This window comes from Cornus florida, unplaced genomic scaffold (assembly GCF_030987335.1).
Source record: "Cornus florida cultivar Cherokee Brave unplaced genomic scaffold, ASM3098733v1 CherokeeBrave_3.0.0_Hap2_Chr09, whole genome shotgun sequence".
Classification (NCBI taxonomy): domain Eukaryota; kingdom Viridiplantae; phylum Streptophyta; class Magnoliopsida; order Cornales; family Cornaceae; genus Cornus; species Cornus florida.
In genome coordinates, this window is record NW_026775579.1 from 91,708,903 (window position 1) to 91,779,778 (window position 70,876).

The window sequence follows — 70,876 nt, forward strand, 5'->3', positions numbered from 1 at the left end:
CTAATTCAGATGATTATGTTAAAAGAGTTATGGAGTCAAAATTATGGAAGTCCACATCTTGATGTCTCCTTTGATGGTAGAGAATAAATGCCAGCAGAGCACAAGAAAATGGAATTGAGTGCCATTTGCTGTCTGTGTGAGGTGGACCTAGTGGCTGTCTAGTCTTCACTCATCACCACTCACATTATGTTGGAGAAGGCCCACTACTGATCCACACACCTGAATAAATAAATAAATAAAAACAAACAAACAAACATGAAAAAGATTCATATCAAGTGAAACATTCAAAAAGCGTATAAATATTGTCGTAGTCCTCTGTTTGTCTACTTTGAAGAGCATCATCTTTATTGAGCTCAAAGTAGTAAATGTTAGGCCAGATTGGGATCTTGAAAATCATGCATTATTGGATTTTGCGAGTGACTTGCCAAACCTGAAAATCATGCACTATTGGTCTCAAATCCGAAAATGCTCAATCATTTAGCCAAAAAAAGACATATTCAAGTATAATTTTGTTAAAATTGCTTTCACTAACTTGTGTTCCAATTTAAATAATAGTGCATATCAAGTCATATGTAGTGAAGGACATGTACATTGTGTGCCAACCTAAAATGCTCTCTAGTTGCACAAACCAAAATTTGTTATCTATGCATGCCGTGATCCTAACTACATGTGCTCGCAAACAAAGTTTGTAAATTCTCTTAAGTTACTCCCCAAATAAATAAATAAAACTCTCTTCTACTTTATTGACTTGACAAATAATGAAAATTGAAAAATATATGTTTTTTTAAATTGAAACAATAATACATATAATAAAATGTTTACACATGAACGCTTAAAGAGTTAAATAGGTAAGTCACTTGATCCTGAAGTCTAAGGAGCACCCGTATAATGTTAGACTCCTCTTAGGTGCATACTATTCCTTGGAAGGAGTGTGTGAGAGTAGTAATTGGGTTTAACTTGAGCCTAGCTCGATTTAAGATTTGGGAAAAAAAATAATAATAAAAAATAATAAAAATAAAAATAAAAATCACTTTTCAGGTTGGGTGTGGGATAACCCGATGTTAGATCATTACGAGTTGGGCCTTGAATAACTTGGGCGGGGTTTGGTTTGGGTTGGGCCGAACCCACCCAACTTGCACCTCTAGTACCTATTAGGAAAAAAAAGTTTATCATACTTTTTATATAATGAAAAAATTTCGTTACATACAAAGTTTTGAAAGGTTTTGACTGGAAGGTCCGGGTTCAAATTCTCATTGAAAGGTTTGACTGGAAGGTCCGGGTTCAAATTCTCATTGGAACATATAGATATATGAGTGTATTTTTTGTCATTGTAAAAAATAATAATAATAACAATAAGGACAGATCTGTTTACTCACCAGTGAATAGGTCATCCCTACTGACCGCTGATATAGTCTAATCACAAATAATTCAGTCACATGTGAGATAAGAACATAACTAGCAACTATTCCAATTCTCTCATACCCATTCTCATGAAAAAATAGTAATTATGTACTTCCTAGGTCACAAGGAATTATTTTTCATGTGATAAACGAATAACGTATAAGTTAAAAGAAAAATTATAAGACCTTTCTTAAATCAATTATGCTCTATAGAGCCAAGTGTTGGGCTTTAAAAAAATAAACTAGAACAACACCCTCCCTTCCCCTAGTTGAAATAAGATTGGTTAGATGGTTTTAAGATCGGTAATAAAAGTGTGGGAGATAAAGTAGCTCTGAGATGCTTCTCTAAGAAGAAGAAGTTTAATTTAAAGTAAGAGATGAAAAAATAACGGGAATGAATAGTTAAAGATGATTTTAAAAAATTAAACATAATAATTAATATGACAAGTAATTAAAAAGAATGATACAAAGAATTAATGTAGTCTAATCCGGCATTAGGAGAAACACGATGATGATCATAAATACAAAGATATAATGTATAAACAATGGCTCTCTTTATTCAAAATTCTAGAGATAAAATGAAAAAAAATCGGTTAAAGTGAATTGGACAGATAAGACTTTCAATTACAAATTTACAACCATTAAAAAAAGAGATATGGTGCCTAATATATACTATTTTATTAATGACACGTGAAATGGACCGATTTAAGAAAAGTGTACTTATATTTTTAAATTTAATAGTAATAACAAATAACTGAAAACACGCTAAACCCCTACCCTATTGGTGCATAGTCTCCATTAACTTTAAGATAGCAATAAGTGGGAAATGGGCGAATTAACTTTTGTTGAAAATGACAAATTACTTTAGAATCAAGTATACCGTTTGATATGCAACAATCATTTAGCCAAGTGGTTGGTGGTCCGTGAAATGGAAGGTGGAGATTGATATACATACACATTATAATCACCTTTTTTTGCCACTATCATTATCACGTTACGCGGTACCTACGTTCCTCCGAGGCGTGTGGCCACCACGACTCAGTCAGCGACTAGCACGGTCGGTCTGTGACTGTAAGATGACAGTGGAGCGTGGGGACCACACGACAAGCGCTTTGTTTTAAAGCGCGTGGAATTTTGTAATTCTCGTTTCACCATTATCCATTCATTATTCCACATTCAAATGCTCCTCCTAAATGCCAATTGCTATAGATATGCCATTATATATGTACCGTAAACACTACGATCGATTTGTGCATTCGAGAAATTATTAAATGGTCTTAAATCATTAACACATAATAGATTAATAAAATATAGACTCTTAGATTAAAAAAATAACCTCACAATAATATATTAATAAATTATAAAGTTATATGATCGGAGGGTTGTCATTGAATTAATCCACTAATTTTTCCCCGTATTCACCATATCCTTGCTTCTTTTTCATCCATGACCCTTCACATGCCACCCAATGATGCTATAATCATCACATACATCTTATAACGAGGACTTACCTATGTTTTGATCCGAAAATTAGCTCTAAAGCCCTTAGTTGATTTCGAGTGCAGGTAAAAACCCGAGTAATAATCCGGATCCTCAAATTTGGATCGTTACAAAAATAAAGTGTATTTATCATCTCTATATTTTTTATAACTAAAAGACCCATCTTTTGAAATTGAATATTCTTTTAAGAATATTTTCGAAGTAACTCTTAATCAAGCAAAAATGAAATTATTTGAGAATAAAAAACTATTTTTTAAAAAGTGGAACTTCTATACTTATAAAATTTTCCTTTACCTAATAAAAATTTTAGTTTTTTGGAAAGCAGTACTAAAGTTCTTACAACAATTTAAAATTTTAGAATAATGGTGATTAATAATTACCTAGACCCCACCTGTACTTATTATTATAAACGAGTACTAGGCTAATCCTAAGATTCTCCTACAGAGCCATGTGATGCACATGCAGCCGACAAAATCCTTTTGAACCGTTAATACCCCTACTTATAGTAAGTAATAATTCAATAAGATGAAATTGATAAATGCTTCACTTTTATTTTGTCAATTCATAAATAATCCCTATATATGTGTGTGTTTGTAACTTCTACATATTCATTACAAGCGAAGGCCGAGAGACTCTTCACTTAAAACACTGCAATGACCAATGGGCTGGCCGGACATTCCCTCACTACCATCTAATATAGAAAATGGATTCATTAATTTTTTCTTCATTTTCTTGGTATCATATATAATTGGTTGATAATAATGCCGACATAGTATCACTAGAACCGAAAAGTCTTTCTCCTTTATGAGGATAGTAGATCTCCTCCTCTTTTGAAAGATTTAGTGCAAAAAACAACGAATTTTGATGTCTAAGTAGAAACTTAATATGGCTTTTTAAGCTTATTATGTAATTTTGATACACAGGACTCTTCCAAATATGGTAATCTTGGACCCATTTGAGATGAGAAAATGCTACTAAAATATAAATATTTTTTACATAATTAAAATTGTTATAATGCAATGATATACTAACATAGCATGTAAGATGGGAGACTTGGATTTTAAAAGTTCAATACTTACCAGTGTAAATAAATAAATAAGAAACTAAGCTCTTATGTTGCGTTTGGAATTTTGGAATCCGTGCTTTGAATTTAAAATTAAAAATAAAATTACTTCAAAATTTTAATTAAATTTCTTCTCATTCAAAACTCAAACTCCCAACTCGATTATTTTAAATTTAACTATTGGAAAATCATCCTAACGTTTATTTGTGACCAAAAGTTTGAGCAATAAACATTTTTGTAAAGAAATACTAGTAAGCATCAGTGAATTTATTATTATTATTATTATTTTCACAACTTCTTGAGCTCCATTTGGAAAGATTACAAGCAATACTATTTTGTCTATTATTTAGGAAATAAAACACTATTTTGTATATTTGTATGTGACCTGCCACATGGAACATGCATTGATTCCAATTCCCGAGTGGATAATTTATTGATATTTTATTAATTTTTTACTCAATATATTTGGACCAATCTACATATATTTTTTTGGACCAATCTATATATATATATACACACACACCAATCTATATGCATATCAAATATTCATGCATCTTTTTATTCTATATCTTGTGTTTTAATCAATAATGTAATAATTTTGTATTGATACTGTAACAATTTAAAATATTAATACAGCAAAGTAACATAATGGAGTATATTATATGAGCATTAGATTTCATAATTTAGTGTATTTTATATTGTGACGTGATTTGTTATATAATTGATTTAAGAATGCCAGAATTCGTAACCAGGTAAGAAGCATCATAAGGCAATGTTTGGTGTGAATGAATGAAATGAAATGCAACTTGGAATATAATGAAAATAAGAAAGGAATGAAATGAGTATTACCATTTTAATGTTTGGTATTACACGGTGAATCGTTATAGAATGGAATGATTGTTACAATTCTATTTTTTGGTTAACTATCATTGAATCTAAAATGGAATGATTTTTCTCAAATTAATCTAATTAATATTCTATCAGTACAATTTTATCTAAAAATAGATTGAATACGTCTTAACTTAAGAAGCTAGTGTAAAGGCTAATATATATATATATATATATATATATATATATATATATATATATATATATATATCTTTAATGATATATCAATCTCAATAATATATATATATATAATATGGTTGAAGGTCCGACAATTTTTTGTCAATGGCAGCTCTCGGTATATTCGGAGGAGAGTGAAGGTGAAAGACCTTTACTACATCTAATAAAAAAGCTCGATAAACGTGAAAAGTGGAATGTGAAAGATTTTTCGTCGATACGAAATATTTTTGCTTTATTGAAATGTGATGAAGGACGTACTGAGAATATTACAAAAATATTTAATTTCATTCATTCCATTTCATTTCTGCCCATCAATTAAATAAATAGTTCGAATGAATATTTCATTTCATTTTATTCCTGTGCACCAAACGTTGCAAGAGTTTTCAGATTTCAATTGCAATTATATTATATGATTCAATTATTTACACACTTTCCACTGTATTTTGAAGTTTCTTGAATGACTTCCAAAGTTTTTGTAAACAAAGTTAAAGCTTTCCTTCAATAATCCATGTCGAGTGGCAAATATGTCTTTTCAAATGGACAATTTTTTAAATTTTTATAGGCAAAAATATTCTACACCTCTCCCTTTCCTGTCCCCTTCTCTCAACTACAATCCTTTAACTCGAAGAACCACACAATCTCTTTCTCTTCTCGAAGATCTAAGCATCGTTACTTTAACTCTCTTTCTCTCTCTCTAAAACTGTACCATATATACAAATATATATAATCGTCAAATTAGAGATTATCGCCGTATATTGTAACTCCAAACAGTTCATATCGATCTGTAAACTCTGATTTCCAGCTACGACACACAATACATTTTCACCTCCAACATCGGATTTTTCAGCGAAACCTTTTTCCAATAAACCAGACACATCTCATGCTCTCTCTTCTTCACCCACACAACAATTCCCTTTTCTCTGAATCCAGAGACGTTCCGATTTTTGCCCAACAAAAAAGTTGGTTCATTTCACTTTACACTCTCTTCTCTAATACTTTGGGTTCAGAGATAGGGTGTGTACTTAAATAGATGTTTGTTGAATTTGTATTGTAAATTCTTGATCTTGTGCCACTTTGATCAGCTTGAGTCACTTCATTAGGTCTCAGGATCTTGTACTAGTCTCGTGATCTACTATGCTTTGATTTTTTTTGGTGTCAATTTGAGTGCATAATCAACTTTTTGGCTCTCTGTTGTGATCTAAGTCCTGATTTATCTATTTCTCTGGTGGATTTTGATGCTTTGTTGCTGAGATGCAGCCTGATCAGCGAAGAAAGGTAATTTATAATATCATTTTCGCATTAATTATAGATATAGATTAACTGTAAGGAATAATGGATCTAATTGATTTTAAGGGCTCAACAGATGTCTATGTAGTAATAAAATTTGCTTATTTGTTGTCATAATGATTGTAATTGCAACCCCCTCTCTCTCATTTGTGTTTGTTTCGTACTGTTAAATGTGTTTTTTTTTTGCCTTCTGGGAATAATTTTCGTTTTTGGATGGAAATGAGCTCTTTGACACGATATACATCTTAGCTTATGCACCACACGCCTCTGTGTTCCTTTTAAAATTAGGGTCCCACTCGAAATAAGCGCATATGGATGCTTTCGTATCAAGCAATTATCTTTGATGCTATGGTTTGTCAAAGTAATATAGCAACTATGAATAAAGCTGGTATGCTATTCAGTACAGAGTCCTATATATATTAGTTATGGTTTTATCGGTTCCTATTGGAGTTTTCCAGTTATTTTGATATGTCCATTCGGTCGCCACAAACCTTGCGTTTTGTAAGTTCAATTTTCTTTTCCATCCAGTTATTTTAATGCTATTACTTATTTAAAAAATTTAGTGTCAGAGCACATCATCATCATCATCATCATCATCATCATCATCATCGCCACCCTTGCCTTAATCCCATATGAATGGGGTCAGCCATTCATATGGGATTAAGGTAGGCATGAATTTTTTGGCAGAGAATGATTGTTATGTCTTTGTGCTATTCTTATTTATTTGTTAAATTGGATTGCCTGTAGATTACAGCTAAACTCTGAAAATTAAAAAAATTGATATTCTTTTCTCTACAATTTGAAGCAATTCATTTGTTTTTTATATTATTATTATTATTATTTTATTTTTGCTGTTAATTTAGTATAATAGAACATATAAATTTTCCACAACTCTTCTGTCTACATTTAGGTTTGAAAAATTAATGTACACAAAAATGGATTCATATATACATGTGTGGATATATGTCTCTATATTGGGTGGTATGACAGACAAGAATTCGGGAAGCCGATTCCAAGCAACAATGAGGCTTTGCTAGGTGGGGTAATGAAAGTTATAGAAAATGACAGTTCCAATTTGACCTGCTATCTTTTTTCTTTTCGTTTTCTTTTTCCTGGCAAATAGAATTAATCTATTAATATCAAAGCAGCTAAGTACAAGCGTTTTCAATGGCTTTAGCTAGCCAAAAAGGCAAAAACTGATTAGAATCTAACGAACAAAGATTCCTCAATCCATACTGTCTTATCTCATGGACCAATCTGTTGGTTGATGCAAAATCGATTGAAAAACTATGAAACGTTTACAGCAGGCAGCAGCTCCTTAATATCATGAAACAGAGTATTTAGTGATGCTACCCAACTTTTGCTCCCTTAATAGTATCAACCTACTCTTTCGCTTCAGTTTCAAATCTTATCTTTCCTGATTAAAACCACAACCGACACAACACTGTTGACCTGGCATTTTTTATTTCTCCAAAATTTTAATGACAGCTGATAATATGATTTATGTTTACCTTTGTTGGTGGAATATAATATGTCAAATGTGGTTAAGCTACAGAAAAAAGCTTATTAATTTATTATTCACATTCTTCCAGATCAACACCGGCGGTGACTGATACTAACTTGGCTAATGACATTTTATTCCTTTGAACCATTTCAATGACAATGTTGATGACATTGCATGTTTTAATGTGATGATGCAGGCTGTAGATGTAGACTTCTTCACTGAATATGGTGAGGGAAGCAGGTATAAAATAGAGGAAGTAATTGGTAAAGGAAGCTATGGTGTTGTCTGCTCTGCATATGATACTCATCTTGGAGAAAAGGTTGCTATTAAGAAGATAAACGATATTTTTGAACATGTATCTGATGCCACACGCATTCTTCGTGAGATTAAGCTTCTTAGACTCCTTCGTCATCCAGACATTGTGGAAATAAAGCACATCTTGTTGCCTCCTTCCAGAAGGGAATTCAAAGACATATATGTCGTTTTTGAACTCATGGAATCTGATTTACACCAGGTTATTAAAGCAAATGATGATTTGACGCCAGAACATTATCAGTTCTTCCTTTATCAGCTTCTTCGAGGCTTAAAGTACATACACACAGGTTATATGTTGCTACAATCTTGTAATTCAACTTTATTACTGCCTTGAGTGCAGTGCAATTGCATTGTAAACATACATATGTGACTTTGTATAAGACTTTAAAGTAGTTGCTAACATGTTATGAACTTTCCAATTCTGTTCTTATAGTTTTTAATGAATGGTTTTACAGCAAATGTCTTTCATCGGGATCTAAAACCAAAAAATATCCTAGCGAATGCTGACTGCAAGCTCAAGATCTGCGACTTTGGTCTTGCGAGAGTGGCATTTAATGATACTCCCACTGCTATATTTTGGACTGTACGTTTTTCTTTAGTTCACCGCGTTGTTATTCCAATGAAACTTCTAATTCTTATGGGTTTCATGGAAAACAGATGTTATCTAATAATAATACCTTTCCCTTGATTATTTCAATTTGTGTGATCATAGGACTATGTTGCAACCAGATGGTACAGGGCTCCTGAGTTGTGTGGATCCTTTTTCTCTAAGGTATACTATTCACAATGGCTTCCTATTTTCTTAGCATAACAGGATTTTTCACTTCCTGATATCATGTATCAACAACTCATCCGTAATAGTTACCATATACTTGTAGGAATGATAAATGTCGTCTTCTACTGACATCCACTTTCTATATCGTTTTCAGTACACACCTGCAATAGATATATGGAGCATCGGTTGCATTTTTGCAGAACTTTTAACCGGGAAACCTCTCTTTCCTGGAAAAAATGTTGTCCATCAATTGGATCTGATGACCGAATTGTTGGGAACACCGTCTCCTGAAGCCATAGCCAGGGTCTGTTTCTTGTGATAAATTTGTTTTCTTAATATATGAAAGTTATTGTTCAAATATTCATTGTCATCTATTGCACGTCCCATCTGCTAGTGCCTGTTTGCCAAACCACTGATTTTATTCCTACAGATACGCAATGAGAAAGCTCGGAGATACCTGAGCAGCATGCGGAAGAAAAAGCCCATTCCTTTGACCCAGAAGTTCCCAAATGCAGATCCTCTTGCACTTCGTTTGTTAGAAAGAATGCTAGCATTTGAACCCAAGGATCGACCTTCTGCTGAAGAGGTATGAATCGTATGATATATATGATTGTATAGCTTACCTTATACATTGAGTTTGCCTCTTCTAAATGATCGTATTTGTCTTGCAAGTTGTCAGGCTCTTGCAGATCCATATTTTAAGAACTTAGCCAAGGTTGAGAGGGAACCTTCTGCTCAACCTGTTACAAAAATGGAATTTGAATTTGAAAGACGAAGGATAACAAAGGAAGATGTACGAGAGCTAATATATAGAGAGATTCTTGAATACCATCCAAAGATGTTGAAAGAGCACTTAGAGGGCGCAGAACCGACAGGATTCATGTATCCAAGGTATTGTTATCTAAAGTTAAAATTCTCTCTGAACATCCTGCTATTTGTGGATGTGATATTCTCCTATTTCCAGTAAGGCAAAATGTATTCTCTTTTTTTCATTAATGCCCTTATCCTGCTACTGCATGCCAATTTTAATATCCTGGATTGTTCATGCTGTTTGAAAACATTCAGTCATTAGATGATCAATTTCAAAAATTAAAAATAGATAGCAATGATCGGTTACAGTTTTCTATTCCCACTATGTGGACTTCACACTATTAGAATCTACTTGTGATATCTTTTCGTAATTTTATAGCTATATCCATTTGATTTACTCTTTGGCCTTGTTTTAAAGATTCAATCAGAATAATATTTTGAATTGCGTGCACTTCCACTATTTATTTTCTACCAGATACTTAAAACCTGTGACCCTGAACCCTTTACTACAAATTTTGGTGCCTACTTGGTCTCAAATAGACTTTAATGGCTTAAGTGATCATTATTATAGCCAAACTCTCAATATCACATTATACGTAATGAATAAACCAGACTGACCCCGACCTGCTTTTCATGAGTTGCGTAAATAATTTTTATTTATTTTTAATTGTTCCAAAAACCTTGGAGGATGGAGAGACAAATATGGAACCACTGAGAATAAGTCGGGGATTATTTGGGTGCTCAAGACACCGAATTTTAGTAATGTTATGTATTCGTGTAAAATTTTCTTGTTTCCAGTACCCTTCGCGTAGAAATAAAGTTTTTTAAGAACCCTATTGAATTACTTTATAACTAAAATATTCCTCATACAGAAGAAAACATAATTTATTGTGGGGGAAAGTGTTTGTTATGGATGAAAGACATAAAAATTGAGGAGAGAAATTAAACATGAAGAACACAAGGATAGACACACAAAGCCCAAAGGGCTACATCGCTTTTATTATATTCTCTCTTAATATTGTTTACAATCAGGACCTTTATTTATAGGTGAAATAATACAAGTGATAAATATGGAAAATACATTGATGGAGGATTTCTAAAATCAATCCCATAAATCACTCCAATCAATATTCTATCATAGGCCAAAATCACTCCTATGATATTCTTCAACAGTTGTATAATTTATTTGGCACCTCTGCAAGGTTCTTATTATTTTTTGGTGGGTGGGGTGGATATACCAATTAAAAAATCATTGATTTTTTGTAAGGCCTTTCTAATGTCTTTATTATTTCATTTTGATCTAATTAGTGAATCTTTTTTCTTCTTCTCTATCCCTATTTTAACAGTGCTGTTGACCAATTTAAGAAGCAATTTGCTTATCTTGAGGAGCACTATGGAAATGGTGGAACCGTTGCTCCACCTGAGAGGCAGCATGCATCATCATTGCCCAGGTTTCATCTTTACCAAGTGTTTAAGATGCTTTTGTACTTCTTTTTGAAAATCTGACTTGTTTTCATCATTTTGGCAATTGGGTATCATTCAAGCCACTCATAAGAAAATTTTGGTTGCAGGGCATGTGTATTATATTCGGATAAATCAACACAGAAGTCAGCAGAAATCACAAATGATCTCTCTAAATGTAGCATCAAGGAAGCCGAGAAGCCACATATGGACAGGAGTTGTGGAATCCCTATGACAAGGCCTCCTCTCCAAGTTCCTCCTACTATCCAAGGTGTGAACATCTTATTTGGATTAGACTTCCTTTACCATCATTATTGATTGTGATTTCATGTGTACCATTTTTGTCTAAACTAAAGGGGGACACACAGTATGCATGTTTTTCTTACTTCATTATATAGATTCTTCTTAATATTATCTTATTTACCACTATCTTGTTTCAATTGTTTTGCCTATCAAAACTCTCTAATTCCAAGTAGCACTGTTTTAGAAAAAATGAACACCACACCAAACCACACCAAAGAGACCAAAAGCCAAATGGGATCTCCTCAACATGACAATTGCATTGTGCTCCAATCAAATGCATAATTAAAAAAAAAAAAAAACTGTCTACCATCAACAACGTTGACTAACTAATAATATTAATAATTTAAATGCGGATACAAGTCTACAAATGATTAATCAGTTGCTCATAGGAGGGTAGTAAAAAATTAGTCCATATGGTATAACCATTCTTCTCTAAATGAGAGGTGAAGGTTCAAGTCTCATAATGAGTATCTGTGGGTGTTAGTATTTACCTTAAAAAAATAAATAAATGTTGAAGCCACAAAAACTTTAGAAATCTACTGAATAATTAACAAAATAGCGTAGGATGAAAAATTGATAGAAAGTGAAAATTGAAGTCAAAATTTTATTTTAAAATATAATAAATAAAGTACCAATTATCTATTCACCATAAATATTTAGTTACTTACTGCATTGCAGTGTACGGGCTCCTTTCCTAGCAGTTTAGTTACGAAAATGTATACTTGTTGCCAATGAATCCAAATCATATGTGAACTTTTTTCCTATGATTTATTTTCCTAGGAATCATATGTGGCCTTTAATAATATGTTTTTGATTATACCTGTGGGGCCACATGCTCTCTTTTGCTAATCATTCATATAATTTCTTCTCAAACCTCTTAAATTTAGTTAAATGATATGGTTTTGCACTACTAAACACATAAACACATAATTCAAAGAATCGGTAAATGATGTTGCAAAAGGAATTTTTACAAACTGTGCGCTTCCGTATAATTGTTCTTGCTAGGTCCTCTATAGTCTCTTGGTGCCCTAAAAAACATTCATGAACTAATTCTAGAATAGTTACGTTATAGCAATTCATAAACCTATATACTGCAATAAAGAGAAATACCATTCAATTCATAAATTTCTAAAAAAAGTCCTATTATGTATCAGATGTATATTTATAAACAACACACACACACACACACACACACATATGCATTTTTACAGTATTTAGTGTATTTCAACTAAATTGTTTGTGAGAGGCTTACTTGGGTATGAAGAGCTGTTGATGATAATCTTTGAAGTACTTCCATTACCTAATTAGTGTTGAGAAATTTTTAGAATTCTAAATTGTTTCTATGGTCTGCAGAGGGGGGAATTGAAAACAGGAGAAGAAAAAATCAAGACAAATTAAGCAAAAATATTAATCACTATAAATTATAGAGAGGGAGGGACATTGTAACTGTTGGGTAATTTTAAGAGGTGCAATAGTGTAATCATTGCAATAATGGTAAATGTGAAACTATTTTTCTTGTATTAAAACAAATAAATATTAATTTGATTGAAAAATTATAGAAAATGTACAGAAATTTTTGGAACTTAATGCAAAGGGGAAATTTTAAACAGGTGAAGGAAAATTCAACACAAATTAAGCAAAAATATTGATCACTATAAATGATAAGAGAGCAATTTGAAGAGGTGCAATAGGGTAATTATAGCATAATGATAAATGTTAAACTAGTCAACTTCTTGTATTAAAAAGAAAAAAAGGTATATTAATTTGACTAAAAAAAAAAAGAAAAAACACATTTAATGCAAGCACATTTAATAAAAGCGACTCTTTTGTATTTTAAAAAATGTGAAAAATGTTTGGAAATAAGAAAAAGTCAGTATAGATATAGATATACATATAGATATAGATTAGTAAGCTCAAAATTAAATTGTGCAGGTTATATAGAAAAATTCTCATCTTGTTCTTGGTTTGTTAAAATAGGGGAAAGCAATATAAAATCGTTCCTTCTTTTTCTACCAGCTTCTAAAATTGTATCTATTTTTGCATGGAACTTATTTCTTTTGGGAGAGAGAGTGTTGATGAATCAAGAGACAAGTATTCCCTGGCTTTTGTTTTATGAGAATTAATGTCCAATGTGCTTCTGGCATTCCTAGTGTCTACCTGCTTTTTGCATTTTTTGAAAATTTTAAATTGTTGATGTTGGGAATTGTACGAACATTTACATCTGAGCAGCACTGGTCACCATTATTGTGATACATTCTCAAACCATCACCACCGCTCAAGTTATTATATGTGCTACATATAAATGTAACTGTAAACTCAGATAATGCATGTATGGGAAACTGGCTTTGGACTGAAATGTATAAATCCTTATCGCATTTTTGCTAGGCTGCCTTATTTATTTCTTTACCTAAGATAGTTGTAGTTCTTAAGATCTGACTTGTAATTAATGACCTTCACAGCAGGAGGTGCTGCAAGGCCTGGGAAAGTTGTTAGTTCTGTTTTGCGGTACAACAACTGTGGGGCGGCGGCAGCAGCAGCAGAGGCTCTTGAACAGCGAAGGATGGGTAGGAATCCAGCTGTTCCAACTCAATACCCTGTTTCTAGCTCTTCATACCTTAGAAGAAACCCAGGTTGTAAAAACGAGAGGGAAGAAGATGGAGTTGAAGAATCCAATGGGCTGCATCCCAAGCCTCAGTATGTGGCTAGGAAAGTGGCTGCTGCTCAAGGCGGATCTGGAAGTCAGTGGTACTGACTCTCTGATGTGTTGTCCTCTGAGTTGGGGTAGAGACTGATCACAGCCTAAATAAAAAAATCCAACTCAAATTGCCTCAACTTCTCTGATCTACTGCAAGCTAAATGGAGGCAAATGGCAGCTTTTTTCGGCGCTAGATTTCAAGCACAGGCGCTTGGGAAGACTTACAGTAAGGGAGTTTGCTGGTGAAATAGGTTTTGGCAGCAACTTCCAATTTACATCACTGATTCGACACTAATTTGAAGTGTAGAAAACTTTTGCATGGATTTCTTTCCATGCCTGTTCTGACGAAAATTTGGAGGATTTGTAAAGTTATGAAGCGAGGGGAAGTAAAAAATGATATCATTCACCTACCAATTTATTTTATTCCTTCCCATTGTTTAAAAATAAAAAGCTAAAATATTTTCTTCTGATATTTGTTACGTCTTGGACAATGGATGTTATAACATCTCAATATTTATACTTTCCTCAAATAAATATTGATATGTTATATTTGACTGGAAAACGTGTAGAAATAACTTTGTTGAATGCGAAATGTGTTGTACTGTTAAACTCAAGCTATTGAATATTTTTTTAACCATGGATTATGCGAATTGTAATGTACTTTTGATATAAGCTATTGATTTTTATTTATTTTTATTTTTTTCTTCCCTTAATGGCTGGTATATTATCAGAATACCGGTGGTAGACATCACTAGAGAATCACTGTTTGTTCCTTCCAGGCTGAAGTAGCATCATTAAAAAATGTGTTTTTTTATTTATTTATTTTAAATTATTTATTTTAGATGTAAATACTGTTGACAAAAAAAAAATTAGGCACGAGACCTGGAAAGTGGTTTCCTTAGCACAACAAAACAAGGTCTAGCTGCCATTTTAGAGGCAAGAATTCATATAATCTAAAACGAGTAATCATCATTCGAAATAAGAGAACAAGCAAACCAAATACAATAACATGATTTTACTCGTTCGTCTAGACCAGACCTATTTCCTGGTAAGAAACACCTCCTCTTTCTGCAACTCATTTTTGAGCATTATAGGGAGAATGCAATTGCTGCCAATCGATGAAAGGGCCAGGATATATATTTTCGCAATGCATATTTTTGTGATACAACTTCCTCCACCTCAAAATGATCCCCAAGAAACACCAAACAGTTCAACAAAATATAAATAAAATATTATCTGCTCAGTTGCCCCAGCTTTAAGTAATGAGCAAGTTACTAATCAAAGAAACTTGAAACTGTACAGAACACCCAAATGAGCTATACCATGAAGTCCATGTATATATAATAAAGCAAGCTGCTCAGCTTAACTCCATCAAACTATCTTCTCTAAGGAAACAAAAATACTTCTGACCTTATATTTTCCTATATAATTTGTTAGTACCAGTAAAGTTCAAAAATATTAATGGCCAGAGAAAGGATCTGTTTGTTTCTACATCAGTATATCCTTTGCTTTGCCCGCCTTCCATTCACATCACTGCCGTCCAGGGTAGCCTCACTCCTGTCTCCATAAGAAATAACAGAATGCTCACCAATCCTCGCTACATGTTCCAGCAATTCAGTCAGGACAGAAGGACAGCTTTCCTTCAAGTATTCAAACCCATCCGTTTGCATCACAGCTGATTTTTTTTTTTTAGGAAAAAAAAAAAAAAGAAAAAAAAAGAAAAAAGGATTGTCATTTCATAAATATTCAAGAGAGAATATATTTAAACAATTAAGGCAACCATATCACCACTGAACATCTGTAGAAAGTTTGGGAGAACTAAGATAACGATACATAAACCAAATACTGCTAGGTAAAACAAAATTGACATGACAAATTTTTAATCACAAAATCAACCAATAAGAAGTGATTTTCTTGCTGTGACATCCAGCTAGGACTCCTCAGTGCAACTGCTGTAGAAAATTTGTCATTATCTAATCTTGGTCACTTAGGCGGGGTGCTCAGACTTGGGAGGGAAAAACGAAAGAAAGACCAACTTTGACTTTATTTTGCACAAAGCAACTGGTCTCACAATAAAAACATGTTCTTACGCTTGTTGGCCTGAGCTTTTACCATTACACAAGGGCCACCTGCCCCCGCGCGAGGGGGGGGTGGATAAGAATCCTCCGCATTACTGCCTAATTTTCTCTTTAAACTACTAATCAACAATAAGAAGTGCACTAACCAATATGTGTTATATTATATGTTCAGTCTACACGAGGCGCTAGAAGATAAAGATCAGAGAGAGACTTGATCTTTGGCAGGTTTGGACCCAAAACCTGCGACCTCACGCTTGTCACTCAAAACTTCTACCATTGGACCAAGCAATAACCCCCTTTTTCAATCAACAATCACAATCCAAAATAATTTTTGACAGTGAAGAGGTGTACAAATATCAGTGAGGCCAAGTGTTTCCTTTCAAATACTCGGGCAATGCAGACATGGACAGGAAGTTCTACACAAGCCACATGCATTAACTTCCAAAGAAACACGATATCAGATATGCCAAAACATAAACATGCACAACATGAATAAAAATTATTCTGAAGGCCAGCATGTTCAGGAAAAATATGTGACACTGATGATGTAGAAGAATACATTTTCAGATAATATCTGAAAGTAAAATCAAGGAAATTTATTCCAAGTTGCTTCCAACCTATGTTGTCTCAGTAGTACCTTGCATAGGTGCTTCTTCCCAACAATTCAAGTAACTGTTTGCTAGTAGAACTTTCCTAACAAGATACAAAAATCAAACAAATAGAAAGTTATTGACAATTTTACCTTTCAAATTTTCTGGCAACGCCATGAATTTGAGACACACAGCTTTCAGTTGGAAGCAATGAAGCTGCTCTGCCAAAGCTAAAGTTGTCACTACAGTGTTAATGGTAACATCCTCACATAATTTAGACTCGCAGAGAGTTCTAAGTCTATCGAGTCCAAATCGGTCTGCTGCTGCAAGCAGATGTTGAGCCATTAGCGTAGAATCCTGTTTTGAAATCAAACCTGAAAGCTCTTGCATGTCAGGCAGGGCATCCCAGTATATAAAATGTAGTAGTGCCTGCAGATATCCAACCAAAAAGAGAAATTAACAATTTACATTCAAGTGGTCAAATGGATCTTATGAAAACCCTGTGGATTTGAAGCCTGAAAAAAAATTGCTTCAAAGGACAAAGCAACATCATAGTAAAATAACCTTCCGGGAAAAGGATTAAAAAAAAAATAAAAATAAAAAAAACACTACAGTAAAATAATATATATAGCATGTGTCATCAATCATCATTGGTGAATATAAGCAGATACGAGTGAAATTAAAATAAGCATAATCAGGTGTCTTTTCAGTTCAAACCGATGACAATCTTTTCTTCATTGCAACTCAAATTCACGATGTGAATGGAGCTACAGTACACTCAAGGATGAAGTGTACACACACTTACAACAACCATGCATTCCAGGGAAAATCTATAAATACAAGCGAAACAATTAGTTCTTCCAATGAGAAAGAAAAGATAAGAAAATAAATGAACAATTTCAGAATATCATAAGTTTTGTCACAGAAGAAAACAGATTGATTCCTCTATTTTAGTGAACAAGTTGATTGATGCAGACACAATTAGTAAAGCTTTATATAATTTTAAACTGAATGAACGGTGGAATTATATTTGCAAGTTTGTTATAATTTTAAACTGAATGGACCATGAAATTGTACTTGCAGAAACTCTGAACCATATCAGTTCACACACTGTCGGGAAGTTCCATTTACAATACAAAGTAAACAACACCAGATTGTCTTTGTTTTTCCTTTGCATCAGGGTATGGTTTTGCTGGGTTGCCTTTGTTAGGCTTGTTTTGGGATTGCCAATGTCTAGGCTTTGTTACTTCCAGAGGGATGCCTCTGTTGTAATTGTACTTTAATGTCTTATTTATAAATTTTTCCAATTACCCAAGGAAAAAAAATACACCAAATTGATTGTGTGGACAAGTCATGATTGTAGCACCACAATTAGGAAAAGAATAAAGACACGGGAAGACCTTTGCTGAAGTGAGCACGATTTAGTACAAGAGCAGTGGTTTAGAAGAGTCGTCAAGGTGTATATCTAATACAAACACATATAACCACCAGGTACAATCTATGTTACCCAAACTCGGGTATGAGCGTCGGATACAGCTTACAGGTGCTTGTCTAGGAGTGAGATACCCTTAATCCACAAAAACTGGAATATGTGGACACAGATAACGTGCCAAAGAATCCCTGAAAACTTGTTATAAAGTATTTAAATCGATAAACAAAGAGGAGGGTAAAATTGATTTATACTTTTAATCCACAAAAACTGGAATATGTGGACATGTATAACGTGCCAAAGAGTTCCTGAAAACTCGTTATAAAGTGTTTAAAAAGATAAACTAAGAGAAGGGTAAAATTGAAAAAAATACTGGGAAGTTCAAAGAATAAGTTTATCATCGAGGTAATTCTGAAATTACCGGAAGATTTGGGGTAAAACAACAATTATAACTTTTGAAGTTATAAGAAAAACGAAGTAGGGCATCTTCACTTTGGATTGTGCTGCTGGTTCATGTCTTCACAAAAACAAAAACGGAGCAGCCCAATCAGCGACTGGAAAACATCCAACAAATCGTTTCAACGACCTTTTCTGACTCCAACAGAGATGAGCTTCAAGTAGAAAACCTTCGAAGATGAATCGTGTGAAATGGTTAGTGTTTCCACCTTCCCTTTCCACTTTCACTTCTTCTCCACTTTAGATGACCAGCCATGTCCTGCACCCGCGTATAGTAAAGTAGCGAGTCCAGGTTTCATAGGGTAAAACAACAATATTACTCAACAAACAATGGTAACCAACCATCAAAGCTACTTGAAAACCTTCCCTTCGCTAACGCCTTCCGTTGGCTAGTGCTAGACAGTCTCTCCTTTATATGTGACTTTGGGGATCTTTTGGCTTCACTTATTTTTTCTCTTCAATGTCTGTCTAGACAGTGATTATGGATGAGGTACTTGTTTTTTTATTTTTATTTTTTTATTTCTTCATAAATGAATTGATTTCATTGAAAATGATAAGCATCAGTACATCATGATAAGCGAGGGCATAACCCCACTGGCACTATACAACTGCAATCTTTCAAATTATCTGAGACAGAAGACGAAGGTGTGATTGTTGAGGATGCGGATACTCGACATGGGAAGGAATTTTGCGAACATGGCCTGGTTAGTAAGATCTTCATGGAAAGCAAATTAATCCATTTGGTTTGAGGAAAGTATTGAGTGGAGTTTAGAACTGTGAGATGCTGCAGGTGTTCAAAATTAAGGAATGTATCTTTCATTTTGTTATTCCCACTTAAGAGGGTAGAAATAATGGCCTTTGTGAATTTTGACGGTTGTCTTGTATCTCCACAACGGTGGAGACCGAGCCTTGAAATACTAGGTCCCTCAGTTTGGCAAGTTTCATCATGAAAATATCATTATTCTATTTTAAAAAGTCAATGCCGGAATCAGAAAAATGAAAGAAATTCAATAAATCCAGGTAAAACCATTAATTATAAAATGTTCAGCATATGTTATTCCTGTAATGGTGTTCACGTTGTTGTTTAAGCCAATATATTATAATTTATAATGAATATCATGGATCTACCGGAGTTCATATAAATGTTAACTAGTGCAAACTTCTTTTTTGTTGATAAATGTTAACTAGTACAAACTAAAAAGACATAAAAGAACATACTAACAGACCCCAGAAAGATAATGGAAAAAAGGGAAGCGATTCAAGAACCTTAAAAGCTGGTCCCTTCATTTCTTTAACTTCAATGCATTGACTATCACGGTCCTTCATTGGACCAAAAAGTTGTGCCTTAAACACTGGAGAGCGTGCTGCAAGCACCAACTTGTGGGCAGCAAAAAATTCTCCATCCACTTCAAAATTTACATCAGCTCCCTCTCCACTTTTTAAGAGCTGCCCCAAATGCTGACCAATATTAGAAGGTGGCAACGGTATGCTGTGCACCTTAGGTCTCTCAGTATGTGACTTAACAACACCGACAGTGCAGTTGATCAAAAGACAATCATCTTTAAGGAAGTCTGATGTTTCTAGAGCAGTTCTCTTGATAAAGCGTTTAAAACCCCTACAATGTCCAATGGATTCACTTATCAAAAAAAAAAAAAAAATGTCCAATGGATTCACCAATTATTGTCTGCGTCACCCATAATAAGAAAACCACCAATCATTATGGAGCATATGAAAACTTCAGAGAGGAAATGAAATAATATAGTTGATAACAATGTGATCTATATTAGTATTTTTTTTTTGATAAGTTGATCTATATTAGTATATTAAAGAAGCAAACCTTCTTACAGAACATGGGATTGAATACAAAATAATCATCCATCTTTTATTTTCTTTTTTTCTCTTCTTTTTGTTAGGTTGCAGAAATTGCTACTGCTCAAATTAGGTAGCAGTTTAGGGATGACGATCATAAGTCAATATAATCATGAAGCCTCTTTCTCTAGACCACAAAGCATAATGCACTCAATAAGGATATTGCCTCCAGGTTTGCAAAGTTGTTTTTTAAAGCAAAAAGCCAATACTAAAATTTTACCCAATTGAATTAAGTATTTCATGCCACATGCCCCATACCACAGACCATTGTCTAAAAGACCACTAGGCCAGTTTCTGTAGATGAGTATTTCACACACCACTAATATTAAGCGTGCATTGCATGTGCCATCACTCTAGATAATCTGCAGCACTTGACAATGGTTTCAAAACCATCAATTTGAGGTGTATTGAGAATATAAACTTACCCAAGTAGTTATACTGGGTTATAAGATACTATGTTACTGTAAAAATTATCCAAGTAGTTATACTGGATTAAAGCCACCAAATTGACAATTATAACTTCACACTTTCATTATAGACCATTCGCTGCTTCAAGTCTGCCCCACCCACCCACCCTTAAAAAAAAAAAAAACACTCTTTTTCCAAATAGAGAACTATAAAACCGCATTATTGCAATTCATGTTGGGCCTTGAAAAGAGTATAACTACAAGTGAACGATAAAACTTTGAATTAACAAAAAAGTAAAGAAATTTATAGAATTTAAAGTTAAGAGAAATTGGTGATCTATTTAGCAAGCAGAAAAATTTGTAGTAGTATTCACAAAAAGAAAGAAAAAAAATGCAGAATTTGGCTCAAGACATTAACCTTATGCCAAATAAAAATACATACAACAGCAACAAACAAACAAAAAAGCCCTTTCCAAACTATTTGGGGTAGATTGACTTTCAATATTGGGGAAAAATAACAAAAGGTAGAAATCAACTCTTAAAAAGCTGATTTCTTTGGGGTTCAGTGGGTTATGCCACGTTCCTCTAGAGGGTTGATTGAGGCTTGGAGAGGTGTTTCTGTTGGGGCTCTTGTGCGGGATGCTTGTATTTGGTGGTGCATTTGGCTTGAGAGAAATCGGAGATATTTTGAGGGAAAGGAGAAACCTGTTTCTATGCTCAAGTTCTTTATTATTTCCACCCTTTTTTGTTGGGTCTCAGGGAGAGATTCTAGATCTTTCGAAGAGATTTTTGTTTTTTTGGCCTCTTTGAAGGTTTGAGGTGCCTTTGGCCCTTGTGTTTCTTGGGATTCCGCTCCCCTTTGAAGGAGGAGAGATTATACTTATCAAAAAAAAAAAAAAAACTCTTATAATAAATAAATAAAAAACACACCATAGAAGATATAAAATTTTGAATCTAGATGGTATCCAATTTAACTGGGATTTTAGAGCTTTTTTTAATTTAATTTATTTTTTTGTCAAGTAAATACTCACACACCCACATAATGCCCACTATGAGGTTCGAACTCCTCACCTCCCTTTTGAAGGAAGAGAGATTATACTAGCTGAACTAATGGCCCAGTGGTTAGCGCTTTGTTTATCATTGAGTTGTAACAAACTTTTTGGGATTAGAAACAATAAATTCATACATAAAGTTGAAACTGAATATACTTAAAAGAAAAATAGGAAAAAGTTTGGAACCATGTGAAATTTTAGTTAAAACTTAGAAATGTATGGAAGTTGACGCAAAAGTGGCAAACCCATTACACATAAAACCATAGTATAAGGTGAGGTGCTTTCTTGACCATCTCAATAAAGCCTTGATCCCAGTTCTTTGGAGGTAGCTTCATAATTCCTTTCTCTCCACCGGGTATGTTTAAAGTCATATTCTCATTTTTGTCCAAGTCAGATAGTAGTTAAAAACTCAATACCAATAACAACTATCCATAATACCAAAACTTTTAGTGGATAACAGTTTGTAAGAGAGGCATATAGCTGGTAGAGAAGTAACTATTGTCTTTGCTATGTATACCTATAACTATATGTATATCAATGGCGTTTATCAGAAAACAAAAAATTTACTATCGCCATTCAAGCTAACTTGTGCCGAGCTGTTTTCCAGAGGATAATACATTATACATGTCCCACTGCATGTTACACAACCCAAAGCAACCCACCAATTCCTAATTTCCTACAATCTAAACAAACCCTAAAAGCAAAATTATTTTGTAATTTATACAAATTGCTCAAAAGCAAACAGCTGAATTTAAAAACACATAAAATAACCCAAGATTAAACTCAATATAAACACAATTATAGTGAACTCACCACATGCAACCACGGTGTTTCAGAGCGTACGGAACGCTCTCGATCGTCCGAGCAAAATGGCTATGTACTCTGTGGCGTCCCTTCCCACTCTGATCCAGAAGGGACAATTCGAACAAAGCCCTGACGTTGGTGGCCTCGCTCGCGAGAGCTATGAACAGTGAAACATACGTCGTGTTGTCTTCAACGCTCTTACCGTCTGGATAGAAATAGATAGCCCACAAGTGCCCACCAACCATGAAAGTGTCCGAAGACATGCACTTGCCAATGCCTATACCCTTCGATAGAGAATAGCCGGTTATCTTGAATTCGTGAGACCCATTTACGGTCTGGGTGCGAGAAATGGACGAGGAGGAGGGAGATGATGGTGGTGAAGATGAGGGATGGGGAATTTCTTTGGACCTAAACGTGCCCATCAAATGTCTGAAACTACAATTCTTTAATTTTTCAAGATTTGAAATTGGAGGGGTTGAAGAATCGAGTTGGGTATGTTGAAAATTAGGGTTTGTGGGAGAAATGGAGAACGGAACCGACGTCAGGGTTTTGGTAATAGGGTTTTAAATCAGCAATTAGAGGGGATTTAAAGGTTTGGGTTATCGATGCGGGGTTCTGAGAGAATTTATATTGAATGAAGTTCTTAGGTTTTGTTTTATTTTTATGAGCGAGAGAGAGAGAGAGGGAGAGAGACGACTATATAAAAGAGATTTTTTTATTATTATTAAAATAAAAGAGATTTTTTGGTTTTCTAGCTATACCAATTTAAAGTTGCTTATTGAACATATTACTCCGTAATTAATAGTAAAACTCCGTATTTACAATACATTATACTTCTAAGATTTTTTTGTCAACCTCACAAAATTCTTACATTGTGGCATGTTCTAAATTTTGTAAAATAAGCAACTGGTGGCGGTATTGAGTGAGAGAGCGGTAAAATTTGTCCTACAAGGTGGGAGTAAGGGTAAAAACTCAACGAAAGAATTATTAAATAATTTTGAATTATTTACTATTTAATGAATTAGTAAAATTCAGATAATTAGTTTAGATTTTTTTTTTTTTAATATTTTAATATACTCTTGGAGTTTAAATTAATTGGTTCATGTCAAATGGTTCAAAATTATTTAATAATTTTTCAAATACTTATTTTTTTAATCAGACTCAAAATTAATTCGTTGCTACTCTTGGATCGGGGTAACAGTAGCACTGCTCCAACATAAAAATTATTGCGATTAAAAAGTTGTTCCTATCACTCATTAAAAGATCAATTAATTGGTCTATGTCAAATGATTCAAAACTATTTAATAATATCTCAAAGATTATTTTTTTTAATCAGACTCAAAATTAATTTGTTGGATTGGGGTAGCATTAGCATTGCTCCAACATAAACGTTATTGCAATTAAAAGATAAATTAGTAAAAAAGTTACTCAGAAAAAAAAAAAAAGAAAAAAAAAAGGAAAAAAGAATTTCTACTAACTATTCCTGGACCCGGCTTTGACAGAGATTTAGGAAGTAAATTCTTGAGATTTTACTTTGAAACCACGCGCTAATTTGAATGATGGGTATATTGTGAGGGTTGATACACTTACTTTAATAAATTAAAAAAATAAAAATAAAAAAATAAATAGATGTTCTCCTCTCTCCTAAAGATGCCCTTGCCTAAACTAAAATACCCCAAATGCATTGGGTCTAAAGCCTCTAACAGGATTTGGTCTAATTCTCTAATAGCACCCAAACTCATATTCAACAGCACCAGTCAGCAGACGATAAAAACTATAGTCTAAACTTCCGACAGATTGGCGGCAAAAATATCGACTTTTTTAGCACCAACAATAAGATCTGAATCTATATAGTGGCGTGATACCTAATCTCTACAATATTCAGTTTTTTTATTTTTTTTTGATTTTTATCTTCGGTTTTTCCGATTATTCTTCAAATTAGGGTTATTTGGAGGTTCTCCTACCTTATCTAATTTCGATGTTCTTGCGAAGGCTCTGTACCGCTTTTACCCAATTCGACCTCAACCCTTCTCTTCTCCATAGAAAATTTCCCAACCCATTTCCAGTTTTCAACTCCAAAGCTCAATTTCTGAACCTAAGCTACTTCAAATCGAGGTCACAAAGATCGAACTTTGTGACCCATCGATTCCTTTCGTCCAATAGCAAAATGGGGGATGCTCGTAGACCACGCGCCGTTCCCATTCCGGTCGTCGACACAGCCAATGGGGCCGAACTGTATCGCGCACTCGAAGCTTCACTGGGTTCGCAGTTCAGTTCGGACCCATTGGTGCCGAATCCAAACCCTTTGATCATTGTCATCAGTGGCCCAAGTGGGGTGGGCAAAGACGCTGTGATCAAACGATTGAGGGAAGTTCGGGAGGGCATTCATTTCGTGGTCACCGCGACAAGCCGGGCAAAACGGGTCGGTGAAGTGGATGGAAAAGATTACTTCTTTGTCAGTAAAGAGGAGTTCCTATCAATGGTTGAGAGGGATGAGCTTTTGGAGTATGCATTGGTGTATGGGGATTACAAAGGGATTCCGAAGCAGCAAATTCGCGAATACATGGGGAAAGGGCATGACATTGTGTTGAGGGTGGACATACAAGGAGCTGCCACATTGAGAAAGATTCTTGGCAATTCTGCTGTGTTCATCTTTCTTGTGGCAGAGAGTGAATCGGCCCTTGTGAAGCGGTTGATTGATAGGAGGACGGAGACTAAGGAGACACTTTTAGTGAGGATTGCCACGGCTCGTGAGGAGGTGAGGCATCTCAATGATTTTGATTATGCAGTGGTGAATGCTGAGGGGAAGCTAGAGAATTCAGTTAAATTGGTGGAGTCCATTATTGATGTGGAGAAAGCTAAAGTGTGCCAAAGGAATCCCTTGATATAGGTAATATGATGTTGTTTCTATTGATGAGGTTGGTCTAATGTTTATGGAATTCAATAACAACACATTTATGCAATATACAAATTCAATGACATTTCCATATAGTTTGTGTGATTAGATTGGTTACAGAACAATGCCATATCTTGTTTTATCTATGAATGTGAAGAGCTGTACATTAGAGCACGTTTATTCGATTAATTTAAATTCAATGGTGCTGGAGGTTTAACGGGATTAGGAGTTGCCAGTAGCAAGAACTCAAATATAGAGAAAAGCTAGGATTGTCCATATAGTGTGATATGTTGTGTCATGGCTAATACACACTGCCCTTTGGATCATCCCAAGTAGTTACTCCTCTGATGTCAATAGGCACTCAGTACAGCTTAACTCAAGAAAGCAGCATCCTAGTCTCTTGTCATCCACGGACACATTTTTTTTTTTTTCCCCTTCAGGTCTAGTTAAGGCCATATTTAATTTCCCCTACAAAATGTAGACACTAAGTTGACATGAGCTTGATTTTATTTGTTGCAAGTTTGCAACATATTGCATTCATCATTTTGATATTAAGCTTGATATCTGCTGATGCTTTCTTAGTTCTCTACTTTCAAGTTTTGACTTATGTTTTGATTATTGAAAGTTATTCGATATGAATTATTCGAAAAATCTAAGAACTACCTAATTTAATTCTTATTGATAAAAATTGCCTTACGCATCATTGCGAGGTTAGTTAAAAAAATTCCTTCGTCATTCTACACTTTCTAGGTTGTCAAAATGTCCTGTTTCTTCTTGTTAATAGTCATATTCCATTGTATTAGTCTCGTATTTACCTTTTCCTAATTGACAGAGGAGGATATATATTGTGGCCTATTAGGCTATTACTTATCAAAAATATATATTGTGCCCTATTCAACTTTATACATTATCAGGTTGTTTAGAATGATCTATGAGAATTTATTCTAGTGGCCAAGGGAAATTCTGTTACTTTTGTGGAATTGTGAACTTGTTTCTATTGAAGTTGGTTACAGTGACATTGTGACAATCCATATTAGAATGAGTAAGTTCTCCTATAAACTTAACAATGTCTTCAATGAAGTAATAGTTCAAACATCATATAATGGGATGCCGACATCTTTTTCTCCATGGCACTGCTTTTACTGCTTTCTCATTTCTAATTAGATAGACAAAGTGCTTCTTGATGTGTTGAAGTTTTTCTAACTTGCCGGCCGTCCTTCCTTTAAACTTCATCCCAAAGCAGCTGGAAGCATGAAGTTGTAGATCTCAGAAGATGGAATGGCACGGGCAGTTAAAGCAGAAGCTGCCTGTGCTAACAACATAGGTCAAGTGGTCAAAGAGGGAACTACATTTTTATCTTTTTTTTGGCTGGAATTTTGTTTTTGCAGAACCTAATCCTTGCTAAATTTCCTATGCCCTTTCCAAACTCTGATTTTCATTTTTCTTGATAGCCTATCTCAAACTGATTGAAGATTTTATTAGTTTTTCTGTGACAATATGCCTGGATCACTTTGTTCTTTGGCTGAGGGGCTTTTTGTTCTTTCTCATCTTAAATAACCCGATATTTTGATAGGGGAGCATTAATATCCCGCATCAACTGGAAGTTACATCCTGCAAATCGGTCATGAACCTGGTGCAATTTTATTGGATTAGACAAACCCTTGGAAATTATGGTTGCTTCCTATTTGAATCATATGGGCTGCTTTCAGTTATATATTTGTCCTACTCATTGCTCAAACTTGAAGATCAATTTGAGTCTTCAACATATCTGGACAATCAGTCTCTTGATGATATGCAAGACTAACCTAGTAATAAGGAGGTGGTGCTTCTTTCATATTCACTGTCTTGTGGTCTGTCTAAGACTTTATTGATAAACTCTTATTCACTAGAGTCATTATTGAACAATCAGATATTCTGTTTTTCAATTGATTATTATTTTGTGGTTGGATATATGTATATCATTACATTGTTGGGCAGCTCATACAGAAGCTAATACGATCTTTTGTTATTTAGTAATGTTTGGCTGTTAGAGCCACTGTGTAAAGGCCCATCTGAGGTTTTTAGGCCATAGTTGCAGTTGGATGACCTGAAAGTGTGAGAGGAAAATTGGGTGTAGCACCCATTAGTGAGAAAATTCGATAGAGTAAACTTAGATGGTTTGGATATATACATCGGAGATCTAGTGACGCTCCGGTCAAACGAGGAAAACTAGTGGTAATAAAAGGTAAGAGATGGAGAGGGCGGCCAAAAATAATATGGGATGAGGTTCTTCAAAATGATTTTAAAAGGTTAAATATGGTAGGTGAATTGGCATTTAATAGAAAAGCTTGGAGAGAGAGAATTCGTGTGACCAACCCCATTGATATGGGATTAAGCCAAGGATGATAATGATGATGCTGTTGGTTGACCTGTTTAGTATTTATTATGCACTCTTACAACCCATGAGATGATGATGATGATGATGATGCAGGTGGTTGACCTGTTGAGTTTTTATTGTGCACTCTTACAACCCATGAGGTTTCCAGGCCTATCTTAGATTTCAGACTTTTTCTTCTCTGCAATTCTCACATTCTACATGGTCAACAAAATTGCCGAGGATAAGAGCACCCATGTTCCTATTTGGACTTGAACTAAATTTGATTTACTACAGTGAATACCTGATTTTTCTCTTATCCTAATTTGTTCAATAGTCAATAGTAATTTTGACTTGCACGGAAATCTTCTGACCAAACTTCTTTGAACTCATGTTCAGCCTTCATTGTCCCTGACTGAACTTCTTTAGATGCACATTTGACCATATATAACTTTCTTGATATTTTGCAACCTGGCACAAATCCACTTAAGAAATCATGGAAGCAAATCTTCAAATGGCCTTGTGGAGAAAGCAATTTTACTATACTTTCTCTTTGACAAAGTGTTCTAAATTAGCTAAATTACCTGATGTTTAGTCTAGTTGTATTCCTGCCACACCCAGAGAGGGAGGGTGCATGTTCTAAATCCTGCTTGGATGGACATGTACCATAATTACCAAAAGAATATTGGAGATTCTAAATAATATCAGGAGCTTGTTTACCTTCGATGTAGGTATGGGGAAACACATTTCTAACTTGCTTATATATTCAGAAACCTCGAACATGCTGAGAATACTCCATGTGTATTATATTTATTATTTTCTATTGAACATGCTTCTAGTTATTACTTCATACATATTTAATTAATTTTATGGACTTAAACCTAAATAATTTTCATCATTTTATTTCTGGGCTGAGGGTTTTGCTGGTCATGTCCGCCTAATCCAAGGCATTTTCAAGTGAATAGCTCTCTTAGATTTACATATGATCTCAATGCAGAAGAGCCATCTACTTTGGTGGCTGATATCAGCTTTTGGTGACATACATATAAGTTGTTGCTGTATTCAGCTAGAATCTTGTTTGGTTGACAACTGGATCCAGTGGACCTTATATTGACTGTTCTATACAAGCAGGTTTGCAGTGTCTGCCTGCTGGCCTTACATTTGGTCCAACACTATTTTGCTTATTATTTGTTTCAGTAAATTTTCATTTGTAAAGATGGTATATCACATACATCCTTGTCATACTCACTCAAGAAACTTACCCATCGGCCTTCAGTTTCCTAGGTTGTGTTTTTGATGCCTTAATTTCTGCTTTTATGGCCATAAGAACGGGCTTGCTTAAAGAAGTAAATGACAATTTTATTGAATCTGCATTTTGAACTGAATTACCTGATTACATATATGATTAATTCTTCGTATCCTTTCTTCTTGTAGGAGATGATCATCATAGGATGAGCGCTGTGTTCAAGTTGCTGCACAAATCGTAACCTTCGCCATTTAGTGTTAACTACTAATGGGTAGTACTAGGTACATGTATATTTACTTTATGCTTATGATGGAAGTTCTGTCACTGCCAGAATCATCAGAAGCAGAACATGTGAAGACATACATTATGCTATTGTTTTATCCAGTTCTTTTACTAGAGAGTTTTTTCAATTTTGGATGTAGTAGATAGACATTTGTTAAAATTTGTACACTGAGTGAACCATTCATCAATATCTTTTGGAAATTGCAGTATATGTTTGGATGATGGAAACAAAATTTAATTTTATAGATAGAATGGAAATTTTACTTGTCAATGTTAGTTATCGGGATAAAGAATTGTTGCATGGTTTGAAAAACTCAGGTTGGGAAAGGAAAGACAACTTAGATCGGGATCTTATCAAGAGAGGAAAATCCATTTTTCACCTCCACAAGTTTTTACCGAGGGCCGTGTAGCTTAGTGATACCGCCTCACCTCTAAAATAGAAGTTGGACGGTTTAACTATCCACGGGAAAAAAAGTGTGTGAAACCCGCACAAGTTTTAAAGGTATTTTAGGTTCAGTCTAATGTGTCACTATGACTTGTGCCGTGGGATTCCACAGCTATAGCTTCATTTTGTTTCAGTTTGCTTCATTTTGTTTTATCCATATGTATATTTTATAGCAATGCATTCTTTGTGGTCGTGTCCTCTTTACCCAAAGATGAGTGGCTTTTGTGATTGTTGAGAAAGTGAGGTGATAATTCTTTATTGTATTGAGAATATTTTTACACATTGAAGTTAAATTAGGTGGCTGGCATGTCTTATATATGAACTTTGGAATCTCTAACGTGGTTCTCATGAAATTAGTGGGCAGATTCCTTTTCTTTTCAGTTGAGGGATATATATATTCTGTCTTGTATTTTTTACCTTCTTTTTGGACCAAGGAGGAGGAAATTTTTTATAGGAAAATTTGTTGGAAACATGCGAGTGAAAATAAAGGTTGAAGGTTATATTAATTAGATCCAACTCCTTTTCAGATTCAAATACTAGCTTAAACTAAATATTTTACATTATCCACTTTAATTCCACTGCATTTTAATCATCAATTGTTTGTCTCGCTTGCTTTTTAAAATTTTTTTTTTTTGTTGAGTGCTTCACCGTCTAAGTGGTTTGAGTGCTTCATCACACCCGCAAATAGAAATGATTTGTTTTGTTAGATTTGGTATGATTCGATACGCGACGTTTTTTTAAGTCTGATACGCGACCCGTAACAGTTAATTTACACTAACTGGTTCCGATACGCGACCCGTAACAATTAGTTTACACTAACTGTCTAAGTCTGTTACACTGCAACCACAACCGTGACCGATACTACGAACACTCTCTCGTGCACAGAAGAAGAAAAAGGTGAATGTTCATATTTGTGGGGGGGTTTCATCACACTTCACATGAAATGATCTCTATCATTTACATGTGCATAGCATGCTCTGCACGGGATAAAATTCACTTCTTGTTACCCACCCATAAATAAAAATAAATAAAGAAAAAACGAAAGTTTTTTAATTAGACATTTCTGCTAAGATAAGATTGGAATTGGGTCTCTTTCAAGCTCCAGCTCCAAGGACCAGTGCTTCGTTGAACTTTCGCATGAATTATGGATGACATTCATTATATTTTGTGGTATAGAATTATTATGGTCCACCGAGCATCTTTATAATAAACCATTGCGATCACATTAATAGTCCGTACGACGAATCAATCCATGCATACGCCACTATTTTACAACTGTGAACTATATTAATACAAGTTGCTTTTTAAAAATACAATAAAATTACTATATAATCAAAGAAGATCTAATACCAAATCAACCGTTAATTCAACGTGCAATGACCAAAATTACATGTATATATGTATATATATGTTTGGTCCTTATTATGTCACAGTCAGAAGAATATACGTACACCCAAAGGAATGATGATGAAGACTTGGGGACCATATCAATATACAGCAGCCTTTAGCTTAACACAAGAAGACTCTACCTGTGAGTAAACCGTGCAAGCCACAATAATCATAAATCGCCCAATTTGCTCATTAAACGACATTTATTATCATACTGACAAACAATTGCCCCCACAACATGACGAATAAGTCAAGAGAAATTATTTTTCAGAAAAAAAGAAAAAAAAAAAAAAAAAAAAAGGTTAACAACTTCAATGTTAACCAAGTCCAAGATCATGCTAACTTGCTTTCCTGAGAAGAATGATATTTAGGTAACGGTCAATGATACCAACTAACAAAGCATAATTATATAAAATATCAAGGAAGTTTCCAAGTAAAATATCTAAATTAACCTTCACATCATCCATACATTTTAAATTAGATAAAGACTTCTAGAAGGGTAACGCAGTCATTTCTCATTTCTATATGGGTTTGTTCAAACTCTGAAAAGAGAATTAAAAGGCATAACTAAAGAGGAATGCTTTATTTGCCTTTTGTTATCGGGAAAAGAGGCTTTTGAATCATTGTTTCATCCATCGAGAAACTTACTGGTGGCAAACACGATGAGAGAGAGAGGAAATCCCTTTCCCAAGTAAAAGTTTGAGCAAATAACAAGAATAGAGAACTAACTTGAAAAAATGGCGGAAAGAGAAGCAACTTAACAATTTCCTTTCCTCCCCATTTCCAGTACGAAAACGTGCTCCCTAAGCTCATTTTCGTGTGTGTGTGTGTCTCTCTCTCTCTATATATATATACACCACATATGTAACATACTCCCCCATTCCAACATTCACGGCTCAAATAGCAAGAATCTTGAAACAAAAACTCAACGCTGTCATACACATCTCAAAGACAACTGATTCAATTGAAAGAACCGATTGGTTAGCAAGCAAATTCAATCCAGCACCATGGATCTTGGGCAACACCAAGAAGGCGAAGGAAGTGTCCACTTGCAGATTGTTGAGCTGAAATCAAGGCTCAGCGAAACAGGCAGTGCAGGTCCAACCATTTTTGAACCCCAGAACAGTATTGAGAAGAGAGACAGCAGCAACGCAAATTCTGTTTCTCCAACATCACCAGTAGTCAGAGCACCTGAAAAGAAGCTGACCCTCTTTGCTCTCCGGCTCGCGGTATTGGAGAAAGTAGCAACCAGCCTAGGAACTCTTGGGTTCATCTGGGCAACAGTCGTTCTTCTTGGTGGGTTTGCTATTACTCTCGACAAAACAGACTTCTGGTTCATCACCGTTATTCTTTTAATTGAGGGAACTCGAATATTCAGTAGAAGCCACGAGCTTGAATGGCAACATCAAGCCACGTGGTCAATCGCGGATGCTGGAATCAACAGCTTCCGGGCAATAAGGTCCAGCTCACATTTCATCATTCAAGCTGTAAAGAAAATTTTCCGACCTATCGATGCAGTTCGGAAGCAAAGCCGCCACAGCAGAGATATTACAGAGAGTGCGCACCTTGCAAGCCGCAGAAACTGGGATCAAAGAAAGGTGCCAACTAGAGCATGGATAAGTTCAGATGTTCCTCTTCTGCCATATGCTCAATGGGTTTTCCTCTCAAGAAATGTCAGTAAACTTCTCTACTGGCTCCAGCTTGCATCGGCGACAGCCTGTGTGGTTCTCTCATTAATGAAGCTCATCAAGCATAATTATGGTGAAGTAGCAAAAGGAGATACTGACAAGAGAAACCGCAGGTCTGCTCTTACTATTTTCTATGCCTTGGCCTTGGCGGAAGCTTTGTTGTTTCTCTTGGAGAAAGCCTACTGGGAGTGGAATGTCATCTACTGTAAATTGTTGGATGAGGTGAACAAGGAGTGTGAGCTGGGGCCTTCAGGTATGGTTTCTATTAGAAGGTTCTTCTACGATGCTTATTCGAGATGTGTCAACGGGAGCATTTTTGATGGCCTAAAAATGGATATGGTTTCATTTGCCATGGATCTCTTGGACTCAAATTCCCCTGATGAACAGCTCATTGGAGCTCGGATTCTTCGAAAATTTGCACTAAGTGACCGGTTTTTTGATGACACCCTCCAAAAGATTGGCGTAAATTTATCGGTGATGGAAAGGTTAATAGAGATATTGAATTGGAAAGATCAAAAAGAACAAGAGATCAGGGAGTCAGCTGCAGATATCTTGTCAAAATTAGCTGGTAAGAAGCAAAATTCCCTCCGGGTTGCCGGAATACCTGGCGCTATGGAATCAATATCATCTCTGCTCCATAATAATAGGAGCTCTGGCAGCGCAGCTGATGAAATCCGTGAAAAGAATATAGTCTGTGACCACGAGAATTATGCTTTCTGGACATTCAATCATTTGGGACTTCTTATTCTGAAGAAACTTGCCCGTGATCATGATAACTGTGGGAAGATTGGAAATACAAGGGGCCTCCTACCAAAAATTATAGATTTTACGTATGCAGGAGAGAGGTTGTTGAAGGATGAAACAGCCTCAGAATCTCAGATTATGACGGTAAAATGCTCTCTGCAGGTGGTGAAGATGCTGGCAAGTACAACAGGCACAACCGGTAAACAGCTCCGAGGAGAGATATTGGAAGTAGTTTTCACAATTAGTAACATCAGAGACATTTTAAGGTATGGAGAGAAACGCCCAATGCTACAGAAGCTGGGCATAGAAATCTTAACCAGTTTGGCATTGGAAGACGATGCAAAGGAGATGATTGGCGGCACAGGTGGAATTCTTAAGGAATTGTTCAACATTTTCTTTGAACAGGTGATACCTGAAACTCAAAATCATGTAAGAATTGCAGCTGGAGAAGCACTAGCAATGCTGACATTAGAAAGCAAGAGCAATTCTCATCGCATCTTGAAATTGAAGGTAACTGAAAAGCTTGTTGAAGCATTGGAGGTTCCACTGCTTCGCATAAATGCAGCAAGAATTTTAAGAAACTTGTGCACCTGCAGTGGAGCAGAATGCTTTGTGCAACTAAGAGGGGTCATTGCTGCGGCGCCTACTGTAAGTTCTCTATTGCAGTCACAATTTTTCATTTTATATAGCATAACAGGATTCTATATGTCATAACAATCACCAGAAGTTAGAATTGCTTTCTCTTCATAACTAAACTAAATCATACTTGAATAGTAATATCAAAATTTCTCCCTTACAGGTGCTTAAAGCAATCATGTCAGAAGGAAACAAGTTGCAGGAAGTGATGATTGGACTTGCAGCACATCTTTTCAAATTTATGACATCTCAAGAGTCGAGCATAGTTTTCGAGAGGGCTGGAATAAAAGAGGCCGAATTAGCTAGTGCACTAGTTCAGATTCTACAAAAATATCAGTGCCCACCAATCAGGATTCCAAGAATAAGGAGGTTTGTCATAGAGTTGGCAATTTGGATGATGAGAGATAAGGAGACAAACATTCAAATTTTCAAGGATCTTGGAATGGAGAAGGAGCTGGAGTGTGTCACAGAGACCACATCAGAGCTTGAAAGCTTTGATATTTTCTCTGGCATTGTTGGACTGAACCGGCACAGAACAACAATTCACTCACTAGTTGATATTGCGATGAAGTTACTGGGAGAGGAGTAAAATACAGAATGCAGTACTAGTATTGCAAAATCAAAATTCCAAAATGAAGCAATCTTGCAAACAAATAACATAATCTTGTAAATACAGATGCCTAAATTATTAGAGGAGATTCTTTTATTTGATGTAATAAATAAGTACAAGTATGTTATGTAATACCACTGATTTTATTTAGAAAAAAAAAAAAAAAATCGATCTATTGAGGATCTGTAAATAATCTCACACTTTGTTGCAATATTGTCATTATCTTTAGTTGTTGATCATTGAAGCAAATTTGGCATTTCACCAGGCAACTAGGCTGATTTCAATGAACATGATAAGGATGGGGAGGTGCTAACCTGAGGTTCACCACAGAAGGCAAAGCTTGACCTGACAGCTAATGGCTCCAGGTTATTCTTGGATTAGGCTCAGCATGTCATAAGCCATTAGTGATCACAAGTCATCTAAAACAATGTCAAGCCAGTCATAATTTCATTTTTGAATCCACTGTATTTCATCAACCTAAACTCATGAAATTGCAATTTTTCCTATTAAAAGACAAACTCAATTTGAAGCGAAAAGCTAGTAAGTAATTTCATCATTTGCATCCTGTCAATGGTCATAATTGCTAGATCAAGTAATAGGTTTATTCCCACCTGATAGAAGAATGACACATTCAATTTGAAGCAACGATTTCATTATGCGCAACCATACGAAAGCAATGTGACTAAATTAATTAATGCTAGCATCAGAAAACCTCTAACATCCTAATATGAACAACTGACATTGCTTAAGTTCCCAACACCATCTCTAGCAGTTCTGCACTAGCAACAGAATGCATATTTCAGAAATGAACTTCTTTCTCCACCCTTCCGAATAAATCAACTTTTTAGTTAGTAACTTATCTAGCAATGGTTGAAATACACTTAGAATCATAGTGGGCCTAAGATGGTAGAGCAGATATAACTCAGAAAAGGGGAACACACTACCCGAACACCAACCATTAAATGTCCCCGCTAACTAAATTGCACTCGTATGTATGAACTATCAAGGGGCAATCTTGGCCTCTCTACGTCTTTCCACATTTAACCAGACACGAATATAATTTAAAAGAACCGTTGCCAGCTTCTCAGCCCATTACCTTAAAAAATACCCCTTCACCAATTCCTGACTTCTTATCTTAAGAAATCTTCACTCTGTTAAACTAGTAATCAACAGCAAACTCTGAGATTCTCCCCTCCCCAATCTAACTCTGAGTTTAAAACTAATATAATTGCATAACATTGAAAACATCAATAGAAAGAATGAAATATGGTAGCCTCTGAAACTGGAAGTTTATGTGGAAGCCTTGAGACTTCATTTTTAGAGTTGGGCTTGGATGGGACCAAAAGTTTGAATATATAAAGCCTTGAAAAAGCAAACTTAGCATGAATTAGGAGTTTCAAATTGAAAAAGATATTCATTATACACAACAAAGAATAAGAGAATGAAGACATCCTAAATAGAAAACTAACATCAAAGTCATTAACCCCATACTAATTTAAGCATCTGCTCTTCAGGTCATTCAGCTTTGTCTGTACATCAAACCCGATGTTGCAGATACCATTCAATATTAAATTATTAATCAATATGATTTCTTATTAAAAATTTCAGGTTTAGGTATGCTAAATGGTTAATACACCTCATTTTCTATCAATTCATATGTCATGGATTTGTTTCCATAGTTCACCACTATCTTGTGTGTTCAAATTTCGTGCAGAACGTATCAAAAGAAGAAATTATGCCGGGGGTATCTGACAACCACCTAAAAGAATGTGCAAACCCCAGAAAGAATTCTCTCCCCCACCCCCCAACCAAAATCATAACATGAATATTAAGTGAAAATAAATGCATTTGCAAGTGCGAATAGCATCGTAAAAGTTAGATATATCCAGATTAAATTTTATTAATCTCTCAATCCACCATAAAATAATTACCTATATAATCAGGAAAAAAAAAAACTATTGAATTATAGAAGTAGCACATTTCCATTAATTTAGTTACTAAGAAAGTTTTAAAAAAATGCACATACTTTATTAATGCAAAGACTTCCCAATTAATCAAAAACTTCAGTCATGGATTAGAGTCATGAGCAAAAACAATCAACTAACATCTCAAAGCTTGAGTGAGCAATTAACAAGAGTGAACTCTCAGGTGATGAAATGAAGAATGATTTTTTAGGCGAGAAAAATAAAATCAATAACATCATCAATTAACAACAAAATCATGGGACTATATACAATTGATGACCGAATTACATAGAAAAAATGTCAAAGTTGCTGATTTGCTTGAAACTCACATTCACGAGGGATCGAAGTCCAAGGCTCTTGCATTTCCAAACAGTGAATCTGAAAGGAGGAATGGGTTCCAATTTTGTGCTAAACTGCAGGAGTAGATCGGAGAGACGAGCGATGGAATGTGGTTTGGACTGCGAATTCTGATTGCAGACGGTAAGCCATGGAATTGATCCATGAGAGACCAAATTAAGATAGAACCAGAGGGTTTTACGAGCCCCGCGAAGGGTTTAGAGAATTGCTTTTCTACAGTACTTTATTATTATTATTTTTAAATAGGGATAGTTGCATCGATTTGCAGCCCTTAATTACCTAATCAAAAGTTTATGATGGGTTATTTATACAGTGGAGAACTCACTTTTTAATTTGCCGCCTAAATATACTAATTAAAAATTTTTAGGTCTGATAATTTATTGTAACAAATCGTTGTAATAATTATTATTTTTTAATTCAAATTTTTAAAAATAATATTAAATAATTAAATCAAAATAACCAATTTTTATTAATAAAAAATATACTCACACAAAATTTTTTAATATTTTTTAATGACAATAATTTGGTGAAAATTTTAAAAAAATATAATGAAAACTTTAAAACTTGTGAATTGCAATAAAGTTTTATTAATTTTTTTTTCTCTTTTTTGATAGTCATTTTTCTTTTCAACAATAATTGTATCAGATTTATAAAAATCTCATCATTCGAAAAATTATTAAATAATTCGTAGTCATATGATCCCAATCATACAATTAGCTATGCAATAAAAAAAAAATATTTAATATAAAATTGATACATTTAATTATACCACACTTTGTGAGTAGTAGGTACATGGTTCTCAACTTTCTTTTCAAAAAAAAAAAATTCTGAACATTAAATTGTAATAAATTTTTTTTTAAAATGTCAACCGACAGATTTTAGATCAATGGCTAAAAGAAAGAATTGTACATGTGCACCTCTGTTTACCACCTCTTATCTACCTCAGGGGTCCCAAAAGTTGCCAAGTAGTCATTGTCTTCAACAACTAATCGTTGAACTTTTGGTAAAGGAGCCCAGTTGTCAATGTCATACATATATCGCGGCACAATCACCCTGTCAATGCATTCATTAAGTTAGATTAAACATCAGCATCATTTAAAATTTAAAATGATCTCATTTTAATTTTAATTGTTTTTGTTTTCAAGATTTTGACACTAGTGCTTACATATTTTAGATTAACCCCTTTGACTCAGTAAGAACACTTGTGTTATTACTTTTCATGTAATTATCATTTTTTATTTTATGAAGTTACAAACAAATCTATCCAGAATAACATCAATTTTCTCCATGCTTCTTTCTTTTCATTTGTTATCTACTGCGAGATAAAACTGATTATACGAATAAAAAAATTAAGTCAAGTAAAAATATTATAAATAGCAATGCATCTAAAATCTAGTTCAATTAGGTTTTTTTTAAATAGGAAGTTGACATGAATAACTCGGATGTCAAACAAATTCATATATGTGTGTTAAATAAATTTTTTCTCAAATAAATATTTCATGAGAAAATGTATTCTTCTTTTTCATAATTTTGGTTCTTTTTAAGTTGTTTTATCATTATAAAAATTAATTAATAAATTAATGTGTATATGGGTAAAAGTAAAATAAAAAGTCAATGTTGAATTTTGAAGTTGAGGGTTGGAGTTTATCTAAGACAAATAATTGTGTGAGTTTTTTTTTTTTTTTTTAAATAATAATAATAAAATTAAAATTAAAATTAAACTGTTGGAGGGAGTAGATTGTTGTATCCATAATTAGAGGGACAACAAAGCAAAAATCCACCTAACACGTGCTCTTTTCTTCACCTTTAAAATATTATTATAAATCAGCTTTGAAATCATCATTGTAAAGCCTGCACAATAATCATATAGAAATCCTTGTCTCTGTGTTGAAGACATTGGTAGAGAGAGAAAGGAAAACCTTATCTTATTGTTATTATGGCCTTTCTCTTGGTGACCTTATACAGAGATCAAAAACTATTTTCCTCCACTCAAAAGCACACCCCTATCTACTGAGGAAAAGCCAACGAAACTTTCCATGTCCAACCTCATCAACCCTTTATTATAAGCCTTGCACCAGTGTTGCTATTTGTTCTCTCTCTTCCCATCTCTCTCTCTCTATCTAGGCCGAGTCTGACCCACTTTCCGGTTGCTCTTATTTTCCGGCATTAATTTCAGGTAAGTAGTCATCTTCTCAATGTTATCTCTACCACTTGCATGAGAAGATACAAAATGGAATGGCTACAATGCATATATATGATTTGGTGGTGTAAATGTTTGATATAGTTTAATATAAACAATGGGGTGTCAGATGCTGATAAACTGGTCACCTGAATCTGGTTTTCTTCTTATTTTGCCATGTTTAAACTATTTCGAGGACCTTAATAAATGTAAAAAACTTTATTTATTTATTTTGGGTCCTAATAGATGTAGAAACTTTAGGTTGTTATGTAACAATGATTCTGTAAAAAATATATATATAGAAAATGATTAACTTCAAATTCAATTCACTACCCCACCATCCACTATCACTGGGTAATTATTCTTTTTTTTTTTTTTTTTTTTTTTTTTTTTCTTTTTAAATATTGAAATTATTTCTAAGGTGTGTACACAGGCCTTTGAGGGTCTTTTGGTCATTTAAGTTAACTTTAACACTTTTATGCACTCTTTTGGGAAACCTGATTTATTGTTGGTATGGTCTGATAACACAACAATGAGTTGGATACAAACTCACCTATGTAGAGCTTTATATTGTTAATTATTCACTCTGTTCATCTGTACTGAACACTTGTGGAAAGTTTTCTAAATTCTCATTAAATGATACCCTTTTAGAAAAAGAAAAAATAAATTACTGAAATAATTGTTAAACACATAATAATTAACTATTATGTTTGGTTTTCATTTCAAATTGTAGGTCGTGTCAAGATAGCAAATGGTAAGTTGATAAAATATCCAGAAAAAAAAAAATATATATAGGAGAGCAAGTAAGTTAATAATTACCCAAAGTACTGAAAATTAATGTGGAAAAGAGGACACTGAATTAGCACAGGTGGTAGGAGGACCCTTGGCCTAGGTAGGGAGGTCGGGGTCCAAGTCTCAAGTGGGGGCAAAATAGGTGAGTGCAATGATTATTTACCCCCAAAAGGAAAAAAAAAAAAAAAAAAGAGTAAAAAAAGGTCATAGGACCAGTCAAATGGAACCCAGTAAAGAACAATTTGGCCGGAGCTAATGGCCTGGATGAATTAAGTGAAAGCAACTAAAGCCTATGACTTAACAAAAGAATTGAGCCTAGATATGTAGGAATAAAATATGAAGATTTCTTTTGGCTTGGTATTGATAGGTTACCTCGGTTAATGGATTTTTATTCAACCCTTTTGTTTATTTGTTGACGTCTCTCGCTGAGACAATATTTTCTCTCTAGTAAACCACAAATTTGATCACTTAGGTGGTCCTTTCCTCCTATCTCTGTTTTGAAATTTGAGTTTCATTTGATATACCAATTTCACAGGGTAGGCAAGAGAGACCTTGCATTGGCATGTCACATTTCATAGACAATATTTTTTCTTTTTTCTTCTTTGAACTTGAATATTAGACTAGATTTAAATATACTATTATGGAGATTATGGGAAGAACAATCTTACATGATCATTTGGCTTCAATGATGATTGGAGAACCCAAAGAAAAACAAACTTCTCACTTCAATCTTATACCCTTATTCATGCCGTTTTATTTTTCAGTGGGGGTATAGGTGAAAATGGCACAAATTTTGGCACCCTCCCCACAGTGGCAGATCAGAATTACAAAGAACTCAACAAATGCAAGTCCAATGACATCAAAGATGTGGAGTTCCCTATTGTTGAGACAGAACAAGAAAGGAATAGCTAAAAGTTCTGCCAAATTTCGAGTGTTTGCTCAGTCTGAAAATGGCACCATTAACAGAATGGAGGATCTGCTGAATATGGACGTTACTCCATACACTGATAAGATCATTGCCGAGTATATTTGGTACATCTTCTACAAATGATCCTTGTAGTTAATGAGTCATTTTTCATGGATGATTCTGAGATGACTGTTTTCAAAGTTATTTCCTACTATGTCTATGTCACCACAACTCTACATTTTAAATCTATTATCTCTCCTTCTGAAACAGGATTGGAGGATCCGGTATTGATTTGCGTAGTAAATCAAAGGTAATATGACTTTTACGATGTTATGTCTTAATTGAGTTGGTTAAAATATGAGTTGTGTGTGTGTTACTTTATTATTTCAAATATTCATATACTTATTGCATTCTTCCAGACGATCTCAAAGCCAGTTAAACACCCATCCGAGCTTCCAAAGTGGAACTACGATGGGTCTAGTACTGGACAAGCACCAGGAGAAGATAGTGAAGTTATCCTATAGTAAGATCTTATATAAGTGACTGTTTGTTTTTATTTGTTTTAATTTACTTTGTTCTTTCAAATGTTAATCTTGATTGATTTTCTTTCTTCTTAAGCCCTCAAGCAATTTTTAAGGACCCTTTTCGTGGTGGTAACAATATCTTGGTAAGTGTAATATAATGCGAGCAACTGGTGATATATAAAGATATTGTAAAATAATTTTATTTAATTATTCTTTTACATGTTTGTATTCTGATAAAAATATGAACTATATCTAACTTACAATTCTTTATTTTTATCTGTGATCTGAAAAGGTGATATGTGATACCTATACGCCAGCCGGTGAGCCCATCCCCACAAACAAACGCCATAGGGCTGCCGAGATTTTCAGTAACCCAAAGGTTGCAACTGAAGTACCATGGTAAGTTCCTTTTTGTTGTTATCTCTTTCCAGAGGATTTTATTCCCCTTAAAAATTCTTTGATTACTAGTTTTCTACATGAGAAATGGTACTTGATAATACTGAAGATTGTCAGTGAACTAGTAGGTCAAACAAATTGCTTTCACGATTCTTTCATTGATCTTTTAGATGGATGTTGCTAATATATTTGTAATCAATCTGAACTAGGTTTGGATTAGAGCAAGAGTACACCTTACTCCAAACAAACGTGAAATGGCCTCTGGGCTGGCCTGTTGGAGGCTATCCTGGTCCTCAGGTAACCCAATCTATTCCAAGAATAGATAATCCTGCTACTCTGTAATCACATATTTAGTTAGAACTCATAGTTATAAGTTAATTTAGTATAGAGCATTAATGATCTGACAAGATTATATGATATAAAGTTTATGTATTGACTTTCCTATTCATTTTTTTTCTTGAAAATTTTAGGGTCCTTACTACTGTGGTGCTGGGGCGGATAAGTCATTCGGTCGTGACATTTCCGATGCTCATTACAAGGCTTGCTTATATGCCGGTATTAATATTAGTGGGACCAATGGGGAGGTTATGCCAGGCCAGGTTTTCTTCTCTTCCTTCCCTTTTCTTGTCTAATGCATGAGCACAGTGTTGTGTAGTTTGTCACTGTTAATCCAAGGATTTTTTCTTTTGCAGTGGGAATTTCAAGTGGGTCCTAGCGTGGGAATTGAAGCTGCAGATCATATCTGGTGTGCTAGATACCTCCTTGAGGTAATTTATCTTTGTCTATTTAAGAGTTTATAAATACATTCATTTCAAAGGAGAACCTTTTAGTAACCTGCAATATGAAATTTACTATGCCATAGTCCCATAACTAACGTAGTTAGTTTATTTTTTTATGTTTACAGAGAATTACTGAACAAGCTGGTGTTGTTCTTTCACTTGACCCGAAACCAATAGAGGAGGTAAACTATATCAATCCCATTTATACTCAGGTTTTCTTCCTTCAAATGAATAATTATAGAGATAACTGATATTCTTGTTGGAGTCAACAGGGTGACTGGAATGGTGCAGGATGCCACACCAATTACAGGTATTTCTACAATTTTCTTTATATCCACCGATGATTCATTACTGGGAAAACAGGCTAGAAACTGCATCCCATGTATATTCTGTGCTGAGAAAGCATGCCAAAACACAAAAATATATCATTAAAGATCAACATTCAATATTTAATTGAATAATGTTTGGATTAACAGTACAAAGACTATGAGAGAGGAAGGAGGTTTTGAAGTAATAAAGAAGGCAATTCTGAATCTGTCACTTCGCCACAAAGACCACATCAGTGCTTATGGAGAAGGAAATGAGAGAAGGTTGACAGGAAAGCATGAAACAGCCGATATCAATACATTTTCTTGGGTATACTCCAAATAACATTTGGCTCTTATTATTTTAAATAATTATGGGAAAATTATTGTTTTTCCTGAATTTTGATAATTAAATCACTTGATCTCAACTTTCAGGGAGTTGCTAATCGTGGTTGCTCAATCAGAGTGGGGCGTGAAACCGAGCAGCAAGGGAAAGGTATGCTGTTAATAATACTAAAAATGCTACATTTTAACTATTTCTGTATGAAATAAATAAAAAGTAGATAGTTTCTTAATAAATTTCTACCATTTTATATATTTAAATTATAAGATTTTGACTCAAATGCATCTTTCTCTAAAATAAACAGAAAGTGCATTCTATTTTTCTAAATGTCCTGCTCTCAACAGTACTGACATAATCCTAGATTGTATTTCTTTAGAAACAATAGACCAAGAGTTCATCTACCTTGATTCAATCATCTATTACTCATTGCAATAAACATCATCGTTTCGGTTTCTTTTAGGTTACTTGGAAGATCGCCGCCCAGCTTCAAACATGGACCCATATATTGTGACCTCATTATTAGCCGAAACTACTCTACTGTGGGAGCCCACGCTTGAGGCTGAAGCTCTTGCTGCTCAGAAACTGGCATTGAATGTCTGAAATCAGTCGGGGGTAAATTGAAGGGACCAACAGAAGATGAGTTGGGATCACTGAGTCTACGAGTGAGGAACTGCACTAACTTTTCTCTAGATCCTCTACAGAATATTACTTGTAATAAAGGTCCCAGAGTGAGTCATTCTTCATGCTTAAGCTCTAGATAGTTGTTTTTTAATGTGCTAGGAATCTTTAGGATCAGGGTGTATTCATGAATTTGACAGTTTTAAGGCTGTGTAACTTGGATGTTTGCAATTGCATCATTAATGGACTTCACTCTTTAGCCAATTTCCCCTGTTTTTTAAACATCTAAACCAGCAGTACAAATCCACAGCATTAAAGAAAAAATGCATTACAAATACCAAAATATTGGTTCTATTTGAAGATTCTACAGCATAAAACACAGCTTTTCCTCGCTGTCAAGTTTCTTACAGGAGGTGAAGAGAATTCATTTTGAATTCGAATTCTTTCTTTTCGTATGGAAAGAGCACCATCAGCTAATCTTCTAGGGGAGCAAGCATGGCTAGTTTACTACGTAAATTTTTCATCCATCCAGCTGACTTTAACTGTCCGGGAAAATTCAATAGATTAAATCTCTTAACATGTTAGATTGGTGCGTGTGTTTTGTGGGTAAACATGTTAGATTACAATTATAACTGCAAACAGCACCAACTGGAGGAAATTTTTTATTTTTCCTAAAGTCATGATGTTCAGAACTTTATTTTTTCCCCGGAAAGTAAAGCAGATATGATGGGCAGAAACTAATATGCGAAATAAAAACAGCCCTTTTTGGTTGGATGAATTAAGAACTTTGCAACTTGGAAGAATGGTAGGCAAAGTGATGCTTTGCCCATCTTTGGGGCAAACCCAACAAGAAGAGAAAGGAATTGCAGCCATTTCTTTGAATTGAAGGAACTCCTTTATAAATGAAAAGGAAGAGCAAAACCACTAAATAAAGAATTTGACAGTACAAGTTTTCTTTGATTAAAGGTTAGAACCATTCATAGCTTATATATATTTCTCTCTTGAGCACAATAAGGGTGACCAAAGCTTGTCTCTCTCTCTCTTCCTGATTCTAAACCTTCAAAGGCAGGCCATGGCTTCTGGAGCAGGAAAATCAGCAGCATTCCTCCTCTTAATTCTCAATCTCATACTGTATGGCATTGTCATCATAATGGCTGCGTGGGCTGTAAATCATGGGATTGAAAGATCTCAAGAATCAGGTAATTAATCAACCGTTATAATTGAAAGCTCGATGCAGCATCAAAGATCACAATTTTTTCTTTTTTTTTTTTCTCAATAACAACTTGTTTTGTGCAGCTTCTGTGTTGTCAATCCCAGCTCGCATTTTTCCAATATATTTTCCATTTGGTAATATGGCCACTGGTTTTTTCGTCATTTTCTCGTTCATCGCTGGCATTGTGGGCTTCACAACCTCACTTACCGGAATCCATAATGTCATTCAATGGAATGCTCCAAACTTATATGCAGCTGCTGCCTCTTCTCTCTTGACTTGGTCACTTACATTACTTGCCATGGGGTGATTAATTTTACTTTTATTTGTTTTCTTTCAGTTATTAATTAAAAAAAAAACAAAAACAAAAAAACAAAAAAAGAGAGGTGTCATAGTGATTAAACTCATCTAATGTTTTCGGTGCAGATTGGCTTGCAAAGAGATTCATATAGGCTGGACAGATTCAAACTTGGCGAGTGCAAATTTGCTTTCTTCATATGAAACAAAAAATGAATTTGAATTTGATTTGCAAAGAGATTAATATTGTATATGATATATATATGTATGTATATATATGTGTGTGTGTGTATATAACAATGTTGCTGATTGTAATGATATGCAGAGAACCCTTGAGACCATCGTCATTCTTCTAAGCGGGACACAACTATTTTGCATGGGTGCTATTCATGCTGGGGTTGAAGATGTCATCGCGCGACAGAGGTACCATTGAGGAAGAGCTAAGCATCGTTACAGCAAAATGTATCGCCCAGAATTATTATCATACATTTCTCAAATTTCTTTTCTTTAAGAGAATTGCATATGTTTGATGTACATTTGCCCTCATTAAAAGGGAGTGTGGAAGCTCTGATATCCTTATTTTTATGAGTGATTTTAAATATTTCAAGCAATGTCTGAGCAATTTATTAATGAGATGACAGCCTATTCAAAAACTTCTATATGAATTATTGTTTTTTATTTGTTGTATTTAAAACCTGTGAATTGAATTTTATAAGGTTTAATAGGTCCCAACTTTTACAAATTAGACCAAACAACATATCTTTGAGAGGATTTTCTAGGTCAGATGTCTTGCCTAACCTCTCGAGTGGTGAGTTAATTTTCTAACCTTGAGAGGTTTCATTATTTATATTATTATTTTTTAACATTGTAACCTTGAGAATTAATTGTGCACATTCCTCAACAATTTGTATAATATATATATATATATATATATCTCACGGTAATGTAAGAGTATAACAAAATCTTTTTGTTTAAAAAAAAAAAAAAAAAAAAAATGAAGTGCTCATTGTGTGTTGCACCCTCAGGAAATGAAAACGCTATTCAGCATTTTATTGTTTATTTTTTAATCCCAACAAATTATGAAGCTTGAATAAATGAGGAATTGTACTATTTTTTCCCATGTCCACTACATAATAAGGCATATGACACTACCTTGGTCGGAAAAATAATAAAATAAAGGTCCCCAAGTGAGTGATTCTCCATGTTTAATGTTACATTCCGTAATCAAAAGTTACGCCAGACGTCAAGTCTAAGTCGTGACATTAAACTCTAGATATTTGTTTTTTCATGTGATAGGAATCTTCAAGATTGGGGCGTGCTCATAAATTTGACACTTAAAAGGCCGTGTAAGTTGGAGATTTGGATGTTTGGAATTGCATTATTTCTGGACTTCACCCATAGCCAGTTTCCCCTGTTTTTGAACAACTAAACAAGTACTAGTACAGATCCACAGCATTAAAAATAAATAAATAAAAATATTTATTAGAATAATAATTTAAAAACAAAATTCAGTAATGACATCATTATAATGGGACCCACTATCATTCCACGTAAATTAAATTCGATAATTGTCAAATTCGGTCATAAATCACTACTCTTATAAGTTAATATTGACCTGTATTTAATAGTTCTAAAGTATAAACACAGCAATTTCATATTGTTAAATTTCTCACATGAGGTGAAGAGAATTTTATTTTGAATTTCAAATCTCAATTTGCAATTTCTCCAGAAAATGCTTTTGTTTGAATCACATAGAGAAATTAAGAGAAATGAATTATAACCGTTTCCTTGAATTGCAAAAAGAGAACTTCTAAGAAAAAAACAAAAAAATTTTTTTGAAAGATTATGATGGTTATTTTGTTTTGAATTTTCTCCACATAAAAAGAGGGCTAGAAATGAATAATGAATTTGTTCTCACTCCAACATATAGAAAAATTTTATTACGACTAAAGTTACGATGTTCGGGATATATATATATTTTTTTAGTATTTTTTTTTTTTACGAAGAGGACTCACAATTTATTTTAATAATAAAAAATAATAATTCTATCATTGGCTAACCCGGAGTAATATATTCATGGTACTCGGGCTACCTAATATAAAGCTGATTTGATGTGCAGAAATTAATATGCAAAAAAAAAAAAAAAAATTTAATAAGTTTGAAACTTAGAAGAGTGGAAGGCTAAAGGGGTAATTTACACAGTGAGGCAAACCCAACCGTAAGAGAAAGGAATTATAACCGTTTCCTTGAATTGAAGACACTCCAGTAGGAAAAGCACGATTAGTGAAAAAGAATCTGACAAAGTAAGGTTTCTTTGATAAAAAGGAAAGAACCCTTCTTAGCTTTTATATATATATATATATAGATACACACACACATATAGATATCTTTTGAGCACAAGAAGGCCAGGTGACCAAATTTTGTCGCTCTCTCCCCTGATTCTAAAGCTTCAAAGGCCATGGCTGATGCGAAAAGAGTACCGATATTCCTCTTAATTCTCAATCTCATACTGTATTTTATTGTCATCATACTTGCGACGTGGGCAGTAAATTATGGGATTCAAACACATGATGAAATAGGTTATTCTGATGTTTTTAAATTTTAATTTTTTCAAATGTTCAAGCAAACACGTTCACTGTACATATATATGTATATATATATTTCTTGGTAGAACTGAAATACCAACCTCTTTATTGAGAACTTATATTGATCCTTGACTCCAATGTGAATCAACCGTTACAATTGAAAGCTCGAAAAAAACATGAAAGATGACAAATTTATATCACAATAATAACCTGTTTTATGTGATCATATTTGTTTGTGCAGCATACTTGTCAACCCCAGCTCGCATATTTCCAATGTATTTTCCATTTGGTAATATGGCGACTGGTTTTCTCGTCATTTTCTCACTTGTCGCTGGCATTGTGGGCTTCACAACCTCAATTACCGGAATCAGTAACCTTAGAGAGTGGGATTATCCCAACCTACTTACAACTGCTGCCTCTTCTCTCACCACTTGGTTTCTTACATTACTTGCCATGGGGTGATTAATTAATTAAGCTATCCTCTTTTTCATTTTTTTTTGTTTTTTGTTTTCGTTCAATTATTAATTCAAAAATAAAAAAAAATTGGGGTGTACGTCACAGTGATTAACTCATCATATACCTTTTCTACTAATGATTTTCCTGCAGATTGGCTTGCAAAGAGATTAATATGGGCTGGACAGATTCAGACTATTCTTTTCCCAATTTGACACATTCAAACTTGGTGAGCGCAAATTTGTATAATTTTGAAAGAAAAATGAAATGATTTAGAGTTCTAAAAGTCAAATGCTACGTAGTATAATTTAGGAACAAAAATTAGTTTCAAGTATAGGCCTGATATCATTACTATTTTGGTGTAAGAAAGTGGTCATGGCCCCACACTTCCATCCCCACCTCACATAAATTGGCTTATATATGTGTATGTATATATATATATATATATAGAAATACTAATGGTATATGTGACGGTGGTGTTGATTCTATTGATATGCAGCATGCCCTGGAGGCTTGTATCATAATTCTAAGCTGGACACAACTATTTTACGTGGTTGCTATCCAGGCCGTGGCTGGAGATATGCACGAGACGCTCACGGCGCTTGGGTCATCAATAGGCGTAGTTTAGTGATTTTAATGGGTCTATGTAACTTGTAAGTGGTGTAAGATGATTGGACTTTGCTTTTTGTTTTTTTTTTTTTGTTTTTGGCAAGGACTCAATTTAACCTTCTTAGAATAAAATAATACATTTGACCTCTACTTTTACTCAATTATACAACCAACTTAATATAACAACTAATAGTAACAATACAAATTGATAATAGCTATACACATTTAAAAAAATATTTTTATTATTTTGAAAAACTTACGAGAGACTTAGTCACGATTTTTATAGCAGTTGTCAAAAATGAATTATTAAAAACCTTTATATAACATGATAGCTCCCGACAACCAAAAGTTGAGAGCTATTAAACCATATCTATAAATGTAACCGACGAGTTTTTAATACAACTTGAATGCAATTTACGGGTTTTATATTATCGCTTAACTAATAATACTTTGTTTATTTTGAGGTAAAATATTGTTCATTTTCAAGAAAATTTTCAAAGTGCTAAATACAGGGAAAAAAAAATACACTATACATTAAAAAAAGAAATTATTTCAAAACATTTTACACTCAAACAAATGAAGCCTTTAAGTTCCGCACTTATGAAAAGATGGATAAAAAAATAAATAAATAAATAAATCATATTCTGTGACAACTCAAATTTATTTTTATTTTTTCCCAGATAGAAAAAAAATAAGAAAATAATAATAATAAGAAATGTCAATGTCATCATACTTTAACCAAAAAAAAATCAACCCCACGAATATATTGATCTCACAAGATTGGCTACTTTCTCTCTCTACAGGGAGAGAGCTAACAGCTTGAATCATTGATCAAAAATGAAAAACCAAAAGCAATAAAACATAAATGAAGTATAGAAACATTAGAAATTGGAACCAGAATCTTATATATAAATTGGAACAACTGAAATTAGAACCGGATCGAACATCCAACCTAAGTGGCATATGGTGGAAAACCAGAGAGATTGGATGATGTATGTGTGACATAAAAACACATACAACTATATATAGATGGGTGGGTGATGTCTGTGTTAGATACTTAGAGATATAAGGAAACACATGCACATAATCTAACCTGTTTGGTTTGGGTTTTTCCTCCAACTCCGTCCCGTCCAGCTCTCATTAATGATTCTTTCAGCTTTGTTTAAATATGACAGGACGTGCGTCCCTAAAAGTAATAAAGTTTTTTATTATTATTTTTATTTTCTTTCTATGAAAAATTAAAATTTTTAGATTTGATTTTGAAATTAAATATCAACAAATTGCTTGTTATCTCCAATTTGTTTATTATTCCGTTGCTCTTACTGTAATTGTGTGTGTGTGTATATATATATATATTTTGTAATGATGGACTCTGTTGTTGTATTAATAATTTGTAATTGTATTTTTCACTTTGCAAAGAGGTTATATCAGTTATAGCGGTTTGGTTTTTGATGATTTGTTGAATCCCCTCCCCACACATAAGTCAAATAAATTACTGAAATGTTTACTTTTATAAACAAATCAATAAACATAAATTTTTAAAGAATTTTGGTGGTTTTCTATTGAATTTTTTATACCATTTAACACAAACAATGACTTACTTATAAATTCAACATCGTTGTTCCTATTAAAAATGCAACGTAATAATATATTCAAGTATTAAATAAATTAAAATTCATATCATAAATAATATGTGAGATGATAAAATAATAATAATAATAATACAAGTCAAAATTAGCATTTAGAACATAATAAATGTTTTTTTATGTTTTTTTCGCATTTTTGAACAAAAAGAAATAATATATATATATATAACCTTCCAATTTATCCTGTGTGTCTAGCTAGAAATCAAACTGTTCCCACAATTTGGCACCCATGTATTGCATTCTTCTACAAACCCACCCAACGGTCACTTTCCCTGCTCTCTCTTCTCACCACAGTTTCAAAACCCTTACACCCTCATTGTTCAAACAATTCACCCCAAACCACTCAAACCCTAGTCCAACCCTCTCTCTGAGCCAAACCCTAAGACCCCAGATCAGATGTGTAGCGGACAGTGATGGTGGTACTGGAAACTGGGACAAATGGTTACCCAGAAATATTATTGCAGCTGATAAAGTTCTGAGATTGATATCCGGTGCGACCTCCAGTCCCATTTGCCAGTATATCTCTTCCCCAACCACGTTCTTGCATTCTGTGGACCCCAGAATCAAATTGGTAATTTCAATTTGTTTGCATTTTGATTGTTTTATAGTTGAGACTTGATGAATTAGTTAAATTTGTAATTGCGGGATTTTGAATATTTTCACTCTCTCTTTTTTGGGTGGCTTTTAGTTTGTGGTTTAGTTAATGAGTTCTCAACTTGGCTCTGTTTGTTTGATGAGAAAAAACAAGCAAAGTCCTAGAAAATAAAATTTTATGGGATGTTTAATGTTGTTCTGTTCTTTACGCCTGTAATGCTCTACACAATTCATGCATCCTTGTAAGCCTATATCTGTTTTTTTTATTTGATGAACTGATCAAGTTCAAGCTCCCAATTAAGAAATCAAGATGATAAAGGCGTATATCTGTTGTATTTATTTCTTGCAGTGTCCTAATTGTAAAGGCCGAATCTTTGAGCTATAACTTGTATGTTAGGATGGATTTCAGGTCCCAATATTATTATTAAAAAAAAGGTGTTGTCATCTAGAGTTTAGTGATACAATTCTTTTATTACTCCGTATTAAATAGTGCAATAAGTTGTTAAAAAGGTAAGGCTTTCTATAATGAGGCATTTTCTCATAATGTCCCCAACACCATACAGGAGAGATTAGCTGTTTAAGCAGAAGAGACATTTGAATTATTGAGATTGGCTATCTTGTTCTTGTTGATTTTGCACAAAATTTCTTGAGGGCCTAATTGTGGAAGAGGTTTCTCATTTTCCTAAGAAAAAACTACTAGGTTGTGTGTGTGTTTGTGATTTATTTTCCTCCTTGAACTATTGTTTTGTTCATTATCTTAGAAATTATTTTCCTAAAAACTAGTGGTGTTGATTATGCAGGCATGGCTCCTGGCTCTTGTTATTTTACCAGCAAGGTCACATATTATAATGCGCTTTGGATTAGTCATATATATGTCTCTATTATCCGTATGGGTTCTCCCAAAACATGTGTGGATGGTAAGTATAACTTTTCAACTTTTTGAGCTTGTAGAGTCAATTACAGAAGGATTTCTTTTTTCCTTGGGATCGAGAACATCTTTTAGTAGATTTATTTGATTTTGTTTTTGAGGACATTATTTTGTGACATGGAGTTGTCCGTTAATTAGCTTTATTTTCTTTGAGTTGTTTATGTTGCTAGAAGATGTTGTAATAGAGCGGTATTATGTTTTGTTTTATTTTCTGCTATTCTGAATAATGCATGATGTTTCTCATTTAAAGATCACCAATTTTCTAATGCATGGGAATCCCTTTTTAAATTTCTCCAATATTCTTGTAGGATCAATTGGGAAGAGTATCACTGCTCTCGGGGATTTTATTTATAATGTTGGGGCTGGGTACAGATGGTGTACCTCCCCTTGTCCAGCAAAGAACTCCACCACCTTCAGTTATAGGTTTGACAAATCTTCCGGCATCTTTGGGAGGTTATTCATATGTAATTATGAAGTTTGGACCTCTACAGCTTACAAGGAAGGGCTTGTCTGTAGCAAGCACATCTGCATGTTTAACTTTCACAGTAAGTTAGATTTCTGTGATTTACACATATAGAAGTCAAATTATCCATCATATCCATGAATCATTGGAAAGAACATGCCCTTTTATAGAACGGAGTCTTTGTTACAAAGTTGAAAAAAATAAAAATAAAAAGAAGAAGAAGAAGAAGAAGAGGCAGCAAAAGAAATATTGGGATTGTGAAAAAAAATTCCTTCTCTTATATCCCTTCTTATTGATGATTTGGCATTATTGTCCACATGCAAAGACACCTTTGATTCAAATTTGTATTATAAATCAATAGTTCTACACATGGGTAACTGTCAATTTATAACGAAACTATGAAGTTAGGAAAAGCAGCACTGTAAATAGTTTGGCTTTTTATTGTATCAAGTATCAATGCTATACATGTAGTAGGCACCGGTTGTCTTGGCATAAATTTCAATCTCTCATAACATAACTATGCACCGAATAAATGAATGCAATCTTGTGATTTTTATTTTTAACAGATATTTGAAATTCTAAATATATTAGTTCCATTCGATTAAAAAAATTCTTTGAACTTCCAAAAACTTGTATTGAATTATTATTTCAATGTTATTTCTCCCTGATCAATCTGGTCTCAGGGGGAAATTGTTATAGCTGTCAAGTTTTAAAATTTTTGGACAAATATCCAAATAAAATCACTTAAAATGGCTGAATGCTGAACAAATTTTAAGTATATGATAATTCTTTTTTATACTTAACCACCTTTGTGCAAAAAATGTTGTTAACAAAAATTATAGACAGAGAGAGAGGATGAGATTTAAGTTTATCGGGGTTCTGGAAAAGGTTTTAAATTCCATGGACGGGCACATGAATTTGAAATAGGTAAGGTGATAACTGATAACCACAAAGAACTTAAATTTCATGTAAAACACTAAGATAAAGTAGAGACAAAATCGAACATTATTGCATCTTGAAATCTAAAGATAATTTGAAAGAGGTAAGGTGATAACTGATAACCACAAAGAACTTAAATGTTCATGTAAAACACTAAGATAAAGTAGAGACAAAATTGAACATTATTGTTTCTTGAAATCTGAAGATAATTTAACTCATGATAATCATATACAAATTAAGTTTATTTATCAATTTTTTTCTTGTTACCAAATAACATATATAAAAAATGAACGTCATTGTTTCCTGAAATCTCTGAATAATCTGAATCGTGACAATCATAGACAATATAATTTTTATTTATTTATTTTTTTCTCTGGTTAGCAAAAATATTAAGTTTTTTTTTTTTTTTTTTTTCCAGTAAGTAGAGAATATAAAGTTGATATGTTAGGTGGAAAAGAAAATATAAGGAATTTATTCTTTTCAGGTGTTCTAACTCTTCTTAAGAACATCATGATTGTTGCAACTTTTTTTCTTATTTATCATCATTTAAGATGGAAGCAGTTGTTATTAAGCTTTCATGAATTTTGTCTGGTTGCTTGGATTGTATTATATTTATGAGAAGTAGGTCTCTATTTTTCTGAAAGATCTTCCAAAGCGCAAGCCTTTGCATGACCACCACAACCCCAGAGCAACTTGCACATGCTTTGCAATGGTTTGTGCTCCCCTTGAAAAAATTTGGTGTTCCAGTGGGTGAAGTTATCCTTACTCTCCTACTTTCACTGAGGTTCATCAATCTGGTGTTTGATGAGGTAAGATATGATATAGTTTTTTGAATTTTTTTCATGTATGTCAATGGATTGTCAATATATTTTTCAATGAAGTTTTATACAGAAGATTATCTATCAATGATATTTAATTTTAAAAACACTTATCAATACTTAAATCTTGGAATTTCTGCATTACATGGCAGGTCCGTAATGTTGCACTGGGGATTATATCTCGTAGGATAAATTGGCGACAGTTGACCATTATGGAGACAATCGATGGTACTATATAATTTAGCATATAAAATATATCTTTCTATATATTTATGTATCTTTATCAGCTATACAGCATAGGTGATAAAGAGAGTACTGTTTCTGTTAGGTTGCAATATTCTATTATCCAGAACCTCCGCCAGTTACATGGCTCACATGTTGGTCCCTAAATGATTGTTTTGCATAGAGAATTTGAATGGGTTAATTGTCATTCTGATTTAGTGGTGCAAGTCATCTCTCAAGATTAGAATCGCAGCAAGTATTTGTTTTGGCTGTGATGAAACTAGTTAGGTAGACTTACTTGTCTTGATCGTGGAGATATGCACTGAAATTTAACCAAAACATGTGCCGAAGCTCTTGGTTCTGTGTCCTGTACTTCTGAACAGAACTCCCTTTTTATCACCTGAGAATTGAGTTTGTCCTAGTTTTGGTACTTTCTCTTCAGATTGCCTTTATTGTATTCAGTATATTGCTTTCAATACAATGCGTATGTCTTGCTTGAATATAATATTGACTCTAAAATATTTATTTCATTGTTCAGTACGTTGCTTTCATTCCAATGTGTATGTCTTGCTTGAATATTATATTGACTATAAAATATTTATATCAGTTTCTATTTTTTTGTGACTTTGCAGTTTTCTTTACATACATTCGTCGGGTATTCAAGAATATATTTAGCCACGCAGAGCAGGTTTCTCAGGTTTGATATATTTTCTAGAACTTGTTAATTCCTATTTCATTTAGGCAATGTGTCCTTAACTTCTTAAGTTTGTATTTCCAAGTGGATGGGTAATTCAAAATTTGAACATTCTTTTTCTTTAATAAGAAAAGACCATCACCTGGGGGGAGGGTTTGACAAAAAGAGATGTGAAAGCCTTAACTCTCACCCCCTTACCTGGTTAATAAGAAAAACCCTTTCCTTTCTACCTAGGGGGAGGGGGTTTGACCAGAGAGATGTGAGAGCCTTACTTTAATAGGGCTACAATATTTTCGGTTTTCCTTAGATTTGAATTGTGGGAGGAGGGTCAATGTGAGTGCAATCAAAGAAATGCCCGCTAATAAAAGAGCACTATATGTTTATTTTTCCTCATTCTTGTAGGAGAAATCATCCTCCTTATTTCTATTTCCTTCTTGTTAATAATATTCTTTTCATTTCTTATCCGTAAAAAAGATATATGGTATTGTGGCTTTCGGTAATGAAGTTTTTGATCATCAGAGACAATGAGCAAGAATATGAGGTGGTGGTACTAGAGTTTTGGTCGAGTAAGGGAAGGTGAGAGCTGTGGGCAAAGATTTTGATTTGTGGCAAAAAGGATAAGAAAGACTCATTCACTCTGTAGGAATTTATTTCTTATCATAACATGCTTTTACAGCCGTCTCTTGATATGATTACATTTTATTTGAATAAGCTGATACTGGCCCAAGTCAAGGAGTCAATGATGACCGTGTCCACCCTGTTCTGTGACTTTTTATTATCACTGAGGCTACCAAGACCTGAAACGACCGTGTTGTCTTGGTCTCGGGACGATAGACCATCAGACCATCTAACTATAGCTTATGTGATATCCTTGATGATTTGAATTAGCTTGTCTGCCCTGTATTGTAACTCTTTATTGTTGCTAAGGCCACAAATAGCTATATGACTCAGTTGAGTCGTTTTGGTCTGGTGATGATAGACTCTCGAACTATGTATTGACCTAGCTCATGTGATTTCAATGCTGATTTTTATATTTGGAAGTACCAATCTCCATGCATAAAGTCCTTGGTCTTAGTCTGGGATTCTGAAGGACTCAATTACAAGAGAGACAAACTTTAGCTTATAGTAAACTAATTAAAGATGCCAAGGAATTAAAAAAAAAAAAAAAAACTAACTAACTAAAAGATTGATATTAGTTTGAATAGTTATTCCCATATTAAGTTTTAACTTTTAAATCTGATCAGTTCTGTGGCTTTACAGGCAATGATTGTTAGAGGTTTTCGAGGTGACTGCAACACTCACAAGATTTACTTCCCATCAGACTCATGTATTGGGATTGCAGATATTTTTTCCTTGTTGTGCCTTGGTGGTCTAATAGGTGCTGCTGCTTTGTCCGAGAACTTTTTTGTCTGATGCTCATACTGATTCTTGGTTCAGGAATTCTTTCATCTTGTATCATAATCCAGTAAGAGTATTAGTTTCCTCTTTACTGAGCTTTACTTCTCCCTTGATTTGATGTGGCTTGTTGAATCTATAACATTCAACCTTAATATTTTTATTGAGTACCCATTCCCCCCCTCATTGCGCCATCTTTTTAAAAGAATATCAATGTATCTCCTGTGCAAATAAAGTATTTGTGAATATCCATACATGTTTATCTGAACGCTTCATCTTATTTGGGGGAAAGTACATTCAATTCTCACATCTGCTTGCTCTATTTCTCACACACCTATGTGCACACATGCATGCATACACATGAATGCAAGCACACCCAAAAGATGATACTATCTTAAATTCATGCATTAATTCTTGATAGTTGATGTAGATATTATGGTGTAACTTTGTGGAAATATGATATCTCACTAAATTTTGATCAACTATTTTTGTGCTGAACAAAGACGACATATGAGGTCCATATTTCTTATGATTTGAAGGATCCTAGAAAACTAGCTTTACACCCCAGGTTTCTTTGGCATTCATGCATTTAATATAACCTGGTTACTCGCTACCATTTCATTAGTATCTATCTATGGATTCGGCTCCTCTATCGTATGGAATCCATCCGCTTCTTTTCACTGGCGAACTCAGCAGCCAAGATTTTGCTACGTCATCTGATAAGGAAAAAACCCAAAACCATCCCAAATGCTGTTGTTTCGTATGGTTAATAACCTAATATATTTCTAACATTAACGGGATGCTGTTAACCCGCAAAGTTTTTGGGTCCCATCAGGCCATTCATCTCTCTCCCTCTCGTTGTCTCTGACGTGTCCGAAATGTTGCACGCTAAAGTACCCAAGTGCAGGTAGTCAAGTTATAACATAGTCTTGGTAACTCCAAGTGTCGAACCACAGAGGGAGTTGGAAAGAAATATGGAATCCAGATTTAAGGTTGTTTCTTTAGAAGTTTGATTTGATTGGTAGTCGAAATTTCAGTATTTTATAGTTGTCTTTCTTAATTAAAATGAGGCTAAGGCGTCGGGAATTTGTTTGTAATGTTGAAGTCTATCCAAATATCCAAATAAGTGTTCACAAGTTGTCAAGTACATTCATTATAGGTAAGTGGTTGTTACAAGTCACTTGGAAAGCATAGGGGTTGGTGTTAGGATATCCGTCTGATTAGCGGCTCCGCCGTCCATCATAGTACGGATATGTTACTACTCTCCTATATTGCACATCTAGTAAAAATAACAACCAATATGTATAATGAATACTAAAGCATTAAAGAATGAAGTTGAATATAGTCAATATTATCTTTTAACACATTTGTTTTAGGACTAATAAGATAGTAACTTAGGTAATGTGGATGTTTTAAAGCTATTAACACCTTATATTTTTATTTTTTTTATTTATTATTTGTTTTTTCTTGTCAAAGACAACCAAAACACAACACATAACAACCCTAAAACAAAGCGCATCCAGAATCTACCTTTGCAAGAGGCACAACAGAAGGAGGAAGAGACGACAACACCTGATCCGTCCCAAGCCTAGGCCGCAAAAGAGAAGCCAAAGCATGAGCCACCCTATTACCCTGATGACGCACATGAGTTAAAGAGGCAGACGAAAATCGCCGAAGATCAAATAGGAGCAATTTCCGATGGACAAGTCTCCCCATGCAGCACTCCATCCACAACAACTTTGGCATCCGATTCAAACCATAAGTAAGAAAAACCAAGCTCCAAAGCAGAAAAAACAGCATGCTGACACACCAGAAATTCCGCCTGCAAAGAAGAGGAAGCAGAAAAGGGATGAAAAATAACCGCCTTAAGCACAGCACCACAGGAATTCCGGAAAACCGTTCCCCCGCCTCCCCTCAAGGACTGCTGAGAAAACTAAGCATCAAAATTACACTTAACAATACCAGAAGGAGGAGGACGCCACAAATCCACCCAAGTGCTAACCTGCACTGGAGCTAAGGACGAACAGAGGGACCGAGCATCTAAAAACTCCCAAAAATAGGCAATCGCCTTCTGAACAACAAGCTCAGGCCGCCATAAAATCCCATCAAAGATCAACCGATTTCTCACCTGCCAGATATCCCAAATACAAAAGGAAATCAAACTAAGGACACCGTCAAACTCCGAAGAGATCATAACCCGACGCACCAGAAATCTCCATCCATCCCGAAAAGAAGAAAATGAACAAGTCGAAAAATCAAAACGCAATGGAGATAACTTCCACCCAATATTTCTTATATATAAACATATACATATTTCTTTGATGTATATAAGAAAAATAAAAATGGCCTTATATTTCTTATATATAAACATATACATATTCAAAATATGATGCTAATCACTCTGAATATGGTGGCCGTGGGGATGGAGGTGATTGGATGGTTCAGATTTCTGGCTATGTAAAATTTCTCCACCGTCTATCCCTTCTCTGGCATCGACAATGTCCCTGATATCTCGCCCACATCATCTCATTTTGATCAAATAGATGGGTCTTCAGGAGAAAGAAACAGAAGGAGATTGGCATCTCTAATTAGAGAAGATTGATAGGCTGGAGCCGAGGGGTCAATTAAATGGGTTTATCTAAATTTACGATCTTATTCAACATTGCCCTAGAGGACAGAGAACAAATCAAATCCCAAATCGTTGCAAACAAAAGAACTGCCTGGTGTGAAGTCTTTGTAATGTATTTCTATTTGTGGGTACTATTAAATATTGATTTGTTGCTCATATAATGGACCTTTTTGTTCATCAGCAAAGTGGTCGATTCTTAAATTTCGATTGTGTTGACGGCATGGATTGCATCACATTTTCCCTGTTGGTGTTATAAATATAATATGGCATTGTTGGGAGTGGTTTTGGGTGTTTGTTTCATTAGATGATGTGACAAAATATTGTCTCTGCAATTCACCGGTGGATGGATTCAGTACGAGAGAGGATTTAAATCCATCCAGCTATATGCCTTTCTGTGGTGGAAGTTTTCCACTGAATTTGGCTGACTATGACCATTCTGAGAAACTTGTCATAAGGAATCTCCGAACATAAAAATTTTTGACCTAACTTATCCTGTACCATTGGATGATGATGGTATTCTGTGGAAGCAGTTCTGGGAAAGAACCCTAACAATCATTACATTATGTATGTACTACGGTCAGTGCATAAAATTTCCTGTCATTTTTCACTTTCTAAATCGTTTTTAGAGACCCAGTTGCCTGAGCATCGTTTGAAAGATCCATGGCTTTGGTTATATTTACGCTGCAGTTTTTAAAATTTTGATATTGAGCTGTGATGAAGTCTAATTTGCCAATTATACGATAGACTTGTCATTCTTTTCTCCCTGGGATTAAGTTGATTCTTTATGGCCAGGCTTGACGGATGAACCGCAGCTGATAGAAGAAATAGAAGGGCATTTCTTCCATTTGCAACAGGATTTTTTTTTTTTTGCTCCAGTCAAAACGGTGAATATCTTGAGATTGAGTAGTATTTTATATAGCTTACACATATGTTGTCTACTGTATCTAATTTGTGTTGGAAACGGGAGCATTAAAAATATAAACTTTGGATGAAAATTGGAATAGATTTCGCTGAAATTTTTTTGCGGATCTATAGACCAACGCGTTCCTCTTCGCAAGGAGATGAATATGGTATATTTACTTTCTTAAATCCGTTTCCGGGTGAATGAGAAATTAGATTTAAAGTAAGGTGTTTGAAAAGCCTAAATGGAAAAAATGTTTAAACCAATTGAAATTCAAATAAGTCAAGTTTGGGCTTGAATTTGGGCTTGGGCTTGGGCTTGAGCTTGGGCTTAATTATAATGTCCGGATTATTCCTTTTATTAAATAGAATTTTGGATTGGGCCTATTTTTGGGATGGACTTATTTAAATGGGTTTCACAAATGGATGGGTTTTTTGGGGGGTTGGTTTTTTGAATTAAAAAATTATTTTTTAGTTTTTCTAAAATGTTACACCTTTTAAATTAAAAAACCATATTTTAGTTTTTCTAAAGGGTTACACTTTTTAAATTAAAAAATCACAGTTTTTTCAAAGGGTTACACCTTTTTTCGAACCATCATAACCCATGGTTGCACCCACCCGAAAAAGCACCTGGCTACCTATAAATACCCCCCTTTGGATCATTTGCAAAACACACCAAAATTCAGAGAATTCTTCTTTTGAATTTTCTTCTTCCTCTTTCTCTCTTTAGTCTGTGGGTTCGAACCTTAGTATTTGGGTTCAAGCCTTAGTCAGTCACTCCGAGTCCGAGTCCGAGTCCGAGTTCGAGTCAGAGAGTACTACACCGAGCCGGTTCGCCTATTCCTTTGGTTTGCAGTACTACTACAGAAGGAAGACAAGTCATTGTACCCTCGGAGATAAACGCCACTGAGTCCGTTAGTACCATAGCGGGGTGAATCTGTCTTAAGGATATAGAATCAAATTCTAGCCTCGACTTTTAATCAGGTTCTTTTATTTTATAGGTTTTATTTTATTATATTAACTATATATTATAACAAATTATATATATATATATATATATATATATATATACACACATTATATTTTTAGATAATATTTAAATAAATAATACTATAATATATAATACACTTAGACCATATTTTGGACAACAATCTTAAGACAGAGTCTATTTATACTATAGTTTAATTATTTAAATATTGTAGTTGTTTTATTTCTTTAATTTTGACTGTGGTCTGTATATTAGACGAATGGCAAGTACGAGTACTACTATGCCTAATGTTCCTGTCTGTCATAGGGAGAAACCCGAAAAATTCAATGGGGCGGAGTTTAAAAGGTGGCAACAGAAAATTATGTTCTACCTTACAACTCTGAATCTAAACAAGTATCTAATTGAAACTGCCCCAATGCTAGATGAGGGTGAGACTGACATTACCAAGCTAGGAGCTGTTGATACATGGAAGCATGGAGATTTCCTATGTAATAACTACATCCTCAATGGATTGGACAACACTTTATATAATGTGTACAGTCCAATAAATACTGCTAAAGAGCTCTGGGAGTCATTAGACAAAAAGTATAAAACAGAGGATGCTGGATTGAAGAAGTTCGTGGTAGGACGATTTTTGGACTTCAAAATGATAGACTCCAAGACAGTCATAAGCCAAGTGCAGGAGCTCCAGCTGATCCTACATGAGATACATGCTGAGAAGATGACATTGAGTGAATCCTTTCAAGTAGCTTCAATCATTGAAAAGCTGCCACCTACTTGGAAAGATTTCAAAAATTACTTGAAGTATAAGCGCAAGGAAATAGGGCTCGAAGACCTGATTGTCAGGCTAAGAATTGAAGAAGATAAACGCACATTTGAAAAGAAAGACGTGAATTCTTCAATGGTGTCAAAAGCAAATGTAGTGGAAGCTGGACAGAAGAATAAGAAGAGGAAGTACTCTGGCGAAGGTCCCAGCCAAGGAAACTACAAGAGGTTCACTGGGAAGTGCTTCATATGCGGCAAGCTAGGACACCGAGCTAAAGACTGTCGTAGCCGCAAAGCACAACACAACCCCAAGAATAAGACCACTGAGGTGCATATTGTTGAGAAGATAAATTAATAGAAAATGTGTCAGAGCTAAATCTTTCAGCTGTGGTTTCTGAAATCAACCTGGTGAGCAACAATAGAGAATAGTGGGTGGACACAGGAGCTACTCGTCATGTTTGCTTTGAAAAGAGGATGTTCACTACCTATGAAGCTATAGATACTGAAGAACATCTCTACATGGGGAACTTTTCTACTGCAAAGTTTGAAGGACAAGGAAAGATCAAGCTACTCATGACCTAAAGGAAAGAGCTCACTCTTAAAAATGTGTTGCATGTACCAGACATCATGAAGAACTTGGTCTCTGGGTCACTTCTAAGCAAGAATGGGTTCAAGCTGATCTTTGTATCTGACAAGTTTGTGCCGACTAAGAATGGGGTGTATGTGGGCAAATGGTATCTAAGTAATGGACTATTTAAGTTCAATGTAATGACTGTTGTACTCAAAGCTATTTATAATAATAATAAAGTTAATGCTTCTTCTGCTTACATGATTGAATCATCTGATGTGTGGCATGGTAGGTTATGACATGTTAATTATGATACAATTCGTAGATTAATTAACATGGAGTTTATACCTAAATTTAGTATTGATTTAAATCAAAATGTCAAACATGTGTAGAAGCAAAATTGACTAAAACCTCATTTCACTCTATAGAGCGGAGTACTGAACCTCTAGCATTAATTTACAGTGATATCTGTGACTTTAAATCTGTGCCAACTAGAGGTGGGAAAAAGTATTTCATTACTTTTATTGATGATTGCACAAGATACTGCTATGTATACTTGTTAAGAAGTAAAGATGAAGCCTTGGAAATGTTTAAACATTACACGAATGAGGTTGAGAATCAACTTGGCAAAAAGATAAAGGTGTTTAGAAGTGATAGAGGTGGTGAATACGAAGTACCATTCGCTGACATTTGCTCAGAACATGGTATTATTTACCAAACTACCGCTCCTTATTCACCGCAACAGAACGGTGTTGCAAAACACAAAAACTGTACCTTAAAAGAAATGATGAATGTTATGTTGATAAGTTCTGGTTTAACCCAGAATTTATGGGGGGAAGCTTTGCTCTCTACTAATTATGTTCTCAACAAAATACCTCAAAAGAAAACAAATGTGACACCTTATGAATTATAGAAAGGTCAAAAACCTTCTTATAAATTCTTAAAAGTGTGGGGGTGTTTAGGTAAGGTTGCGGTTCCTACTCCTAAGAAAGTTAAGATAGGATCAAAAACCTTTGATGGTATTTTCATAGGCTATGCACAGAATAGCAGTGCATATCATTTCCTTGTGCATAAATCAGACATTCCTAACATCCATGTCAATACAATTATTGAGTCAAGAAATGCTTGTTTCTTTGAGGATATATTTCATTGTAAAAATCCTCTTAAAAGAAATCATGATATTGCTAATAGCAATATACAAGATAATATAGACCAAGAGTCTATAGATGATGAAAATAAGAAAGAACCTAGACGTAGCAAAAGAGCCAGAACGTCTAAGTCATTTGGTCCTGATTTTCTGACATATATATTGGAGAATGAGCCACAAAGCTATAAAGAAGCTATGTCTTCTCCTGAAGCTCCTTTATGGAAAGAAGTCATAAATAGTGAAATTGAATCCATCATGCAAAATCATACTTGGGAGCTGGTGGATCTTCCTCCTGGTACTAAACTTTTAGGGTACAAGTGGATTTTCAAGAGGAAGATGAAGCCTGATGGTTCAATTGATAAATATAAAGCCCGACTTGTTGCTAAGGGATACATGCAAAAGGAATGCTTGGATTATTTTGATACATATTCACCAGTCACAAGAATAACATTCATTAGATTGTTACTAGCTATTACAGCATTGCAAAATTTAAAAATACATCAAATAGATGTTAAGACTGCCTTCTTGAATGGTGAATTAGAGGAGGAAATCTATATAAAACAACCTAAAGGTTTTATAGTTCCAGGAAAAGAAAAGAAGGTGTGCAAGCTTGTAAAAACCTTATATGGATTGAAACAAGCACCTAAACAATGGCATGAAAAATTTGACAAAGTGATGTTGTCAAATGGTTTTAAAATTAATGAGTATGATAAATGTGTTTATGTGAAAAACACTCAAATTGGATATGTCATTGTGTGTTTATATGTGGATGATATGCTAATAATGGGTAGTAATGATGTTATAATCAAAACTACTAAAAAGATGTTGACCAAAAATTTCGATATGAAAGATTTAGGCAAAGCTGATGTCATTCTGGGAATCAAGATTTCTAGAACATCAGAAGGTCTAGTATTATCTCAATCTCATTATATTGAGAAAATATTAGAAAAGTTTAATAAAGAAGACAGTAGTCTAGTAAAGACTTCTGTTGATGTAAATCTTCATTTATAGAAAAATACTGGTCCTAGCATATCACAACTTGAGTATTCTCGCATTATAAGAAGCTTAATGTATTTGATGAATTGCACACGACCAGACATAGCATACTCAGTTAATAAATTGAGTAGATATACAAGTAATCTAGGAAAGAACCATTGGACTGCAATAATCAGGGTTCTAAGATATTTAAGATATACCATAAGTTATGGATTGCATTATTCTAGATATCCAGCAGTACTTGAAGGATACAGTGATGCTAATTGGATATTAGATAGGAAGGATTCTAAATCCACAAGTGGCTATGTCTTTACTATTGGAGGAGGTGCCATATCTTGGAAATCTTCAAAACAAACTTGTATTGCCAGATCCACTATAGAATTTGAATTTATTGCTTTGGATAAAGCTGGTGAAGAAGTTGAGTGGCTTCATAATTTCTTAGAAGATATTCCAAATTGGCCTAAACATGTGCCCGCTATATGTATACATTGCGATAGTCAATCAGCAATTGGAAGGGCACAAAGTAATATGTATAACGATAAGTCTCGACATATACGTCGACGATATAATACCGTTAGACAATTGCTCTCAAGTGGGATAATCTTAATAGATTATATCAGGTCAAAAGATAATTTAGCGGATCCGTTTACAAAAAGGTTTGACAAGAGAGCAAGTGTATAGTTCATCGAGGGGAATGTGATTAAAGCCGAAAACTAACGAGTCATCTTAATGGAAACCCAACCTAGTTGACTGGAGATCCCAAGATTTAGTGTAATACCCCGTATTTTATTAAAAAATTGAGTTTATTTAAAAAAATTCAATTATGTGAGGATTTCTTTACTTATTATTGTGCATGCTACATTATTATATTAAGTTCATTTAAATGTGCATGTAAATTAATTGTGTATGTTAAAATAATAAATTTATTCATTTAATTATGCATGTATTATTATTAATAATTTTATTTGTTGGTTATGCTTATATTAATCATTATTAGTTAATTAAAGTATTATAATTATGTTATAAAGTATTATAATGATATAATGTATTCTTATGTAATAATAATAATAGTTTAATAATATAATAATAATAATAATATAATAATAATAATTATAAAAGTTTATTAATAATAATATTAGTAATAATAATAATAATAGTTATAATAATAATAATAGTATTAAAACCAATGTCATGATGAAATTAGAGATTAGGATAGGATTTCATCAATGTTTATGGGTGGAATTGAAGCCATATGGTTGGGAAGGTGGTTAGTAAATGTAAAAATGAGATATTTGTAATATTTATATTATATAATTTGTATATAAATTAGCTAGCCTACCTTAGAAAAAAAGAAAGGGAGTTAGAAACAAATTATAAATTCTAGTGAGCCACTGTAAGAGTGTGGAAAGGAAGAGAAAGAAAGAAAGGAGCTTGGACCGGTGTAGGGAATTTACCCGACTACGCGCAACCGGCGGATTTATTTTAAATCCAAAAAGGCAAGTTATTATCTATTTTTCCCCTTTGAATTAATAAATTAATTGTTTAGTTTATTGATATTATTTTAGAGCATAGAGACCATGTAAGGAGTTTAATAAATTAGGAATTTTAGTTTATTAAATTTGTGAAATTTTAATTATTTAGGATAGTATATAATTAGTTATTATCCTAGGATGTTTAAAATAGCTAAAAATATTTCCTTAAGGCATTAGGAATTTTTTTAGAATTTTTAGGAATTTTCCGGGGCTTTTCTGCATTTTCCGGCGAACTTCCGGCGAGTTTTCCGGTCACCGGCAATGGGGGAGATGACCGGAGTGATCCGGTGTGTTGCGGCGTACTGCAGGTTGGTGTGCGCGCACATCCTGGCCCTTGGGAGTGTTAGATTGATCCGGTGCATCGCGGTCCATGTTAGCGCGATACACCCGGATCAATGACCGTTGGATTAGGTGTAAGGTGATAGATGGATCCGGTGTTGCGCACCCATAACAAAGTCCATGCAACCACCGAATCAGGAGCCGCCGCGTCAGCAAGGTACCATTAGTGCGCGCGTGCGCGCGCGTGGAACGCTCCAGACGCGCGTGGGAGCGCGTGCGGGCGCGTGGCTGATGCCAGACGCGCGTGGAGGCGCGTGGGAGAGTGGGAAAGCTTGGCGGCGCGTGTGGGGAGCTCTGGGAGGCGCGTGGGGGCGCGTGAAAGGCCTCTGCAGCTGCTGGAAAAGTCCAGAATACCCCTAGGGACTGTTTTGTCATTACCAGGACCTTCACTATACATTTTGGGGCCTCGGGTTCGCATTTTTAGAATTAACGGGACATTATATTATTATTTTATTTCTCGTTAACTATTATAATTGTCCGATTAATATTTCTAAATATTAATTGTATCAATTAAAGTGCGAATCGCTAGTAAACATATGTAATTAATTTAACGACTATTAATGGTATTATTTTATTAAACTGTAATAACCATTAATGTTAAATTAATTAGTGCTTGGTTTTATTCATATAAATAACCCATTATATATTATGGAATATTTATACTGTTAATCGTGTATAAACCATGATTATTATGCTGTGTGCATTTCAGGGAATAAATGGACTGTTTATTATGTCGCATTTATATTATATGGATGTGTTGCCATATAGAACCATGTGAGCTGACTAATAAGTTTAGACTCATTTATACCTTATGCATTCGTTGCTATAGACAGATGTGTGGCTGTCGGGGTATGTGGTTTAATATTATTGGCATGTGTTGCCTAATTGACATACTCGGTATATTTATTAATATTGTTGGCATGTGTTGCCTAATTTATATGCTCAATATATTCATCAGTACTTTGCGAGGTGTTATCACTGTGTAGTTCGTTATAGTCTGTGTTGTCAGTACCGTGTACCATGTATAATAGCTGATTTCCCGGATAGGGAAAGGCGACACTTAACCACCTAGTATGAGTCTAAGTGATCACCGTCTATTCTGGTTGAGGTCATGTTATACATTGAATGGTTCCCTTAGGATGTATACAGATATAGTACTCATCCGGATATAAATGATTAATTTGTTTGATTCTCTGATTTGGGTCATAGTAGAGAGGACTTGCTCGTGGGGTTGACCCACCATTGTTGTTATTTCAGGATACGGTCAGTACCCGTTCCAAGGTTGAGTTTAGCAGTGTGGGACCACCATCCGAACTCATCTACTCTTACGATCCAGTTCAGGGTAGAAGTTTTATGTATTACTTCAGTTTCAGTTTTTATTTACTTTTGACGTTGAACTCTCAGGGTAATATTTAGGGATCCTTGACATAGGATTTCCAAGTTGTAATGAAGTACGGTATTAAATAGAGGATGGATGGATGTTGTATTATTTAGTGTTCCTTTCCTGTCTAAATTCTTTTATTATCATCATTTTGTATTACATGCTTGTATATTGCCAATTGTTTTTGATATCCCTCGTTTTTCGTGTATAAGCCTGATCAACTTATGCGTGAAAAATGTGGGGGTGTTACATTTAGGTTCAAAGGGATAACAAAAATTCTGAATGGCTCACCAAAAGCACTGGGAAGATTTAATCTTCTACCCATTTCTATAATGAGACAGTGCTACCTACAGCGTTGAGTAGGGTAAGCCATGCTTTTAAAGACTCTTATACCTTGAAAATTCAAGTGGGGTATAGTAGGATATTCTTAATAAGAAGTCACCTATATGAGTGTGAAGTGGGGCCGCTTCTGTGAGAACTTCTAAGGCTAAGTTTTCTAAAAGCGCTCATGAAATACCAGGGGTTGTTCAGGGCCATATGAACACAACCATTAGAACCGACTTTGTGCGGGAAGGAACTGTGTGTTTGCTATTGTTTTGGTTTACATCAATGGCTGAACAGTTCAAGACATCATGTTCACTGGTTAGCCAGTAAATCCGATAGTAATACACTAGGGAAGGTTCAAGGCCAAAAACTACCTATCCCGATGCAGGCATTAAAAATATAAACTTTGGATGAGAATTGGAATAGATTCCGCTAAGAATTTTTTGCGGATCTATAGACCAGCGCGTTCCTCTTCGCAAGGAGATAAACGTGGTATATTTGCTTTCTCAAATCCGTTTCCGGGTGAATGAGAAATTTGATCCAAAGTGAGGTGTTTGAAAAACCTAAATGGAAAAATTGTTGAAACCAATTGAAGTTTAAATAAGTCAAGCTTGGGCTTGAATTTGGGCTTGGGCTTAGGCCTAATTATAAAGTCCGGATTGTTCCTTTTATTAAATAGAATTTTGGATTAGGCCTATTTTTGGGTTGGGCTTATTTAAATGGGTTTCACAAATGGGTGGGTTTTTTGGGTGGTTGGTTTTTTGAATTAAAAAACTACTTTTTAGTTTTTCTAAAATGTTACACCTTTTAAATTTAAAAACCATATTTTAGTTTTTCTAAAGGATTACACCTTTTAAATTAAAAAACTACTTTTTAGTTTTTTCAAAGGGTTACACCTTTTTCCGAACCATCATAACCCATGGTTGCACCCACCAGAAAAGGCACCTGGCTACCTATAAATACCCCACTTTGGATCATTTGCAAAACACACCAAAATTCAGAGAATTCTTCTCTTTTTCTGAATTTTCTTCTTCCTCTTTCTCTCTTTAGTCTGTGGGTTCGAACCTTAGTATTTGGGTTCAAGCCTTAGTCAATCACTTCGAGTCCGAGTTCGAGTAAGAGAGTACTGCACCGAGCCGGTTCGCCTATTCCTTTGGTTTGCAGTGCTACTACAGAAGGAAGACAAGTCGTTGTATCCTAAGAGATAGACGCCACTGAATCTGTTAGCACAATAGCGGGGCGAATCTGTCTTAAGGACATAGAATCAAATTCTAGTCTCGACCTTTAATCAGGTTCTTTTATTTTATAGGTTTTATTTTATTATATTAAACTATATATTATAACAAATTATATATATATATATATATGATTATTATAATAATTATATATATATACATTATATTTTCAGATAATATTTAAATAAATAATACTATAGTATATAGTATACTTAGACCATATTTTGGACAACAATTTGTACTTAAAAAATGTTATAGCATTCATAGTTCTCACTGGATGTGTAATAATGTTTTTTTTTTTAACCTTCCCGCCACCCCAAAATGGATATGTTCTACAGCAATTGTCTACAATGCTTTCAGGTGATTGTGATTGAACAGGTTGTGCTACAATGGCTTAGTTTTGAAATTTTTCATGGAACCCTATTTTAATTTAGGATTGGAAATATGAATTTGAATAAATACTCAAATTAAAGCATGTGCCTTGGATATATGAGTTTTAGTTGGTTGATCTTTCACAACCTAAATGGTCTGCATGGCAAAATATAGTTTTACTTTTGCAACTGATTATCGTGTGCTTTTAGGAGAAGTTAGAACGAACCATATGGAGAGTAATACGTAGTAGATGGCAAGGCATTGTAGGCTTGTGAGTTCGATTTCATGCCAACACATTCTAAGATGAGAAGATCAATTAGTTGGTTGAGTGTTAACATAATCTTGATTTCTCATTAGTCACATTGACAGAGATTAGGGGTGCAAAAAACCAATAACACCTTCAACTATCAGAAGTGAATTCATGTCGGAGTTGTTAACTAGCTTGTGAAATGATAAAATTAATCTAGTGGTTTGAATTTTGGCTCCGTTTGTTTGGGTATAAAATATTTTTTTTATTTTCTGGTGTTTGGT

General features: G+C 34.4%; 8 protein-coding genes across 10 annotated transcripts; 7 read left to right on the top strand and 1 right to left on the bottom strand.

Moving 5' to 3' along the window:
* The first annotated feature begins 5,645 nt into the window (after positions 1–5,645).
* On the top strand, positions 5,646–14,815 carry LOC132275179 (mitogen-activated protein kinase 15). Of its 2 annotated transcripts, none has more exons than XM_059776596.1 (10): positions 5,646–6,303; positions 8,016–8,421; positions 8,590–8,717; positions 8,847–8,906; positions 9,064–9,213; positions 9,340–9,495; positions 9,589–9,800; positions 11,066–11,170; positions 11,291–11,451; positions 13,943–14,815. In XM_059776596.1, the coding sequence occupies exons 1-10, from the start codon at positions 6,280–6,282 to the stop codon at positions 14,233–14,235; spliced, it is 1,695 nt and encodes a 564-aa protein (XP_059632579.1). In that variant the 5' UTR covers positions 5,646–6,279; the 3' UTR covers positions 14,236–14,815. The 2 variants fall into 2 exon arrangements, with proteins under 2 accessions (XP_059632579.1, XP_059632580.1); XM_059776597.1 differs by having other exon boundaries at positions 13,946–14,815.
* Positions 14,816–15,387: 572 nt separating this feature from the next.
* LOC132275181 (BTB/POZ and MATH domain-containing protein 2-like) lies at positions 15,388–23,554 on the bottom strand. Its single transcript, XM_059776598.1, has 4 exons — positions 22,873–23,554; positions 19,998–20,346; positions 16,999–17,275; positions 15,388–15,853 (listed from the first exon to the last, which is right to left on the bottom strand). The coding sequence occupies exons 1-4, from the start codon at positions 23,283–23,285 to the stop codon at positions 15,672–15,674; spliced, it is 1,221 nt and encodes a 406-aa protein (XP_059632581.1). The 5' UTR covers positions 23,286–23,554; the 3' UTR covers positions 15,388–15,671.
* A 963-nt stretch (positions 23,555–24,517) lies between these two features.
* LOC132275182 (guanylate kinase 3, chloroplastic) lies at positions 24,518–29,849 on the top strand. 2 transcript variants are annotated; one of them, XM_059776600.1, is made up of 2 exons: positions 24,518–25,781; positions 29,547–29,849. In XM_059776600.1, exon 1 carries the CDS (start codon positions 24,842–24,844, stop codon positions 25,751–25,753), a length of 912 nt encoding a protein of 303 aa, XP_059632583.1. In that variant the 5' UTR covers positions 24,518–24,841; the 3' UTR covers positions 25,754–25,781; positions 29,547–29,849. The 2 variants fall into 2 exon arrangements, with proteins under 2 accessions (XP_059632583.1, XP_059632582.1); XM_059776599.1 differs by having other exon boundaries at positions 24,519–25,753.
* A 2,207-nt stretch (positions 29,850–32,056) lies between these two features.
* On the top strand, positions 32,057–35,363 carry LOC132275183 (uncharacterized). The gene is made up of 2 exons (XM_059776601.1): positions 32,057–34,554; positions 34,706–35,363. The coding sequence occupies exons 1-2, from the start codon at positions 32,482–32,484 to the stop codon at positions 35,129–35,131; spliced, it is 2,499 nt and encodes an 832-aa protein (XP_059632584.1). The 5' UTR covers positions 32,057–32,481; the 3' UTR covers positions 35,132–35,363.
* Positions 35,364–39,329: 3,966 nt separating this feature from the next.
* On the top strand, positions 39,330–44,580 carry LOC132275184 (glutamine synthetase leaf isozyme, chloroplastic). The gene is made up of 14 exons (XM_059776602.1): positions 39,330–39,649; positions 41,209–41,476; positions 41,622–41,661; positions 41,771–41,874; positions 41,970–42,018; positions 42,168–42,274; positions 42,481–42,568; positions 42,742–42,870; positions 42,964–43,038; positions 43,176–43,232; positions 43,323–43,360; positions 43,527–43,686; positions 43,791–43,851; positions 44,159–44,580. The coding sequence occupies exons 2-14, from the start codon at positions 41,226–41,228 to the stop codon at positions 44,296–44,298; spliced, it is 1,299 nt and encodes a 432-aa protein (XP_059632585.1). The 5' UTR covers positions 39,330–39,649; positions 41,209–41,225; the 3' UTR covers positions 44,299–44,580.
* A 92-nt stretch (positions 44,581–44,672) lies between these two features.
* On the top strand, positions 44,673–46,482 carry LOC132275185 (membrane protein PM19L-like). Its single transcript, XM_059776603.1, has 4 exons — positions 44,673–45,515; positions 45,613–45,832; positions 45,953–45,998; positions 46,149–46,482. Exons 1-4 carry the CDS (start codon positions 45,389–45,391, stop codon positions 46,254–46,256), a joined length of 501 nt encoding a protein of 166 aa, XP_059632586.1. The 5' UTR covers positions 44,673–45,388; the 3' UTR covers positions 46,257–46,482.
* Positions 46,483–48,199: 1,717 nt separating this feature from the next.
* LOC132273483 (membrane protein PM19L-like) lies at positions 48,200–49,626 on the top strand. The gene is made up of 4 exons (XM_059774440.1): positions 48,200–48,402; positions 48,650–48,866; positions 49,015–49,090; positions 49,361–49,626. Exons 1-4 carry the CDS (start codon positions 48,282–48,284, stop codon positions 49,487–49,489), a joined length of 543 nt encoding a protein of 180 aa, XP_059630423.1. The 5' UTR covers positions 48,200–48,281; the 3' UTR covers positions 49,490–49,626.
* A 1,680-nt stretch (positions 49,627–51,306) lies between these two features.
* LOC132275186 (protein ABCI12, chloroplastic) lies at positions 51,307–57,341 on the top strand. The gene is made up of 7 exons (XM_059776604.1): positions 51,307–51,687; positions 52,511–52,627; positions 52,947–53,183; positions 54,685–54,849; positions 55,011–55,086; positions 55,713–55,777; positions 57,035–57,341. The coding sequence occupies exons 1-7, from the start codon at positions 51,346–51,348 to the stop codon at positions 57,185–57,187; spliced, it is 1,155 nt and encodes a 384-aa protein (XP_059632587.1). The 5' UTR covers positions 51,307–51,345; the 3' UTR covers positions 57,188–57,341.
* Positions 57,342–70,876: the final 13,535 nt, after the last annotated feature.

Coding starts and splice junctions, on each gene's coding strand:
- LOC132275185 (XM_059776603.1), top strand. CDS start 45,389: ATGGCTTCTGGAGCAGGAAAATCAGCAGCATTCCTCCTCTTAATTCTC. Junction 45,833..45,952: donor CTTACATTACTTGCCATGGG/GTGATTAATTTT, acceptor TTTTCGGTGCAG/ATTGGCTTGCAAAGAGATTC. Junction 45,999..46,148: donor GCTGGACAGATTCAAACTTG/GCGAGTGCAAAT, acceptor AATGATATGCAG/AGAACCCTTGAGACCATCGT.
- LOC132275183 (XM_059776601.1), top strand. CDS start 32,482: ATGGATCTTGGGCAACACCAAGAAGGCGAAGGAAGTGTCCACTTGCAG. Junction 34,555..34,705: donor TCATTGCTGCGGCGCCTACT/GTAAGTTCTCTA, acceptor TCTCCCTTACAG/GTGCTTAAAGCAATCATGTC.
- LOC132273483 (XM_059774440.1), top strand. CDS start 48,282: ATGGCTGATGCGAAAAGAGTACCGATATTCCTCTTAATTCTCAATCTC. Junction 48,867..49,014: donor CTTACATTACTTGCCATGGG/GTGATTAATTAA, acceptor ATTTTCCTGCAG/ATTGGCTTGCAAAGAGATTA. Junction 49,091..49,360: donor ATTTGACACATTCAAACTTG/GTGAGCGCAAAT, acceptor ATTGATATGCAG/CATGCCCTGGAGGCTTGTAT.
- LOC132275184 (XM_059776602.1), top strand. CDS start 41,226: ATGGCACAAATTTTGGCACCCTCCCCACAGTGGCAGATCAGAATTACA. Junction 41,477..41,621: donor ATCATTGCCGAGTATATTTG/GTACATCTTCTA, acceptor CTTCTGAAACAG/GATTGGAGGATCCGGTATTG. Junction 41,875..41,969: donor GATAGTGAAGTTATCCTATA/GTAAGATCTTAT, acceptor TTTCTTCTTAAG/CCCTCAAGCAATTTTTAAGG.
- LOC132275182 (XM_059776600.1), top strand. CDS start 24,842: ATGTTCTTGCGAAGGCTCTGTACCGCTTTTACCCAATTCGACCTCAAC.
- LOC132275179 (XM_059776596.1), top strand. CDS start 6,280: ATGCAGCCTGATCAGCGAAGAAAG. Junction 6,304..8,015: donor AGCCTGATCAGCGAAGAAAG/GTAATTTATAAT, acceptor GTGATGATGCAG/GCTGTAGATGTAGACTTCTT. Junction 8,422..8,589: donor CTTAAAGTACATACACACAG/GTTATATGTTGC, acceptor ATGGTTTTACAG/CAAATGTCTTTCATCGGGAT.
- LOC132275181 (XM_059776598.1), bottom strand. CDS start 23,285: ATGGGCACGTTTAGGTCCAAAGAAATTCCCCATCCCTCATCTTCACCA. Junction 17,276..19,997: donor TGAAGGGACCAGCTTTTAAG/GTTCTTGAATCG, acceptor GGATATCTGCAG/GCACTACTACATTTTATATA. Junction 15,854..16,998: donor GTTGCCAGAAAATTTGAAAG/GTAAAATTGTCA, acceptor AAAAAAAATCAG/CTGTGATGCAAACGGATGGG.
- LOC132275186 (XM_059776604.1), top strand. CDS start 51,346: ATGTATTGCATTCTTCTACAAACCCACCCAACGGTCACTTTCCCTGCT. Junction 53,184..54,684: donor CTGCATGTTTAACTTTCACA/GTAAGTTAGATT, acceptor TTTTTCTGAAAG/ATCTTCCAAAGCGCAAGCCT. Junction 55,087..55,712: donor CATTATGGAGACAATCGATG/GTACTATATAAT, acceptor GTGACTTTGCAG/TTTTCTTTACATACATTCGT.